This window comes from Myripristis murdjan, chromosome 18, assembly GCF_902150065.1.
Source record: "Myripristis murdjan chromosome 18, fMyrMur1.1, whole genome shotgun sequence".
Classification (NCBI taxonomy): Eukaryota; Metazoa; Chordata; class Actinopteri; order Holocentriformes; family Holocentridae; genus Myripristis; species Myripristis murdjan.
The window spans coordinates 27,020,485-27,092,573 of NC_043997.1; the positions used below are offsets into that span (position 1 = coordinate 27,020,485).

General features: G+C 39.4%; 2 protein-coding genes across 5 annotated transcripts in view; both read left to right on the top strand.

Annotated features, from left to right (window-relative positions):
• Positions 1-1,667: 1,667 nt before the first annotated feature.
• frem1a (Fras1 related extracellular matrix 1a) lies at positions 1,668-43,645 on the top strand. Its single transcript, XM_030075556.1, has 36 exons — positions 1,668-1,880; positions 7,463-7,557; positions 8,087-8,397; positions 9,941-10,161; positions 10,641-10,964; positions 11,060-11,168; positions 11,947-12,078; positions 12,261-12,605; positions 12,688-12,830; positions 13,476-13,672; positions 13,761-13,851; positions 15,280-15,447; positions 16,593-16,801; positions 18,213-18,306; positions 18,413-18,665; positions 20,108-20,311; positions 23,607-23,792; positions 24,629-24,825; positions 26,240-26,444; positions 27,398-27,542; positions 27,629-27,770; positions 28,913-29,108; positions 32,704-32,968; positions 33,752-34,169; positions 35,697-35,898; positions 36,908-37,052; positions 37,132-37,261; positions 37,639-37,711; positions 38,597-38,746; positions 39,410-39,618; positions 40,171-40,218; positions 40,306-40,485; positions 41,410-41,541; positions 41,802-41,917; positions 42,164-42,249; positions 42,993-43,645. Exons 1-36 carry the CDS (start codon positions 1,668-1,670, stop codon positions 43,193-43,195), a joined length of 6,537 nt encoding a protein of 2,178 aa, XP_029931416.1. The 3' UTR covers positions 43,196-43,645.
• Positions 43,646-60,150: 16,505 nt separating this feature from the next.
• Positions 60,151-72,089, top strand: part of aco1 (aconitase 1, soluble) — a 24,315-nt gene continuing 12,376 nt past the window's right edge. For 2 of the 4 annotated variants that reach the window (XR_003929814.1, XM_030076121.1), the window contains exons 1-12: positions 60,151-60,270; positions 61,786-61,963; positions 62,659-62,827; positions 65,138-65,275; positions 66,231-66,300; positions 66,404-66,587; positions 67,782-67,921; positions 68,505-68,676; positions 69,843-69,943; positions 70,568-70,684; positions 70,820-70,979; positions 71,727-71,862. Coding sequence is in view for 3 of the 4 variants with exons in the window: in XM_030076121.1 (XP_029931981.1) it covers positions 61,867-61,963; positions 62,659-62,827; positions 65,138-65,275; positions 66,231-66,300; positions 66,404-66,587; positions 67,782-67,921; positions 68,505-68,676; positions 69,843-69,943; positions 70,568-70,684; positions 70,820-70,979; positions 71,727-71,862 (1,484 nt within the window). In the remaining variant the exon portion in view is untranslated. Of the gene's footprint in view, positions 60,310-61,785; positions 61,964-62,658; positions 62,828-65,137; positions 65,276-66,230; positions 66,301-66,403; positions 66,588-67,781; positions 67,922-68,504; positions 68,677-69,842; positions 69,944-70,567; positions 70,685-70,819; positions 70,980-71,726; positions 71,863-72,089 lie in introns of those variants that run through there. The other 2 variants (XM_030076123.1, XM_030076124.1) reach the window with 2 other exon arrangements.

Sequence of the window (72,089 nt, forward strand, 5' to 3'; positions counted from 1 at the left end):
AATTGTGTCCAAGTACCTGAACAGTGTTTAAGGTTTAGCCAAAAGAGTGTTTGATTAGAAAAATGAGTTTAGGCCAATGAGTGTTTGGTTCAGAGAATGGATATTAGTGTTTTAGCAACTGAGAAAACTGTAAAACATATGATGGTGGTATTTGCAGGCCTAATCCTCAAGATAGTTTTTGGTTTATTTTTTTGTTTGTTTGTTTGTGCGTCTCTGTCTCTGGTGCTCAGCGCTCATTGCTCTGGTGTTTCTACACCTCACTTCCCAGGGATAACCTATCAATCCAACTGTGTGTGCAGTTTGAGTTTCTCTTTTCTTTGTCTGCTCAGCCATGGTGGCTGCTCATGCTAACTGCCCACTTCATATGTTTTATCAATCAATCAGTCTTTATTTATATAGCGTCAAATCACAACAGAAGTTATCTCATGACGCTTTACAGGTAGAGCAGGTAAAGACCACGCTCTACAAATTATAGTAAAAAAACAAGAAACCCAACAGATTCCCTCCTGAGCATGCTCTTGGTGACAGTGGCAAGGTAAAACTCTCCTTTAACAGGAAGAATCCTCAGGTAGAACCTGACTCAGGGCAAGTGGTCATCTACCTCCGAGAGGGGAGAGAGAGAAAGACAAAGAGACAGAGACAGGGAGATAAGGGAGATATGTTTTATTCCACTGGGCCTATTCCATTGCATGTATCGTGTGCCAGAGGACAGTACATTTACTTTTTTCAGCAGCAAACGTAACAGTTTGTGCAGACCAACTGTAGACTGCATCACAGTTGTATTCTATCAGAGGAAAGCAATCGAGCAGATCAATCCTATCTCACAGGAGTTTGTGCAGTAGGGGAAGGTTAGGTTTAAACGAAACAGATTTGAACCCAGGTCGCCTGAGTGAAAGACCCATCCAACACCCCACCTTCCTCTTTACACTAGATTCAATTTTCATGACTGTAACACAAACTGCCATGTGAGGCACTATGTGAGGCACTATTAATATTAAATTAAATGTTTGTTAACTTTTCTTGTAATTTTTTTTTATAATTGATTTTGTGATTTTTGTGAATGACTGTTTTGTGATTTTCTGGTGTGTTTTTTCTTCCATTTTTCTGGTAACTTTCTTCTTTTCTCTGAATTGTTGTACTAATTTGCTCCTTGTCTCTTTTCCCTCGTGTTTTTGAATGAAATAAAGTGAATTTGCTCAGGTCTCAAAGGATGAACAGATAGGCGCTCACCTTCTTGTCTTCTCAGAAAGCTGAACAGATGTAGAAAGCTGTATAAACACACACAGGGTTAACTTAGCACCAAGCCTTACAATGAAGCTCCAACTGATGTGGTTAAAAATCACATCTTATCTCTTTCAATCAGCGAGACACAATAGCAAAGCTGATATTTATTCCTACATATATAAAAAATGTTTACTCTAACACTTTGATTTCTTTCCCAGTGCCTGACCAACAATGTGAGCCAGGAAAAACTCCCAACCGCATGCAGCCACGAGCAACATACCAGCACCAGAGCATCCATCTTCATCTTGAGAGGAAAGACATCCCTCACTTTACTGACAAACCCCTGTTGAAATTTTCATCTAAACTGCCTCTGTACACTTGTTTAGAGCCATTCCTCTCATACGATGACAGCGACGGCTTCACGGGGTCAAAGCCTGGCCTGGATGTTGCTGACAATGCTTCTGCTGGGAGTGGCCTGCTCATCACATGCTTCCCTTGTCAAAGTCAATAAGGGTTTAAAGGTGAAGCGGGGTCAGTCAGCCTACCTTCAGGAGGGCAACCTGCAGTTCCATATTCCTCGTCAGAAGGATGCATGCAAGGTGGAAGTCGTTTTAAATGAGCCCATAACTCAGCGAGTGGGAAGACTCTCACCTCAGGTGATGGAAAAATCTTCTTCCTTGTCAACTCCCCTTTTGTTCCAGGTGTCAACATCAGTGATAAAAACTAGTATAGCTGCAGAATTTCAAGCTGTGCATTTTGTTCCCAAAACACTGTTTGACAGTTAACATGTAAGGGACAGTGTAATAAATTATTAGTTTTGTGTTACAGTTTTATCTGATTGCTTAGGCACTGTCTTTGCAACTATTGGCTATTTTTGCAAAACTCTACTCACTAACCACAAACCTAACACCAAACCAGCAAAACAATAGATATTTCTTACAAAAGCAAACAATTCTTGCAAAAATCATAAAACTCTCCACTCCTCTTTTAGAAACCTGTATGTCTGTGTCAATAGACGACACACACACCATCATTTGGATAAGCACACCAAGCACCAACTACATACTGACCATGTTTGCATGCACACCATATTCCTGTATTATTCAGAATATCCTCAATATTCCGGTTGTGCACGAGTCATGTAAACACGCACCGAACCCGATTAAGGTCATGTTCCTGTTGGAGAATAATCCAAATCAGACCCCTGGCATATGCCTGTTCCAACCGGAATATCGTGCCATGTAAACACCTTAATCGGAAAATGCTCCGTACTGGAATATTCAGTTACGTCTGCACATGCTCGATTGACAATGAATCCTGGGGCATCTTTGTTGCTATGGTTACTGTAAGCGGGGAGAACAAGAACAACACAAACAACACGAAAAGCAGCAAGAGCCAGCATTTTTGGAGTGAGGAGGAGACTGCAGTGTGCCTTCAGCTAATGAAAGACTTAATTATCATGGAGTATATTGATGGGAGAAAACACAGAAATAGCAACATCATCTTCTGTATTTCCAGCAGACCAGACGCCTTTAGGCAGGGGCACCGCTGGGAAGTTTGGGCCCCATGAAAAAAAATAAAATAAAATAAAAAAATAATATATATATATATATATATATATATATATATATATATATATATTTACTCAATGATGGTTTAATAATTTTACATTAGTTTTTACCTATTTTTTGGGGCCGCTGTCAGGCAAGGGCCCTTGGAATTGTCCTAACTTTTCCCCCATATATGGCGCCCCTGCCTATAGGCGTATTGCTGCCCCCCACAGGTTGAGTGTTGCATTAAATAAGAGCATGGAATATGCCGAAACATGGGAATATGCCAAGTAACATGTAAACGGAATATTCCAGTTGCTGCAGCACATATAAACACCTTATTCAGAATATTACCATAACCAGAATATTGACCGAATCGGAATATGGTGTGCATGTAAACATAGTCACTGATAGTGGAAATGAAACACACTTGTGGCTTTTGCTTTTTCTGTAAGCAAAGCAGCAGTTTGTCATACATGTAGTAAAAGACAAAAATATGGGTCTGGAAATTAGACTTCATCTTCACCACCCTCTTCATCACCCCCTCTTCCTCCTCCTCCTCCTCCTCCTCCTGCTCCTGCTCCTCGTCCTTGTCTAGTTCTCTCTCCTCTTCCCTTCTGTCCAGTATTGACCTTCATTGTTGCCCAACCAGATGTTTGCCTATTGCTTGAGCTCTGATATGTGAGTGAACTCATTATTCATGTAACAATGTTTTCACATGTGTAAATGTGGAAAAGCAACTGGCAAAATAGTGTGCCAGTATAGAGACCAGTGTTAACAGTTTTGCCAGCAGTGTGTTATTAAATTGCAAACTGGGTGAAAAACAGTGAGCTGTGTTTAGAGTTTTGCAAAAAGTGCGTTATAAAATGACAAAGTGAGTGTAAAGCAGAAAACATGCATTCAGTTTGACACACATGGTAAATGCATCGGTTACATGTGTTCATGCTTTCAGAGATAGAGCGTCAAGAATCACTGCTAGTGTTTACAGTTACAGTGGTAAATTTGGAGAAAAAAAATCCCCTTATTTGTACTGATAGTGTGTTATTTTCAGAATACACATTCATACTTTAAACATTTGGATATCTGTGTGTGTGTGTGTGTGTGTGTGTGTGTGTGTGTGTTTGTGTAGTACAAAACTTTATTGCAAACTGCTGCCAGACAGAAAAAAGTATTTTTCATTTCTACTATCAGTGTGTATTTGGTGCTTATTGAAATGACGGTTTTTGTGTTGTGTATTGTCGTGTAAATGTGTTTAAATGTGAGTTTTTAAAAGTATGTGAAGAGTTTTGCAAGGATTGCAAAGTTTGCTTTTGTTTGCTTTTGCAAGATATATATTTTATTTTGCTGGTTTGGTGTGAGGTTTTATAGTTAGTTTGTAGAGTTTTGCAAAAATAGCCAATAGTTGCAAAGACAGTGCCTAAGCAATCAGAAAAAAAAAAAAAAAAAAAAAAAAAACTGTATCAAAAAGAGCAAAGGAGCACAAGAGATAGAAGAGTCAAATTGTATACAAGAGTATGAAGGATTAAAAAGGAAGAACAATGAATCATTGATGTTACAATGATTTTTTTTAGAGAACTGGGGTAGCGTCATCAAAGCGTAGAAATATATACCAAACAGTATTGTGGGAAAATCATGCGGAAATTTCACGATGAAGATTCATAAAATAAATCTGTGAGCACTGCTTCTTTTCTCTGAATCACTTGTCATCATCAGACTTTCATAGTAAATTTTAACTATGAATAATGTATGGGTGAGTCTTACATGGTTCTCATCATTGTGTGTCATTTGAGTCTAAATGGTCCTCATTTCGACCATGTTCAATTTTGCTCAGTGCACTTTTAATATAATGCTAGAAAAGTATAATCCCTTTCTTAAAAGGCTTCAGAAATGAGTATGTAAATAACTGCACACTTTTTTTTTTTTCTTTTTGGCCCATTTGTCCTGTTCAGATCAGATAACAGATAAGATGACCAGTGGGCCAAAATCAAAATTTTGTCTGGTACAGCTCTATCTGGTGAACATAGTACTGCATTAGCACACAGTATGTAAACTAGTCCTACATTTTGGTGCCAGTCCTCTCATCACGTATTGGATGAGGTGACCAATGGACCAAACAACAACAACAACAACAACAACAACAACAACAACAATAATAATAATAATAATAATATTCCAGAACCCATTTTTGACTAAATTAAATGACTCTTTTCTTGTTATTTTCCAATTTAAGCTGGAAAGCATACCAGATAGGTAGCTTCTGCAGATAATGTTTGCATAGTACTAAAATGGTGCTTTCACAAATAATTGTAATTACACCACAAACACAAAATGGGTGTCAGAACTTGTTTTTTTATTGACACACTCTGATTTGGTTGTGTTTGTTTATGTGGTAAAAGTGTTATTTTGGGAGCTTTTTTGCTACGGAAGTGAATGGAGAGATAGAAATACAGTATTGTGGATTAGCAGCCCAGGAGAGCACAGAGCAGCTAATGAGGATCTATACCCAGGTAACTGTACTGTACAGCTATACAACACTCTACCAAAGTTTGATCAGTTAATAAAAAAAACCATACAAACAAAAATTAGCTCACTGTTTTGCGTAAGTGCTGTATTACTGCAGTAATGAGAAGTAGTGTATTCAAAACAGTGCAGTGGCAATGCAAAGCAAGGCAGTCCAGCTTTTATGTGTAGAAAAGAAAGGACTGCTGAGGAGGAAAGCATTCTCTATACTCCTTCCATTGTGTTGCAGGTAGACCGGCCGTCTCCTCTCTAATAACTTGGTGCTGACAGATGCAGGCAGCTGCTGAATGGTCCAGATGATTGGTGGTTGAGGCATTTTATATGTTTAGAGTTGCACTGAAGACTTAAGGATTTAACTTGGCTTACTTTGCAACAAGTGAGGCCTTAAGTCCTTTAATTAAGCTGTGAAGGAATACAACAAGTTTTTGGGAGACTGTCCCAGTGCTCAGATCAGCCATTATGTGATGAGAACATGGGCACTAAAATCATTCATATGCCCATGGTAGATCAGTAACTCTGATGCTTCACTTAATCATATTCTATGTTGGGTGATAGTATGTCACATTCATATCTCACAGCCCATTCTCATTCTATGCAGGGTGTCAAATCACGCAGCTTGGTCACGGCCCTTTCACATCTGAAACTGACACCAAAGGCACCCATTAGAACCCAAAGGCACCCTTTGGCGCCAGTATGAAACACTGGGGATGGTGATGTAGTATAAAGAGTGAGAAAGTCTGCACATGTCCAGTGAGACCTCTCGTGTGTGTCCACGACCGTGTCCGGCTTCCATTTCTATGCCTAAACCTAACCTTAACCAAGTGTTTTTTTTTTTCTCAACCCTTAACTAAGTGTTTTTTCTGCTCAAACCAAAAAAAAAAAAAAAAATCCCCTAATCTTAACCAAAAGGTTTTGTTGCCTAAATGTAACCACGTGACACTAACTCATGATACAAGTGAGAAAGCCCAATGCGTTCTGATGCTGAAGGGCCCTTAGCATCACTATCAGACGCCAAACAGCCGTGACAAAGCTGCAGTCTTTAATGACCTGGGAATGAGAATGTGTTTCATCTCAAAAATGAAAAACTGAAAACTCTCTAGCAGCTTTAAAACAAAATGGTTATTAATCCTAAATTTTACGCAGTTATGTCTAACAGTTTTCTGAAGAAAATTAGTAAAATTTGGAGGAAATATATTTAAAAAAAAACATACTGTTTTGAACTAGTTCTATAGGAAATGAAAGATACCAGTCATGAAAAATATGAAAGCATGATTGCTGTCCTCAGATAGTTCCAAAAATAAATCTGGCTGCATCAGCTATACTGAATTGAGGACATTTTTGTTTTCATTCATTTACAGGTATTAATCTATTAATGATTTATTATATTTATGAGTGTGTTTGAAAACTACCATCTTTATTAATGCAACAGTTGGACTAGTTAGTGATCTAAGTAGGTGCTAGTATACAAAATCAAGTATGCAAACACTCTCCATGTTGCTTACAATGGATACGTCAGCAAATCTAACTTTTGGTTTGGATTATGAGTCTGACAAAGAAAACAGGGCAAATGTTACTTTTCATAAGATTAGCAATTAAAGTCACAAAGCAGTCACAAAAGATGAGTCCAAAAAAGTGGAGAGGAAATGAGGATCTACAAAACAGACATCCACCAGTTGGCTAGAGCACAACATTGTCACAAATGTAAAACTTCATGTAGGCTGTACATAGTCTACCACTCAGAATGGCTGTAGTTTCGGTTTTGGGAACTAAACTTTTAATTGGAGCAATAAAACAAGTAATTGCAACTTTTTAGCATGCTATTTGAGACAAGTGACAGTGAACAGTGAACAATATTATTGCAACAAAAACCGTTACTCTTGTACAAAAGCAATGGAATACTCAAAGCCTCTGTGTTATAGCAAATATAAATAAATAACATCATGGCTGTGACAATGTACGGCCTGCTACCAAATCACAGCAGTGACATTATTTACTGTAATACATGGCCTTACATGTTCTATTGCTTAAGTCAACCAAAAACCCAGTGCTCTGTCTGAACAGACGAGTAAACTGATCTAACAAATGAACCAGTAAGTTCTACATGTCCTGTTGTGCTGATTTACTGTAAAGCTGATAATAATGATGCACCTCATCCCATCACATTTTAGGTCTTTGACTGCCATTACCTGGCTGATGAGGTCAAGTATGTACATAACGGCTGTCCAATATTAAAGGAGGACTCTGTGAAGCTTCGACTGTACAGGTACAGCAACTAAACAGCCCTAAAACAGTATTACTGCACATGAATTTCAGTTAGGAGTCTTCTACATAAAATGGAACCATTTTTCCTTAAATAAATTATACAGTGACAAGACTCACTCATATTTTCTTTTTAGTTTGCCTATATCAGACTGTGCCCATATTCTTTGCATTTAAGCTGTAAAGTTCCCGTAAATATTAAAAGGAACGTGTGGTTAATCATATAGAGCTTTTAAAATAACAATAAAGATTGATTTTGATCCCTGCTGAAAAATTTGTTTGTTGTAGCAGGATATCAGAATAGAGCAAATACGCATTATTTATAGGTATGAAATTAACAGTTTTAAAAGTAGCATATTTGAAAGTATGAAAAAGCGTTGATCGCAAAATGATGTGTGCAAAACAACAGCAGGACAAGATACTGCCACAGAGAAAATCAAAGAGTGGCTAATATTTACAATATGAATGATGCTGTTGTCAAATTACCTGATGACCAGATGACCAGTGTGACAGCCATATGGCTTTTTGTCCAGGTTCACTGACAATGAGACATACATGGAGGATTTTTCTCTCCATGTGGACATTATGGAACCTGAATGCACCATCATCAAGCTGGGACCCAAATCCCTGGAGGTTCCTGAGCTCTACGGCCTGTCTGATGCTGTGGATGGTAACGTGGTGTCTTTCCACTACGAGAGGCGGTCCACCCTGGAGTGTAGCATCCATCTGAGCAGCCATGATAGCCACCTCCCTGCCCACGGCCAGCTGGTCACCGGAGAACCGGACCAGCCCACCACCAGAGGGGATGAGCCAGAAAGCTTCATCCCCTTACGCAAGCAACTAGGTGATGTATGAAACTGCATGTGTTGCAGCTGAGCATGGCAAAGTATGACAGCTGTGAAAATCCCCCCTTGGATATGCTTACATTAACCTGTGTCTTCAGTCTATGATGTGTAAGACATTGCGTTGAGGTTTTTTGTGATCAAGTGCCTTAATTTACCAAGAAGTAGTAAGTCAAAGGCAGCTGGATTTGGTTGTCTTGAAAACGTTTTGCAACTCATCTCCAAGAGGCTTAGGCCGAATCCACAGTTAAAGTTAGAGTTTTCCGCACCAAGAAAAAGGAGCTCTGTAAGAGGATGCGTAAATCTGAAATCATCAGCCTGACATTTCAATGTTGATGGGGGACACAGCGTTCTGAAAACAATGATGTAAGATCGTCATGTAATCTGAAATCCAAAAGGCCACTGTCCACACTGAAACACCCATAACACACACAGGCCCCTTTTGTGCATGGGCACATCTATGCCACTTCTGCTCTACAATGTGGAACATGGAAGTATTTGGTAGATCACTGACAAACTTATGTCATCAATTACGTCATTTGAGAAAGCTCCATTTTCCCCATCCACACGAGAAAGACCAGGCCACTGTTTTCAGATTTACACACTTTTGTGTATGGATGGAAGGGTAAAACGCTGCCTAGCATTTTCATACTGTTTCAGACCATTTTCTACAAGCCCACTGTCCACACTGAGAAACCTGTAATTTGACAGTGTCTCCTATTGAGCAAGCGTGTGCCTACACAACTTCCACTCCAATGTGGAAGGCAGAAGCATTATGCTAGATCACATGACAATCTTACAAGACTGTGTTCAGAAATCTCTCTTTATCCACATGGAAATACCAGGCAGGCACTTTCAGATTAGCAAACTTTGTTGACTATTTCCGAAAAGCTCCTTCTTCTGGATGGAAAACGTCAACTTGGTGTTGATATAAGGCTAAAATGGAGAAAAAATGTATCCGGCTTAGTGTGGACATGGCCTTAATCAGCTGTAATGACTAGTGGGGACTCCGAGAAATTTAAACCTCTGAGGAGCATGAGCACCTCTGAGGATCCAGACAATGTCTGGATCCATCCAAGTCGTAAAGAACGACTTGGGTGAGTGGAGAAACATCCTTAACATAAACAAGTCCAGTTACTTTTGACTAACTACCTCTTGATATCCTGTGACCTGGATAACTAACATCTTAATCTTCACAGACATATTGCCTTAAGTTACCTTTCCGATATACCCATTTCCCATCATCGTGTCTTATCTACTTCACTTTCAGTTAGAGGTTTTCTACCTTTTCTCCATGGATAGGTTGCGGACCTATGACTAATAACTGATTACATTGATCACCCTGACCAAATATTAATTTCAAGTCAGATCAGAAATTTTGTGAAGTATCAGCAGGTTTGGAAGTTTTGATGGTACATGATATTAGATGCACTGAAATTGGCAAAGTTTAGCAAATTGACGCCCTTGCGAACTTTTTCCAGAAAATGTTTCACACCATAGTGATTATCTATTGGTTTGGCATCTATCATAAAAGCACAAAAGCAGATTTAACCTTTTTTGATTTTTCAGAAAATAAAGCCAGAGCAATGTGTAAAACTGAAGACTGCCTGAAAGGCCTGAAGCTGATCAAGATAACCAAAATTCCCTGTGATGACTTCCTGATGATGGGACTCAGGTATCAGCACATAGACCCTCCATCTCCAGACGTAGACTACATCGCAATCAGACTGGACCTCAGGGACACTAGGAGTGGCAGCATATACCAGGTATTTTCTGTTGTGCTTTCTGCTGTTCTAATAACGTTTAACCCTTTAACCTGAGAAAATTCACCTGATTTCTTTCACACGAATGGGAAAATAGGTGATCAGAAAATTTGCAAAAACAATTACCTGAGTAGTAGCAAAAAAAGGCAAAACAATCACAAGAAAATCATCAGAACATTAGCAAGAAAATTATCTATTGATTGATAGACAGAAAAGTATTTTTTTATAATTACTAAGGTTATATATTTAAATATCAGATTAGTGCTGATGGATGTCAGATTTCTTGTGTTTAAATGCCTGAGACCCCAAAATTAGCATGAAATTAGTAAGATGTTACAAGAGAGAAAACAAAGGGTTCAAAGGGTAAATACCACTACTAACTGGTTAGCAATATATTTCGTTGCTCCTTTGTGAAGTTCTGTGCCTATTTCAGCCATCACTTGGTCATCATCACCATTTCTCTGTTTGTCCCTGGTGTGTAGTCGGAACAGGCCTGGATACCAGTGCGGATACTGGGCGCTGTGCCCAACCAGCCACCTAAGCCATCCTTCATGTCCATGTTTATTCTGGAAGTGGACCAGTTCATCCTCACACCACTCTCCACTGCTACTCTGGATGCTGAAGATGAGGAAACTCCGAAGCAGCTTTTGGTTTTCAACATCACCAGACCCCCTGCAGAGGGATTCATTACACATCTCTCTGATCACACTCGTCCAATCTCGTCCTTCACATGGCTGGATCTCAATGACATGCTCATAGGGTATCAGCCTCCTAACTCTTCTCACACCCAACGCAGGAACTATGAGGTAGTGTTTCCCTTGCTGGTGATTCTCTACCCGTTTAACAGTATCTAAAGTGAACATTAGCATTGCCTGAAAATGTTTGCAATCTTCCTTCACAGGTAGAGCTTGAGGTCCATGATTTTTTCTTTGAGAAGAGCCCATCAATGATTGTTCACATGTCTGTGAGGAATGCAGACACCAATGCACCCAGAGTGTCCTGGAACATGGGTAGGTATAGGGATAAAAGCAGAGGGGAACATCTCATCTCTGCTCATTGAGATGCTATTGATTCGACTCTGCCAGCAGAGTTGGATGAGGGTTATGTTTTCATCCCATTCCATTTGTCTGTTTGTTTGTTAGCAGGATATCTCTAAAAGTTAGTAATTGATTGCATGAAACTTGATGGAAAGGTTGGACATGGTTGTGGGAATGATTAACCTTTAGTAAATACCCAACTTGTGAAACTGGCATATCTTGACAATTGCATAGTGTTGGCAGTGGTATGTGCTGTAATGAGTGCTTTCTAGTTTGCCCAAATGCAAGTCTGATGTTGGAGATCCTCTCTACACAGGGCCCCCCAATGGCACTCCAAAATTAAATGTTTTTACCACTCTCACACTGTTCCTTTGGTAAAATGCATCACCTTGGATTTAATTTGTGTCTATGTCGTATTTATACTTGAATATTAGTGCCCTTGTGATATGTTATCAGAAAGAAGTAACCCTACATGTAAAGGTATGCATCTTTGTGTTAGTCCATTAAACATGGCTTTAGAGTGAGGGTGGTGGAAATTACCCTGGCAGTCCTGTTTCAAGTTAAGTTGAAGCTCTCCTTCTTGTGACAGTGAAGATTTTAAAGGACCATTCTTGGTGGGTCTATTATACTCCCTTGGAGTAGCAAATACCACTGTATGAATAAGAATCCAAACTATCATTTTAAGGACCACATCTGATGTCCAAGAGCTAAGGATATTGCATAACTGAATATGTTTCCATGTATTTTATAGGTCTCAGTCTTTTAGAGGGCCAATCTCGTCCAGTCACATGGGAGCAGCTCCAGATTGTGGATAATGACAACCTTAATGCTGTTCGCATCATCACTGTGGATGGTCTGCAGCATGGCAGGCTGACTGTCAGAGGTATTGCAGAAAATAATGGCCAGAGGAATGTAACCAATCAAATGTCTTTCATATCTCAAGCAGGGCCCTCATCCCCCTCCAAATATTATTAGAGTAATTGCGATAATTCTAAATGTCAAGCTAACAAGAGAGGGTGGTGTATAGTTTCAGTACTAATCCTGTCATATGAATGTGATGTCCAGGTGGAAAGGGCTTCATGTTCACTGTCAGTGACATCAAAGCTGGTGTGGTTCGCTATCACCACGATGACAGCGACTCCACTAAAGACTATGTTATCTTCCGCATCACCGACGGCCGCCATCAGACCCGGCACAAGTTCCCTATCAACATCCTGCCAAAGGATGACAGCCCTCCTTTCCTCATCACCAACATGCTGCTGGAGGTGGCAGAGGGCCAGACAGCTCTGCTACGAGGCTCCATCCTCCAGGCTTCAGACATGGACTCCAGTGACGACTACATTCTCTTTAACATCACCCGCCCGCCCCAGGCAGGAGAGGTCATGAAAATTCCAGGACCAGGACTCACAGGTCAGGAAAGGGACCTTTCTCAAAGATGTTTCTTTACTCTTAACCTTGAACATATTCCAACTTTCTGTTCCTCTTAATTCAGGTTACCCTGTCAGCCATTTCCTGCAGAGGGATCTGTTCCATTCTGTGGTATTCTACCGGCATCTCGGAAATGAAGTGTTCGATGACTCTTTCGAGGTGGTGCTGTCTGATTTCCATGATCCCCCCAACCTGTCTGAGCCTCAAGTGGGTAACAATCATATATCTTTAAAGTACAGTCATTTAATCATTAAACAAATGAAAGCTGGACTCTTTTTTTAAATGTTTACAGCCAATATAAGAATGAAGCAATCTTTTGTAACTGCAAAGCAGTGTTTGAGCAGTTTAAAACGAAGACTAGGCAAGCCTAGTTTAGCTGGACTGCCATTACAATGTGCATCAGAAACAGAAACACCATTTTCCTAATTCTACATTTTGCAGTAAATTCTGAACAAGCAATAAATTCTAAATTTTAACTGAATAAATCCCTGCACATCCAAAATACAAGCAAACATGCACACCAAATGACACCTGAAATTACAACTCACTTCATGTGTGTCCGGTCCTTTTTACGTACCCAAATACAGTACAAGTCTTAGTCTTATCAGCTGGATATTCACATATTCACATTTTAACATTGGAAGTCAAGCAGTCATTCATGATTCTTGGCTAGCCTTGCTTGAGCAGTCTGGCAAACACTGGCATTCAAAATCCCACTTCATGTTTTTTGCTGACATTGCCTACTTCTAAAATTATGAAAACAATCCAAAAAGGACTCATATTTATCTGATAACCAAGGAACTGTGGTTGATGTCTGATTCACTGATCTGCTGTGATGTTCCACTTCTACAGGTGATTGTGGTGCATATCGAGCCTGTACCTGACCAACCACCTAAAGAGGTTCTTGGTGTTAGTCGCTGTCTCGTGGTCAAAGAGACTGAGGTCATCTATCTAACACGGCAGCAGCTTCACTTTGTTGACCAGGAGTCTCCAGACAGTGAGCTGACGTACACAGTGACCACCCCACCTTTCTACACTGGTCTTCACAGGTTAGCATGTCCTCACCTTCAGAAATCACAGCATACAGGAGCCTGTGGAGAAGCACTGCACTGAACTTTGCTCTTTTTTGATGAGCAGCAGTCCTGATGCAGGCAGGCTGTTCCTGGTTGACAGCATACCCAAATTTACCAAAGACTCCAACGCACCAGTGCTGCGACTTTTCACACAGGTAACTTTTTCAGACTCCAACAGGTCAAACTGTTACATAAGACAATAGTGGTGCTATCTTTGCCTCATCATTACTGAGTGCTGGATACTGGCTGGATGCTCTAAATGCTAACTGTTAGCCTCCTGCCATTGAGGTGGACTTCCTCCCGGTTACTTCCCCTTGTTTGATCCAGTCAAAGATGGTTGACCATCACTTTACAAGCATTGCTTGTAAAAATGCACATACCACTACTATGTGCACACCACTGCTAGTTTTGCTCAGATTCTGTAACCACCTAAAGCCACTCTTAAATTAAGTGAAAAAGCAGTTATCACCACACCATACAGTCCTGTAGGATTTTGTGCGAATTACTCTCAAATTATTTCCTTAGGGAAGGATGTTTACACTTCTGCTTAAGTTCCAGTTAAGTTTACTAGCTCCTCAGCTAGGCTGAAAATGGAACAGAGCTATCTATAAAACAACAGGGACAATGCAGATTACATCAGATTATATTAACATGCTAGCAAGATACTAGCCTAAAATTTAGGCCCTAAATTACTGGCCCTTTGCAAAAACATATGGCAAACACTTGGACACATGGAATGGGAGACTGTAGAATACTGCATGTTTTTTTTTTCTACTGATATTTTTTTTTCTCTCCATCGCAAGGGCACCTCATGGTGTTTTCTCACTTGGAAGGGCATCTCAGAGGGCATCTTCTGAGTATTCCTCATTAGAGGGACACCGAGGGAACTTCACGTTTCCTCCTCGTTAGCTCACTGTCTCTTGGCTGTGGGGCGTTTATGGATCGTCTAGCTGCAGAACATCCCAGTAGCTGCATAACACAGTATGACTAGTTTCCTTGTTTCTTCTTCTCCCCTCCAATGCACTCCTGCCAGCCACGGTTGTAACTGACAACCAGCTCACAAGGAGGTTAGAGTGCTCAAGACAATAGTTCTAGCACTGGTATTTGTTTTTTAAAATGACTTTAATGATACTTTTTTTTTTTTTTTTTTTTTTTTGGACCATTTGGCCCATAAAATTCTGCCACACATCACTAAACTCAAACTTTGTTTATTGAGTAGTTTGAGTGGAGTGAGTTGTTATGCTAAAGAATGATAGCTGGAGAGAAATCCACCTCAGTGGCAGGAGGCTAACAGTTAGCATGTGGAGCATCCAGCCAGTATCCTGCACTCAGTAACAATGAGAGGAATATAACACCACTACTGTCCTACACAACAGCTAGGGGGAAGTGAAATATTATCACAATTTTCAGAATAGGTGAACTATTCTTTTAGATTTCATATTCTTTTCCTGGATTTTATGTGCAGATTTGTTCAACCCTAACCAGCAGTGGGAAAAAAAATGTAAAAAATTCTCACAATTGTCATGATTCAATGGTAATTTAATGTGAAACTGTTAGTAATTTGCTTGTTTGCTTGTTAACAGCATGCGGTGAACTTCATGAAAGTAGCCTACATGCCTCCGATCATGGACATCGGCCCTTACGCCCAGCATATCCAGTTTGTTCTTTCTGTAACCAATCAGCAGGGCAGAACAGTTACTGGAATCTGCTTTAACATCACAGTGCTCCCAGTGGATAACCAGCCTCCACAGGTACAGTGCAGTACAGTATAATATGCAACAACATCAGGCTGACATGACATGACCAAACTTGAGCTAATAGTGAAAACAGAAATAGTATTGAATTTATTACATAGCATTGTGACAGTAATAGTGATAGATTAGAGTAAACATATTTGGAAAGTATTCACACACACCATAAATAAATTGTAATGTATTTATATACTTTCATATTATATCTTATTTCAGTATTGCCAGGTTTTTATTAATTTTTTTTCCTTTCAAAATGTCTTCCTGTTCCCATTTTGCATGCCCTTTAATGATGTAATTCATTTCTCTTTTCCATACTTTTTATTCATACACTTGTACTTTAAACATACAGTCATGCAACCAACATTAGTAAGTGTAAAGAACCATACCAATGATTTTGCATGTTTAGTGTAATGAATACAAAATGTATATATCCTTCACATTTCTGCTAATCTTCTGCAGTCATATTTTAGAACTTTGCTATCACACCAGTATTCCATCATTGTAATAAAGTCGTTCACATTAGTTTTCCCTAAAAGCAGCAACACTGTTGTGTTATGATGACATGAAATTAGTTGGAGTGAAACAGTCCTTTCGCCAGGGAAAATAGTCCTTGAGGAAATGTTTGCTTTACGCAACCAATTATCAGTTCCATGGTTTATGAATGGCCACAACTTTTAGCCACACAAGCAAAACATTATTAGGTTGGTGTTTCAACTAAAGAGTCCAAGTTGAAAATTGCAGGATTTTTATTTTATGTTGTGAATTTAGTACCCCTGCATGATTTAAAAATGTAGCCAAACATAAAAAATCTCTGTAAAGGTCTTTAAAATACCCTCATTTATAAATGGCCTTAATCAGATTTTTGTAAATCTTATTTTATATTGTTGGAATATGAATAAGAGTGTAGCAAAAGGGAGGTATTAAATGTCATGCAACCAATGATTCCAACTTTTCAAGAACATTAGTGCATGCATGAATGAACAACATAGAGAGAGGAAAAGAAAGAAAAATAAGGTACAGCATTAGTTGGTTGCAGAAAACAGCACTTAAACATACTGATATTAAAAAAAAATGAATGAAGATGACAGCAGTGTGGGTATGTGGAAATGTGGAAGAAATGTAGATGCAGTATGTTCTCCCCTCAGGTCATCAGTAACTCTCTGACAGTGGATGAGGGGGCGCAGTGCTGGCTGGGTCCTGAACACGTGCTGCTGTCAGACGTCGACTCCATGGAGGAGGCCCTGCAGGTGGAGCTTCAGAGGGAACCTCAGCACGGCGCTCTGCAGCTGGGCAGCTCACCTCTGAAGGCAGGCCAGGCTTTCACTGTGCAGGACCTGAGGAGCCTTAAAGTCAGGTCAGACGTCACAGTGCACTCATCTGACTTACAGGCTAATTAGTAATGATATTATAAATTCATAAATAAATTAATGAATTTAATCTTGGAAATTCTGAGTTTTTGGTCAGAATATTAACCCCCTCCCCCGGCTCTGTAACGTTCTTTTCTCCCGACAATGGCCCTACTACGCTATCGTAGATATGAGACTATATTGCGTGGGATTTGGGATATCATGACATCATGACATGACGTCTGTTATCTTGATTTCAAAAGCTGTATTACAATAGAGGAATGTAGTTTTCTGAATTTATTAGACTGTTGTACCACCTCTGTTATTCGCTTCAACCTACTTGGTCATAATAACTAAGTATAACTAATGACTGTTTATCAAAAATCTCTTGGGTGTAAATATTGTATTGGTCGTCCCTAAAATGTTTTCATAAAATAGATATTGAGGTATTCAATCAAACAAATTGTGATATTTGATTTTGTCCATAATCACCCAGCCTTATTGCTTTCAGATTATTGTAGCGTAAATATGAGCTTCAAACTGGGAAAATCACAGCAGACTGCTGGTGGTGATTGCAAGTCAGACTGTGAAAGGAAATCAGGAGAAAACAGTAAAAACAGGCACATTTTTGTTCCAAAATAGATTACAGCAACTGAGAAATCTTATTGAGTCACTGGTAATAATCAGTCCCAACAGATGTGTTATGATCATTTTGTATATCTAAGAAGTCACATCATCGTTTGTCTCTGATTTGTTAGCGCTGTCAATATGTCCAGATCAAAATGTATTGATCGCCAATAGGAGAAATTAATGTGGTTTTCCTAATTCCTTCAAAAACATTCATACCCTTGTTTGAATGTGAAAAAGCAACTTTTCACATTTTTTTTATAACTTGAACATAATAGGTGTAGTTTAAAAAAAGCTGAGTGGTTAGCCCCCCATGCTTAGCCATTAACACTTTTGTTGTCATCCTTAAACAAAGAGATTAAAATCTCTTGTGGATTAAAATGTGGATGTGGATTAAAATCGAGACTAAAAGAAAAAAAAAATCCTTTTAGCCAGGTGCTCCATTGTCAATCAGGTTCTCATATTTTTGAGTCCTGGACTTACAAATACACACACATTAGGGCTATGGACCTGAATAAGATTTTTCCCCAGAGAGATTTTGTGTCAGTATTTAATTGTAGAACTGTCAACATGGGAAATAACAGAGTGACACTTAGCAATACAGTAGTCAGCCATTCTTATAAGTTTTCCATTTTGGGTTAAATCTTATGAACATGTAATTGGGGGAAAAAACCTCAAGCACAACCTGGCTCTGGGTGGGCGGCCATCTACCTCGATCGGAAGGGTCACATTAAATGTTTGGAATTTAGAGGCATACCAAAGTGTTTTTATCTCTGTGATTTGCGCATGCAGGTATAATCATGACGGCTCTGAAACAACTGAGGACGACATTGAATTCACTGCTACAGACGGCACTAATGCAGTCAGTTTTGTTCTGCAAGTTAAGGTAATTCCACCTATTTCACCGATTTGTGGAAGCTGTGATAGCAATTAAATTTGTAAGCCTAATTTCAGCAGCAGAGCACTAACAGCTACCTGCATGTTCTCTACAGGTGACGCCGGTCAATGATGAGGTCCCAGTGCTGGTTGCCGGTTTGAAACCCATCCTTGGCTGTGCAGAGGGACAGGAAGTTGTCATCACAGCTGAGTACATCTACGCCACTGATGCAGACAGCGACAACAGCAGCCTGGCCTACCTGATCGCCCGTCAGCCTTATCATGGCGTGGTGCTCAGAGGTGGCGTTGTGGTCGACCGCTTTGTTCAAGCAGATATCACTGCAGGCATCGTCACATACAAACACACAGGTATTAATGGCTGAATGATAGGCCTGTACATGGATTTAATGAAAAATCAGATCTGGTCTAGTCAGTCGCATCCAACACTGATATGATAGATATGATGCAGTTTGAGATTATAGAATTGATTATTACTGCCCTGGATGTCCACAGCAGTGGTTTTCAAGGTGGGGTCAGGGGTCCTTGATGACATTCCAGGTGATTCACAGTTAAAAGAAGAATATTTTAATTTCACTATACTTTAAATTTCCTCATATTTTACATAGCAAAAAAACATTTTAGAAATCATGCAAGTGTACTAAAAATTCCATAACATACAATTAAAATGCCTTGATTTTCAAATTTTATTTTTGAAACACCCACCTTTCTGCAGCTAACAAAGCCATCACCATTCATAAACCACAAACTACTTTCTGGCACAGGGACTGTAAGGAAAATGTAGATATTACCTGGTTTTCTTAGTGGTACACTGTTGCATGTAATCATAGTCTCATGCACCTCATCTTTAATAAATGCACCATTAATAGAAGACATACAGACACAAGTGGAAAAACACTGGGCACATTATAAGACTGAGAGAGAAGAACGTTGTTGTCAGGCAGAATTAAAATAAGAGTTCCAAGGACAACTTACCAGGAGCCTGTTTTTAAAGTGTGTGTATTGGAAACCAGTCTGAACCAGTCACAAAACACATTTTTCATACATTTTCAAGGCATTACCTCAGCAGAAATGTATGCTTGTGTAGTTTTGGGTTCATATCATAGTGGAATAAATGGAGACCATGGCTGGATAAAAGGGAGGAAAAGTAATATTAGAGTTCTAAAATATGACTGCTAGCTTTGGGAAAAGATTAGTAGAAATGTACATATGTGCATATGTTTTGTAGATATTATCACAGGTCCTTTAATTTACTAGAAACTGTTAGGGTAAAAATGGATGAGTGATCGTTTTAACATTATGTTGTACTGTCACTGCTTTGAATCTATTCATCAGTGTTCAAGCCTGACATCTAGATGATTTAACTCGTAACACAAACCAAATTATCTTTTCATATCAGGCTCCCAGTACAAAATGACCTTAAAAGGGTTTCCACACCTTAAAGAAAGTCACCTTGGGGGCCTGGAGCATGAAGAAGTCTGATTACCACTGGTCTATAGGGGACCCTTAACATTAACTGACTCTAATACGAAAATTTAGACTGCAGTAATATGTTTATTGTATGCTGATTCAGATGTGAATAAAATGTGTTTACTCATTTTTAAGGTTATATACAAATGTACATCATAGTATGTAGGGAAATAGCATGTATTAGCATGTAACTGTAACTGCTGTCACATCTGTTTTCTCCAAAGCAGGTTGATATTTCAATTATAAATATCTTAGTTTGCTGAAAAAGTATAATACACAACAGAATAGAGGCCATCTGTAAAAACTTGTGATTGTGTTTCTAGGGCTGGAGATCGGACTCAGCCCTCGACATGACACCATCACTTTTGTCATCTCTGATGGAGAAACAGAAAACTCTCCTTTATGCTGCAGTGGAGGACATCCCACGAAGAACAGAGGCTCGGCCCATCTGCGGGACAGTCTGCCTGTGTACGACCTCAAAATAACAGTGTATCCGGTCGACAGTGAGCCACCTGCCCTCACAACAGGTAGTAAATACAGCTCTCAGTGTGCAGAGAGCCACCATCTGAAAATCTGAGCTTAAACTGCAACAAAGATGAAACAAAACTTTCATAATCTCTGAGGTGATATTGGGCAACTGTAGCAGCAAATAATCCTTGGAAAATCTTATGTCAAAAAAGTAATGAATAATACTATGAAAAGGTATGAATTACAATAGTAAGAGTGTGTGCAAATAGCAGGAGTATGGACAATAGAACTAATTAAAGAGATAGTTTAGTGGATTAAGGTGGGGCGGTTATTTTTAAAAATGTTAGCCGAGGGGAAGTCCACCTGAATGGCAGGAGGCTAACAGTTAGCATTTGGAGCAGCCAGCCAGTATCCAGCACTCAGTAACAATGAGAGGAAGATAACACCACTACTGGTTCATTAGCGTAATGAACGGAGGGAATGCTCTTGTCATCGAGTGTCTTTGTCTCTGTGAGGGGGTTGGGGCCATGAGTGTGATCCTCGTTTGGTAGAGACGGGGCGGAGAAAACAGCGAACGAGAACGACATGGAACCAAACCAAATGCAACAGCCCCCGTGTGGGGATTTTTTGGATTCAAAGCAAATGAGAGAGGGGAGCCCAGTAACCTGGACGAGCCGGTGTGCCGCTTTTGTTTTAAAACTATCCAAACTAAAAGACGGACGAGCAACTAAAGCACAGCCACCCTGCACAGTTTTCCCAGTTAAGAAAAAAAAAAACACAACAATAGTCCAGTCATTTTATGAAAAAACCTAGGACAAATTTTAAGAGAAAAAAACTCAACTGATTTTGTATCCTCAGTTTGTCCTGAGTGAGGGGAAAAAAGTCCCAAGAAATCCCATTGGTGGAAAGTTTTGAAAATTACCTATTTATGACCATATAATACCAAAAAACAGCCTTTTTAACATGCAGGGGAAAGAGGTTCAACATTTTACTTTCAGATATCACTATAAAAATTCACAAGTTGATTACACACACAAAAACAAGAAAAAAAGTCAATTACAAGTTCTTTGAATTATTCAGTTTACACATGCATATCACACATTATCTGATATGATATGCGCTAATAAGGAATATAAGAAATAAATGCCAGAACAGATATTTAAACACTGTTATATAGTAACCTTTTAATTCAAGGTTACTATATATATTGTAACCTTTTAATTCACTGTGTGTTAAAAACAGTGTTTTTTGGTCATAAATAGGTGATTTTCAAAACTTTCCACCATTGGGATTTCTTGGGACCTTTTTTCCCTCACTCAGGACATACTGAGGATACAGAATCAGTTGAGTTTGCTTCTCTTGCAATTTGTCCTAGGTTGACCCCAATTTTGGCCTAAAATTATTGGACTACAAGCCAAGACGCAAAGCACCCCCGCCAAACAGGCGGCAATAGCGGAGGTGTTTCATCGACAGACCAAATATAAAAGGGAGAGTGCAAAATGGTGCACGCTTATTACTCTGCTACAACAGATATGTGGTCAAGCTCAAACATGACCCCTTGCATGAGCTTGACCATACACTATGTTGTGCTGACTTGACCCTGCACTCTAATGCCCCTTTTCCACTAGTACCTACTCAGCTCGACTTGGCTCGACTCTACTCGGTTTAAGAGCTTTTCCATTAGGTGGTAGTACCTGCTAGCAGGTCCCATTTTAGCACCTACTCAGCCGGGGTTCCAAGCGAGCTGAGTCGAGCTGAAAATGTGACGTAAACGCCGTGCAGGCAACTGATTGGACAGGGAGTGACGAGAGCGACTCCCGCACGAAAACAAAACCCGACATTTAAAAAAAAAAAAAAAGACGGCAACAGCGGCCGTGCGCATTGATCGTCAGTGAAGTTGTCAAAGTCGGAAAATGGCAAGCAAACCGCGACTGCGGTCAAATAAAGACGTGGAGACTTTTCTGAGCTTGGTGGCGGCCCAAAGAATCCACAGGGAGCTGGACGGTGCACCGGCGACTCCACCCACGGCGAGGTGCTACTCAACTGTAATGGAAAACCACCTAAACCGTGTCGAGGCGAGTAGAGTCGAGCCGAGTCGAGCCGAGTAGATAAAAGGAAAAGGGCCATATGTGTTTGGTTGTTTTGGTTGTGTGTAGTTTTTGAGAGTTTTTTTCTTAACAGAGAAAAAGTCTATTTTTTAATATTGTTTTTGGTTGTTTTTATTCAAGTGCAATTTTTCATAAGGTCTCTATTTATTTATTTTGGTATTTTTACGTGTTATTTATTTTGGATATTTAAATTTTCTTGTTTTATGCGTCATTATGCCTTTATTATCCTAATATAAGTTTAAAGAATGGTCTGAAAATGTCAAAATTACAACAATAATAAAAAATAGTCTTACAAGCACAACATTACGCAATATTATCGCTTATCGCAATAATTTCTGACGCAGTTAATTGCACAGCAAAATTTGTTATCGTGACAGGCCTAGCACCACTACTGTCCTACAGAACAACTAAAATGGATGAACTACACCTTTAAGAGTGTCATATCAACCAGTGTCATATCAATCTATCAATCAATCAATTCTACAATAAACAATAAATGCATAAGCAATAAAGGAAAAAAAATGTATGAGAAAATAAAATCAAAAATATGAAATTCAGTTTGATGATTATGGACATCATGGCTAAAAAAAAATCAGAATACTGTATATGCAATTAAAATGTTACAGCTGTGAATGACAAGAACACAACACAAGCATGACTGACATATTGAAAGTAGTATACTGAAAATATGACAAGCCATGATTCAGATTCAGATTCAGATTCAGATTCAGATATCCTTTATCTGCCATTGTGTAACACACATAGGAATTTGTTTCGGCTTTTTCGTGTGTGCATTAAATACTCTCTTTTCACAAGTAACACACAACAAGTAACAGAACACAAAAAAACACAGTGCAATGATGATGCATAAAATAAATATGATAAATAATATCAATATAAAGTGCAGTGTTTAAGTTCGGCCAGTGCAACATTTTACTAGTGACATTGTGCCGGTGCCACTAGGGGGCAGGGGTGGGAGGGAAGCCAGAGTCATTGAGGGAGAGTTTTTTCCATTGAGGGGAAAGCAGCAGCAGCCGCATCCTTCTCCCAGAGGGGAGCAGGGTGGGGAGGCCGTGGCCAGGGTGATTATTTCATTGATTATTTTTGTTCATTCATTCATCCATTCATTCATTTAAAACCCCAGAAACCACGTTGAGGAAGAACCGTCATTTTCAGTGGTGCTGACGTCCATACCAAACATGAAGACGCAACAATATTTGATCTGTTTTTTTGGTTTTGTTTGTAGGAGACATATTTGTGGTGGACGAAGGTGGGACTGCCCCCATCACTGTCTCTCATCTGAAGGCCTCGGACATGGACACTGCCCTGGAGGAGCTGGTGGTCAGCTTGGTGTCTCCCCCACAGTTTGGCTACATTGAAAATGTTCTGCCCAGTCCTGGCTTTGAGAAAAGCAACATGGGAATAAGCATAGGTAAGAATTATTAAAGAAAAAAAAACACCTTTGAATACTCTGACATTCTAAATCATCAGTCTGAGAGGTTCAGTGCGTTCCAAGACATAACACAAACTGTTTGTGGCTGTATTGCCTTTCTCTGTGGTCTCCATCTTTCCCTGTAGAATAACGCCCTCTCCTGTTGTCATCACAGTTCCCACTTCAGGTCCTACTGTTTTTTCTTCCAGTTGGAGACCAACTTTTTGGGTTCCAGTCATTTTAATTTTGGTCAAAATGCTCAGTATTCCAAATTCTGTTCACACAGTGGAACGGAACCAATTTGTTGGTTGCCAAAAATGGCAGCATGCTGATCATTGGTGCAAAACGCGGCTCTAGAAAGAAGGCCTCACTCTTTGAGGCCTGATTTTTTTAGTTTGCTGAAACCTTTTCTGTTGTTAAACTCCATTGTAACTGCTGGAAACATCTATCCATGCTGTCAATTAGGAGTGCCTCCTTACATGTAAAAGGTACCTCAACATGTAACAGTGTTTAAACAGTGTTGTAGGGGGTCTTTACACTGCATGTGTTTTTTTTAGGCAAAAATTCTTATGTAAATCATATTATTTCACAAGTCATGAGGTGATGAACTTACTGAATCATTTGACAATTTGTTGTATGTATTAATAAATATTTGATACTGTGATTTAGTGATTTAGGATGAATAGATAATGTTTAGACTCTGTGTTCAAGCTGATGGTCCATGAGGGATTGACCGTTCGTGGAGATATTCAGTGTTCATCAGCCAAATGAAACAGTGTTGTTTCTCCTCCAGTCATCTGTTTCCTCCTTTGTGGTGTCTCCCTGCCCTCCCCCAGCCTCCTTTTCCTACAAAGACATCATGGACGGCCATGTGAACTACGTCCAGTCCAGACACCAGAGGATGGAGCCCACAGCAGACCAGCTCATGTTCTGTTTATCAGACGGCAAACGCAGCTCTGTCGACGTGCCCTTCTACATCATCATCAGCCCAACCAATGACGAGGTCCCAGAGTTCGTGGCCAGGAACATCACTGTAAGTTCTGCCACTCAGTCTGTCTGCTGAGGACAATGACATGTAAGCACATGAACTGTCACTGTATTAAATCATCTACTTGTGAGTTGTTAACAAGTTACAAGAAGTTACAACTTTAATTACATTTTTGTAAATACATTTCTTGTAATTTCATTTAAATATAAAATCATAATAATTAATTAAATAGACATAATGTGCCATAATGTCTTGTAATTTTTTGCTGACGTATCGTAGTTATTGGTGTGTAACAGTGTGAAAGACATTATTTTCCTCTGGTTTATATCAGTCGAGGCTTCATTGACAAACACTGATCACTAATTAACAGAAAAATACTTTTCTTTCATATGCAAACAAAATAAATGAAATACGTATATATTGAATATAATGTTGTGGTAACATATGACAGTATACTGGAAAATACAGAATGAACTGCCACTTTTCATATACTGGAAAATATACTGATGTGCTGATCCACACTACTAGAGTAAAAGTGTATTTTACTCAGTAAATTTTAACACATGAAAAAGTAAATGAAACGAGCTTTTCTTTAAAATTGTTATGTGTCAAAAATTTGTTATAACTTGTGCCTTTTTTATAGTATTAATATTAGTATTATGTAACAACATATATAGGCATATTTGGTACATGCATATATTGCAATATATTGAAAAATGTAAGAACTGTCTTCCAGTGTATGGAAATGTAATTTTTTTTCCACTATATTTTTCCAGTATTCTACCATATTATATAGACAGGTGGCAAATTAAAGGAAAACACTAGCATTATGATCTACATCATTTTCATCCTCATGAAAGCATTCAGTGAGTTGTCATTCCCTGTGGACGGGGGTGTTGTCATCCTGGAAGAGACCACTCTCATGAGGATGGAAATGTTTCATCATAGGATAAAGAGGATCATTCTGGATAACTTTGAGTTGATTTGCAGTGAAGCATTCAGGCGTCTAGCCCTCTCATGATGGACAGCAGAATATAGTGACGGACGACTCAACCTGATCTCTGTAGATCAGTGCCACTCAACTCTTAAATGTCCATTTGTCTTTGTAATGAGGCTTTATGCACTGCAGCTCTGCTCTAATATCCCTCTCTATGTGCAGGATCATTTGGAAGAATGCTGCTCCATTCTTCCAGAGACATAGAGACAGCATGCCAAGCAGCCGTGAAGCTGTTCTGGTGGCTCGTGATGGCCCAAGACCTTACTAAGATAGTTTACACTGGTTTTTCCTTTAATCTGACACCCAACTATACTTTGTTGCAGTTGGTGCATGCCTCAGCTATAGCTTCCCTTGAAGCTGAACCACCAATTCAGTGTCTCTCTACATTTTAAAGTGTGAAAAAAGGAACAGCTTTCTCACAGCATATGCTCATATATTGACCTGATCTTCCTGTGCACTGAGGTCCGAGAAGGAGACATGAAGCAGCTGGACACCTCAGTTTTGAATGCGGTGGATCTGGACGTCCCGAAGAATGAGCTGCTGTTTAGCGTGGTCACACCCCCCCGGCATGGCAGCATCATGCAGCACAGCGATGGGAGGCCAAACAACAGGAGAAGGGAGGCTGGGGCTGTCATTGAAGACTTCACAATGACAGATCTAAGAAATGGTATTGTACCACAGTGTTTAATGTTGTGAAAGGTCATTTCACTGAATATCAGAGAGAACTCAGTCCATTCATTAATCTGTTATGATTTAGATTTTGTCTCAGTGCAGGTGTGGTGTAGTAGAAGTCCAGAGGATAGGTCTGCTCAGTGCCAATGTGCATTTATGCACTGTAGAAAACATGAAAGATATAACTAAACTAAATCCTGTCTTACAAATAAAAATTGTAAGTTAATACAGTGTTGCTGCTATGGCCAAGGATTGAAGAATATGGCTGTACAGGGCAGCTCTGAGTGAGAACCTCTGGCACTGCATGAATTTGAATAGGATGTGGCTGAAATAAGGCAGAAGTGTTCATTTATCCCTGGAGAAATTAAAGTTATGCACATATACACACCATTTTCATGGTGTATGCTGATATTTTCAGGCATACCACACTGATAAATGAGGTCCTTGATTCCTTATATAAACACTCTGCTAGCACGGTACAAGGAATAATTGCATTCAGGTCCTGTGCATTAGAAATTGTCAGGAAAATTGTAAAATTACTATTACATTTTTCCAATTGAATGGATAGATTGCCCATTTTGAAAATTCTGATATTTTTAAGAATGTTTGCCAGAGGAAGATAGCACCACTACTGTCCTACATAACAGCTAAGAGGGGGAAAGGGGATGAAATAATATAAAAGTTTCAAATGGGCAAAATAGCTCTTTAATTTGAAAAATGCAGTAGTTTCAATAGTTTTATAAAGTTTGGGCAAACTTTTCCTGACGATTCTCCAATGAACAGGATGTGGTGTAACTATCCCTTGTTGCTGAATGTAAGTGGAGTGGTTCTATAAGGAATCTGGTGTGCCTGAAAATTTGTGAGTAAACCATGCAAGTGGTGTGCATTTGTGCATAACTGTCATTTTTCCAAGGAAAGTCAACTAACAGTATTCTTACTGACTCCCAGGCATGGCTTTGATGTACATGCACGATGACTCTGAGAACATGGAAGACAGTTTCACCATTCAGCTGTCTGATGGGAAGCACCAGCTCCACAGACAAGTAATGGTTAAAGTGCTGCCGGTGAATGACGAGGAGCCTCGGGTCATAAGGTCAGGGCAATACCTTTGTTAGAGTTTCTCTTTACAGTTCAGCATCACATTATTGTAGGAACATGACTGTAGCTTGCTGTGTTCAGGAACAACGGGCTGGAGGTGGAGCCGGGGGAGGCCAGGCTCATATCCAGCGTCACGCTGTTTGCACAGGACAGGGACACTCTCCCTGCGGAGCTCATGTACTTGTTTGAGAGTGTTCCTACTCAAGGACTGCTTCAGCTGAAGGTTGGTAGAATCGTATTTACATGTTTAAAAAAATATTCATAACAGTTTTGTGTGTGTGTGTGTGTGTGTGTGTGTGTGTGTGTGTGTGATTGTGCTTCTGGTTGAGTGAGACATTCTGTGATGAGAGCATAGACACCCAGTCATCCATTTGTCCCCACTAGATTGTTGACTCCAATGCAAATTAGGGCCATTGTAGGGAGAAAAAACTTACAGAGCTGGAGGGACTCACAAAAGTAAGACTTTATAATCTCAGAAGTTTTGAGTTTTTCATAAAATTGGAATTTTTTCTTTGTAAATTTATAACTTCAATCTTGGAAATCTCTGGGAAACCACATCAACTTAATTTACCAAATCCGGTTCTTGGTTTTTGGTTCCTTGACCCAACAATAAATAAATAAATAAATAAAAAGAAAAACTGAGTTTTTTTTTTCTTGTAAATTTGTAATGTAAATTTGTGAGTTTTTTTCTCTTGAATTTACCATTTTAATGTCAGTTAATATCTGAGTTTTTTTCTCATAAATGTATTACTTTAATCTTGGACATTTTTTTCTTGGAATATTACTCCTCCCCTGGCTTTGTAATTTTTCCCCCCTACAATGGCCCTAATATGCCGTTGTAAATGCCTCATGCTACACATTTATTTGCCTATCACTTACTTCTTATGGCAACTGGCAAAGGCAGACATCAATCCCCTACATGGAATTTGGGGATTTGGAGCAAAGCAAGACGGGCATTAAGAGTGTTTGAAGGTTGCTGCTCGTTTGCATAAAGCTTAAAAAAAATCGAGTTTTATTCAAATGACAAGCAAAGTGACCTATGAGACTGAGTAAGTGAGCCTAAAACACCAAATGTAGTGATCATTTTAAACAAGCTTTCAAACAAGACAGGGTCGATTTAAAATTAAGCGTGAGTCAGACGCTGCATGGTGTATTTCTTAGTTTAGTTTAGGAACAGTGCATATTCATAACATTTCTGATATGCCAGAGTTAGCCAGAAAAGTCCATTTTCATCTGTAATCTGTCTTGTCTCTAATATATTTAGGGAGCAACTTGAGTATTTTTGTGCAAAAAGACATTGCCTGGTGCATTCTCAAAGTTCCACTCAAGGTGTTCTGCCCCTAATTGTGACTGATCCTGTCTCAGGAGGGCCAAGAGTGGGTGCCACTGTCAGCTGGAAGCAACTGCACCCAGGAGATGGTGGATCTGAACCTGCTGCGCTATCTGCACACAGGGCTGCACGGTGCTAAAACACAGGACTTCTTCGTCTTCTATCTGCTGGACGGGAAAAATCGCTCACCTGCTCAGCACTTCCACATCTCTGTCAAAGATATGGAAAAAGGTATTGAAGTGCATTTTCTGTGCACAAAAGACCCAGCATCCTTGATCAAATTAACATCAGGCAGTGTTAATTCTGACAGCCATTTCTGGTTTAGTTTTAGTGTTTTGACTCAAATGCATTTTAGCCTTGGTCACACGTTAGTCATTTGAATTTCGTTATAGTCTAGTTTTACTCGACAAAAACTTCAGTGGCTTTAAATGGTGAAAATAAACATTTTAATCTATTTCTACTGAATCATGTCACATTTTTCCATTAAATTCCTCATTTATTTGTCAGTGACCCTTATACATAAATTGATCACTAATAACTTCTCATATTAGTTTTTGTTTTTACAGTGTACTTAATATTAAAAGTAAAGTAAACTTATCCTGCACTAAGCAATTTCATAATGTATTAACAGTCCCAAAACTATCCTGTCCTTTATGGAGACTTTTGTACCACTAATTATATAAATCAATACAAGTCGCTAGGCCCAGCCATTTTGCCAATTTTCACCTGTTTTTCATCTTTTTTGCACTTTGTTGTCAAATTCTATCCCAGAATGCAGCTCTGCCCTCTCCTACTGTGTAAAACTGGCTCTCTCCCCCCTTCACAGCCTTGCATCTTCAACTAGTTCAGTTCAAAGCATCTGTGAAATGCCATATTCTGCAAATAAAGCTATCCAAATGGTGCGGGAGCCATGTGTCACTGCAGTCAGCACTGTGGCCACAGATAAAGTTAATTCAAAACAGGTATTTTCCTTGTCGCTGAAAGTCTGCACCACATTTTTAAATTGGAGCTCAGAGACAAAATAATCCAAGGAGGCTTGTGAGAGTGAAATGCGTCCCTCATTGCCATCCAAAAAACATGTGTTCTGCAGTGACCCCAGAAGAGCTGACTCCAAGGGCTCTAGTTTCCCGGCGCAGCACTAGGTGGTGCAGTGAGGCGAACCCCCAGCAGAGCTAGTTTCGAGCAGCGCAACCCGAGACGCGCTCAGTTTTGTAATGTGGCAGACCGAGGTGCACTGAGATTGGAGTGGCGTTGCAGCAGGGGGAGGTGTCGACAGATTCAGCTTGGCACAGTGACAGTTTCGTGCCAAAAGGCTTCGCCGAGGTGCGCTCAAAGCTCGCCATCTGAATCCACGTCTACTTTCAGCGCAGGCTGTGCACAGCCGGCGCAGTGGAAGTTTGGCTGACCGGCGTGCAGTGCGCACATGTCACCAAAACCTCACAGGCAGGTTTCCAGAATGTCAGGCACATTAACAATGCAATAAATACCCACAAAAACCACTATTCAATGCTACTATCTCAATCAGCACATAAATTTATCTCTATATCGACTGTCCCGTCACATCTGATGTCAGATCAAAGGTGATTGGCACCGTTTGGCAGCGTAATGAAAACCCAACCTGATCACCTGTCAGTCAAACAATGTGTCCAGTAGGGGAGAGTGGGGTAAATAGTGCCAATTTTTACTTAAAGTGCCTTTAAAGTGAGGGGATTACAGTAATGCCTCCAACTAAAATATGCACATATAGTTTAAGATGTTGTGCATCCCTGGGAACAATCACTTTGGATCTTATATAAACTGTTTGAGAAATATAGCTGCGGGGTAAATTGTGCCATTAGAGAGAATACACTGGGGTAAATTGTGCCATTGATAATTGAAGTAAAACAGATCATTTTAATCTCACAAATGATAATGCTATATGAAAGCAAAACAAATTCAATACAAAATTATTTATTTAACATTTATTTATTATTTTAACAAGATCACAGGCTACTTTTCTATAACAAGGCCTAGCGCCACATGAACACATACCCAGAACAAAATAAAAATTCCAAAATGAGCACCTGCAAATTATCTTCATCTGAATCTGAATAGTTTTAGTGATCAAAGGTAAGAAGACAATGTACAATAACAATAAAATACAATAAAGTAATATATAGTATATAATCACAAGTTGTTCCACTGGCACAATTTACCCCAGGCCCTTTGGCACAAATTACCCCAAGCCCACCATTTTGAAAAAAATGCATCCCCCAGCTGTTTTGAGTTAACATCATGCTAACTGTATAGACTCATAGTGTAGCTTACTAAAGTACTAAAACCTGTGTGAACTGTTTTCAAAGTTTTCTATAATTGTTCAAACACAGCAATCAAAAAACCTTGATCATGGAAATTTTACTTTGGAGGGCAAAAAACTGTTTTTTGAACTTAAATGTGCTTACCTCTCAAGCCATGTGTCTCCCTTCTTTGCAGGATGAGTGAAATGGATGCCCCTTCAAAAATATGTGGTCACATGACCAACTTCTTCTATGGTTTTCTAGATAACAGGGGTGGCACTACTTGCCCCTTGGCACAAATTACCCCACTCTCCCCTACGGTGATGTCTTTTTTTCAGGCATGGTGTCTGGCGCTGCTCGTGTTAACTACACAGTTCTCCTTCCATATGTATAAATATTCCACACAAATTGAAAATGTAAAATGCATCAGTTCCTTGCGAGACACTGGGCGTTTAGAACAGCAAATGTAAAAGCTTTCATGAACTGGATTTTGTTTTAATCTCTAGTGTGTTGTTGCATCAGTAAGTGATGGAGTCGAAAGTTGCAAAACAAACATGTAGGCTATTTATATGAATATGGCAAGGATTATCCTTTGAGGTAAAAACATTCATTAAAAATGGGGGCTTCACAGTTAAATTTATATTTGCTCGTAAAAATCAATAACTTTAACAGACGGTGACAGAGCTGGAAAAAGAGAGATGCGAGGCAGGTAGGTAATGGAAAGACAGGGGAATGAGGAAGACGAATGTAAGGATAGATGCATGGATAGATGGATGGATTGACAGATGAATGGCAGGCAGCTCCAGCAACATTCCAGCAGCCAAGACTGGCCTCATTGTCCTGAGTGTGTGTTGCGGCTGCTCTCTTCTTCCACGTCAATTGTGTAAACTTTCATTACGCCTTCGCGCAGCGCATTTTAAAGGCGAGGACAAGGGCTCATTTGATTGGTTTAAAGTGAATCGGCTGTGTCAAACCCACTCCACGCCTTCTCTCCTCCCTTCCGCCAGTAGGAGGGATGGCGGAGTACTTGCGCCAGTGCGCACGGTGTGCCAACCTTGCAAATCCACCTGGCCACACCCAGTTTGCAAAGCGCAGGTGTGCTGTGCCCCCGCCTCGCCCGGTCTGCGAAACTAGAGCCCCGAGTGTTTGTGTTTGAGTTTGAGCTCTCAACACCCTCTAGTGGTCAGAAAAAAACTTTCTGCAGCTTGAACTTAAAAAACTTAACTTAGTTAGCATTTTATAGTGTACTATATCAAAAAAAAGTAAAAGTTTGTCCTTAAATGTTTTCCTCCAAATTGAAGAACAGAAGCTGCGTTTTCATTCATCTATTTCTGGCATTTTCATGTCTTTTGTATTTGTTTTATTTTCATGAAAATGTCACTATATTTCATCATAGTTTTTGTCAACAAAGATTAAAGATTAATTAATTTAATACTAGAAGCAGCAATGATTGTGGCTCTGTGGCACCTTCAAGCCCAGAGTCCAGATCCAATCAAATAGCTAAACAAAATGATTGAATGATTCTCAGATCATGTCCTCCTGATTTACAGGGAGTATTGCCCTCTTTTTGAAGCCGGTGAACGTCAGTCGTGGAGATCGTTTGGTTCTCACCACGGACGTGCTGCTTGCCACAGATGGCTCAGACAGGCCAGAGGAGCTTCTGTATATTGTCACCAACCCTCCCGCTCATGGACACATAGAGTACATCAGAAATCCTGGGCTGGCCATCTCCACCTTCAGCCAGATGGACATCGCAGCAAACCTTGTGGCTTATGTACACGACAACCGAGCCAGTGCGACCAAGGAAGCTTTTCAGTGAGAGTCCACTTTCACTTTCCCCACATTTAACATTCAACAAACCATTTTGCAAAGTATGCAGGTTTACTAAAGATTTCATAATATATAAAAATACCTACATTTTCAAATATGAATTTTTGGACAATGTTATTACGGTGTACGGTATCATAGTGGAATGAATAAATGTTCAGATCTACCCCACCCACCCACCACTTGTTGTATGGGTGGTGACATCACCTGCCACAAAAGACCAGTAAGCCTACTTTTCACCATTAGAGCTGTAGTGTTTAGATAGAAGCCTAATTCAGTTCAAACTCAAAGGTTCATAGCTGGGAAGCACCAATACCGATCGGGGCTGATCCACACGTAATTCATGGATCAGATATTGGACCGATATTACTGATCCATGTTCTGCTACGCAACAGATGCACAGACACATCTGTAGTATTTCTATAATATTTCTGTAGTTAATGTACTGCTACTGAGTCCACAACAAACTGGAAACAATTTGGTACTAAATATCAGCCAATACCCAAAGCCCAGGTATCAAATCTGAAAACATGCATCCCTACTCCTAACATAGATATCAGATGCGTTTTGAAACAGACACAAGGTCATACAAAAAAGTAGATGTGAGCAGCAATTCAGAATTGAGCATGAAGACCTGCATTGTGCTACATACCCTAACTTACAAACCTTACTTTCTAACATTGGTTTAATGCAAATTATATATATATATATTTTATAGTGATCACATTTGGTCACACAGCCTAACATTCAGTCTGTGGTATGTTTTGTCAGGTTTCTTGTCAGTAATGGTAAAGCCAGCAGAAATGGGACCTTTGAGATTGCAGTGGAAATGGTGGATCGCATCCTGCCGTCACTGTCCCACAACAAGGGCCTCACGGTCCCCCAGGGCTCCTCCATCACCCTGCTCCCCGACTGCCTCACCCTGTCTGACCCGGACACCCCACCCAGCGGCTTGAGTTTTATTCTTCACCAGCCTCCACAGTATGGCAAGCTGCTTTTAGGCAACACCCCACTGACTGCTGGCTCAAACTTCACGCAGAAGAACATCCAGGAGTTGGAGGTAGCATATCAGCATGGCGGGGGGCCATCGCAGATCGACAGGTTTGCCTTTACTGCCTCTGACAGTACTAATCGGGGCTTCCTGCTGGATGGGCGGCTGCATACAGAACCTGTGTTCTTCACTATCCAGGTAGGTGGCAAAGGCTGTATCATGTATGTGAGTTGCTAGAGGCTGTGCACCTGTGTCACAAAACTATTAGCAAGAGCATCAAACAAAAAGCACCCACCAAAAACCTTCTCAGGCTGTGATGCTGGATGTAGAGAAGCATATCAAAATGCCCCTGCACTCACAGAAGTAGACATCTTGAATACTTCTGCCAGTGGAGTTGGACGCGGGGGTTATGTTTTCACCCCATTCTGTCTGTTTGTCTTTTTATTTGTTTGTTAGTGAGGTACCCCAAAAGGTTATGAACTGATTTGCATGAAACTTGGAGGCAAAGCTGATCATGGGCCAAAAAAGAACGGATTAACTTTTCACGCTGATTGAAGTGCAAGCATGGCGATGGGCGTGGCTTCACCTTTCAAACAAATTCACGCATCATCATGAAACTTTGTGGAAAGGCTGGTCATGTGGCAAGGTAGAGCCGATTAATCTTTCACACTGATTTGCAAAAGGGGAATGTGGCGGTGGGTGTGATTACCTTTTGGTGAATATCCAATATGTGGAACTGGCATATCTTGGCATCTGTATAGTGTTGGTATGCATGTTAGTGACGTATATTATCTTAAGAGGCAGCTGGATTTGCAAGATCATGATCACGAGAGGATCCATCTTCCCAGGCTTCAAGTGATGCGCTTGTGGCCAAACCACTATGGTTTGGACCAATCAGCATCCTACTCACATCTGCGCATGACGTTTACATGTGACAACAGTGAGAAGTGACAACAATGGCAGCTCCTAGATTAGCACGGTGCTGCTGCAAAATCTGTTGTATCAGAAGTGGATCCGCAAATTTGGCATCATCTACTTACACACTAACTACTTAGCTACAGTGACCTGGTTTGTTGATCTGATTGGCTGAATTTAGCCCATGATAAACAGTGATAGACAGATGGTTTGTCCAGTCACCTGCCAAGTATTTTTTGAATGTGCATGCCCTTTTCCAAATAGTTAGTTGGTTTCCAGATCGTTCTGCATTACAAACCCTCTGGCACGTCAGGTTAGGTCACTCAAAGCGTTTTTCAATGTTTGCCTCACGTTCACCCATTCACACACACATTCACACAGATGGCAGAGGCTACCATGCAAGGTGCCTAGCTGTCCATCAGCTTGCACAAGGGTAATTCAACACACTCTGGAGGAGCCAGGGGTCAAACCAGGTACCCTCTGATTACCAGACAACTGCTCTACCTCCTGAGCCATGCCATCCCACTGAAAAGTGGAATGTAATCTGTACAAGGTTGTTGGTGTGTTATAACATCATAGGTAGATTAATAGTGTGATGAGGTAGATTTGACAGATGCTCAGTTGATCAACCAGGCCAGGGCGGATATACAGTGATGGTGTTATCTTCTTCTGAAAAAATAGGTTCAATGCATTTTTTTTAGCCTTGCATCTCAATGTATTTTTGGCATGTGACTTCACAAGTCCCTACCACCTCCATTTTAGGGACTTCAGCAAGGCCCTGTTTTATTCACAAGCTGTGTGCGGTTTCAGGTAAAGCCCCTGGATAACTCATCCCCTAAGGTCGTGAGGTTGCTCCCTCTTTGGAAGGCAGAGCTTTTAGCTGATGGTCGATATGGGATCTTCCTGTCATCCAGGGAGCTGAAGGCACAAGACAGCCACAGCAGAGAAGAAGAGCTGACGTTCTTCATCATCCGCCCGCCCTACTTTGGTTACCTGGAAAACATCACTGCAGGTTGGGAAAAAATGGTTTGCTCGTCCTCATTTCCAAAAAGTTCAAGAAACATATATAAGCCTGTAGTCATCATATGATACACAGGCAGTTTTGTGGGCAAATTTGCTGGCAATAGGCAATTAGTATGAACAATTTGGCAATGGGCAAACTACACTACACCTTAAGTGTTTTATGGGTTTTCATGTAGTTTGGCACATAATAATAACAATAGTTTTATTAATGCAGAACAACCTGTTTTATAACCTTTTTTAAGAAGGCAACAGCTTGCAATATATATATGTATAAAAACACATTCCTAGTGTTTTATTTATAACAGTTTTAGTTATATTATTATATATGTTGGATTGATAGATAATTTTCTCAGAATTTGTAAATTGTCAAGAGGAGCCTGTGTGTGGGTTTTTATTTGTTTTTATTTTAAATTTTTAGATGAATTTTCTCTTTTTTTTTTTTTTTTTTTTTTTTTTTTTACCAATTTGGGGGGAATTTTTGCAGTAATTTTCCTTGTAATGCCATTTTAAATATATTTATTTATAATTATCATAAATAGATTTCCTGTCATTTCTTTTACAAACTGCTTATTTTTTTGTTTTTTGTTTTTAAGGGTTAAGGGTCAAAAGGTTAGATGCTTGTGAAAGGTGTTGGAGGCAGCATCACTGATCTGACATTGCAATATTTCATTTTAATCACTCTAAATATAGGTTTCTAAATGTAGCTTTCCCTGTTTTTTTTTTTTTTTTTTTAGCTTATTCTTTTTTGTTTATTATTTGGTCATTTTTTCCCTGTTTTTTGGTCAGCTTGTCACGAAGTAATTGGTTAATTCCACTTTTTTTCCATGGTTTTAATGAAATCAAGTGAATTTGTTCAGGCTTCAAAGGGTTAGCTGTAATTTTCTAATCAACATCTAAGATAATATAGTGAAGAAATCAACAAAGCTCCCTGCTGTTCATCTAATCAGCATGTTCCTGTCACATACACAAGATGAAAGTCTTTCTGTTTGCTCTTGCAGGTAATTTTGTGCAGCAGCGCTTCTCTCAGCTGGACCTGAACAAGAGAACCATTGTGTACATCATCAATCCAGACAGCGAGTCTCTGAAAGACAGCTTGGAGTTCACAGTGGCCGATCCTCTGGGGAACACAGGGCCTTCTCACATGTAAGAGAAATGAAACAAAGATTTTAGCATTGAGTGAACTGCTGCTTGAGTGTTCACCCAACTGCTCTGGTCCCTCCAGATTGGAGCTGCTCTGGTCCAGTGTTGAACTCTCCCAGCCTGAGTACTCTGCCTGTGAGGGGAAGGGAGCCATCTCTCTGGACATCGTTCGAAATGGAAACGTGGCAGAGTCTTCTTACATCACAGTCAAGGTCTGCTTTCCATTTTTTTTTTTATCCAGGCATAGGAGATGGTGTGAATTTGACAAACCTGTATGCCTGCAGCATTTCTAAAAAGGAGGTGGTTTTTGTGCATATTCTTCCCTGAATTTTGTAGTTCCCCTTAGAAGCTTTATGGGCTCGGACTCCAGTTATAACTAACAAGCTCCAAAATGACTCAGTTGCTTTGCTAAGCCAGCATGATTTGCTATGAGCCTGCCAACAGCAACTTTTTTCCTCTAGACAACAAAGATGTCTTTTTTTCTTTGAAGATGCCTCATGGTTCAGTTATCTGATGCACAGATCATTTATTTTATGTTTCCCTTTTTTTCTGTAAGACTTATTTTTTAATAATTTCTCTTAATTCCTAGGTAAAGGAGATCACTGCGACTGCTGGAAAAGATTTCCTCATAGGCACTTCCTCTCTCATCCAGTTTGATCCAGGTATTTGCTCATCATTATACAAATACTGGGGAAATTCTATTATTGATACAATTGGGGATGAAAAAAAAACCTCTTGTAGTCACACATTACAGTAATGTAACAATGATAATGATGATGATGATAATGATTCATTGGGAGAAAGATTATGATGCCCTTAACATGGTGTGAGATGAACAGATAAACAAATAAAGAATGAAAGCTGGCACAGCTAATACCTCTGGTCCACAAACTGTAATAAAGACCACAATCAAAAGCTGATGTGGCTGTGTCACCCAGCATGTTGGCAGCTACTTGCAGAGTCAGAAGACACCCCACAAGGCTCCCTTGGAGAAATTAAAAAGTGTTTTCGTCAGTATGAGAAGTCAATATGTTGTTCCTTGGCCCAGGAGCAGCCTTAAGTCAAAGTTTTGTGGTGTTGTCGTAATGCAAAGTTATGTTACAGCCTGAAAAGTCAATCAGGTCTTCTGTGACCCATGACAGACCTGCTAAAAGTTTTGTGATGATGTGTAAATCTGTTAAGAAATTATAAGCCTTTTTGTGATATGCCACACTCACTATCATGTCCCCCTTTTGGCTAAAGGGGGTGCGGAAAGTTAGGTACTTCGTCCATTTGAAAGTTATACCACTGTGACAAAAAGGCAAATGGAAAAACGGACCCACGCTAATTTATAGTTCCCCCTCCTCTAAATTCATGGGACAAATGATAATAAAAGTAATACTGACAATACTACTGCTACAACTGCTGTTGGTATAGTAACTTTTGAGATCATAAGTAATACAATAATACTACAATAATAAATATATATATAATATTGATAATGTAACTATTATAATATTGTAATACACTAAATCTAGAAAGCATTGGTGATGTTGCTCTCTGTTTAGGTGTGTCAAAGAGGAGCTGGCAGACAGAGCTGATCCAAGACCACCTGGAGGAGGCTGAGGAGATGTTTGAGGTATCGCTGGTCTCCCCTGAAGGCGCCGTGGTCGGCAGCATCAACAGAGCTCACGTTACCATCAGGGACTCAGAGAGCGGTGAGACCAGCCTCCATCAGCACTGACTCTGAACTCAGAGCTCAAACTGGGGTTACAAGATGCATAACATATGAATAAACACTATGAAATCATCATTTACTGTTTGAATATGAAGCAAGGTCATGCTGGAGAGCAAATCATTTTAACCCATTCCTGGGTAAAAAAACAAACAAACAAACAAACAAACAAAAAACTTAAAATATATACATACATATATATACATATATAAGGGATAGTGGACAGTGAGATCATTTGACATGGTTTATTTTTATTATTTTATTCTAAATTAAAGTACTTTACAAGCTTCCACCAAACACCTCAACCAGCTGGACACTCTGCACTCACCAAGCAGTAATCTGTTTTTTATTCCACCACAAGGTGGTGCTAGGTAATATAAACAGAAACCAATAAAACTGATCAGACTTTCTGACTGTGACATGAAGATGTGAAGCAACAGTCTTTTATTTGGAAATACGAATATATTCTGAATACCTACTGAATCATAACTCTATATTCAATCAAGCCATGTTCACTGCCACTCACTGACAAAAATGTGAAAATTCTGTGGTGTTTAAATTCATAAGTCAATTTTTATGTGAAGCAAGACCGCTGATCCACTGGTAACATTTACATGACTGTTTCCTTTAAAAAAAAAAACTACAGGACAGTGCAGACAGAAGCAGGGTGGAGAGGCTCCTGTCCTGGGAGGGAAAGCGATTCGGTCAGAGACTTACCCTCAGCATGGATCCATTCAGCTAGAGAAGCTCCCTCTGAACACAGAGTCCGTCGTCTGGGCCCGAGGAGACAGCATCCCCGGGCATGAAGCAGGGCCCCTGAAGAAGAAACTCCGAATCATGGGCAATCGAAAGTCTGTAAGTACCTGCTCTTTAAAGTGATAGTTTAGATTCTAAACTATATAGTGATATATGCTGCTTCATGCCCCTTAATGCATTCACCAAATCTGATCCATTGACTCCCTTCCTCTCACTAGAACAAGTGCTTCACCAGGAGTGTACTGAAAAACAACATGATTATGAGCGGCAACACAAAGCTGAAAAATTGTTCTGGACAATGCACAACACCACACTTTTATTTTGGTTTCATTATCAATGCTCTTTTCACCAGTCTGGCTTTCAAAATGGTGGAATTGTTGTTATTATTGTTATAATTGTTATTATTATTATTTTATTAATTTTATTTAATTTTATTTTTTTCTGTTACACTGCCACTATATCACCACATAATCACACTCTGCCTCCATGTTCAAACAAAAGGTTGATGCAATTACTGAAACTTTAAAGTTAGGTTATGGTTGGATGAAGGCTTCCTTGCACATGCTCACATGGTTAAGGTTAGGGCTATGGTTGAGTGAGGGCTCATGGGCAACAAATGTAATGGCATTTCATATATTTTGTGTCTTTCAGATTCCGCCTTCATCAGTTCTTCACAATGGAACAGACACAATTTACACGGTAAGCACGAGCACAGCTGATACCAACCAGATAATACTCCTCAAAAAGTTAGAAAAGGCTGCATTTCTGCTGTGTCTGTAATTCCAGTACCATGGCATCATGCACATGCAAGTAGAGGATGACACCTCCCCATCCAGGAAGGGGAGGAAGGCGAATGTTCGTGTGCTTAGCAGAGGGGCACAGCAGCCGGCTTCAGAGGTGGTTGCTCATTCCAAACCTCAAACTAAACTCGCAAGTCTTGAGCGAACTGGACTGACCAAAGGACATGTGAGTTTTTCCACAATTTCAGTGCTAATCTCACTAGTCATTTTCTCACCCTGCCAGCTCCATCAGTGGGTTTATAATTGGACAAATGGACTTTGTTCAAACCCTAAGAACTTTACTTGAAATTGTAGTGGAGAGCTGAATGTTTCCAAAGATCCCAAATATGTGCTGCTCACTTACAGGAAGATATGTCTAAAATGATGCAGACATTTTCTATTTGATGTGATGCTGCAGGCATAAAACAATGGCATCTTGACATTTAATATTTCACTCAATATAAATGTGATGTAGCTTCACTGAAGATGCAACCAGCAGTATGGATGTGACACTGACCTACAATATGGGGGAAAAAAAACTTTTCTAACTTTGGAGCTGCTAAATGGGAAATTCCCTGATGCTATAGAATATTTTGTCTTGGCATTCTTGTGATATCCAGTTTAATAGCACTTTTACAGTGAGTTATATGTACTACTCTGTTTGACACGTGTTTGGCAAGAAATGTTAATTACTCTGTAGCAAACTTTGCACTGCGACAGCACAAAGATGGCCACGTTTCCAAAAACGATGCTGGACTTAAATTATGAACCATCAGAAGAGGCCGAGGGGGAGGAAAGAAGCCTGGATATTGCTGTTTCCTTCATTTGTGCTGTCCTTTCATATCATCATCTGATAAATGTTGTTGTTTGTAAAACTGTTGTATAAAGGAAACTTCACTCTCGAGGTCATGCTATTATACTGAATCTCAGCATGTCTGGGATCAGCCTTGCTGGTTGGTATAACTCCCTCTCATGTGAAATTGCTTAAATATCTTTTTTGTCTATCAGTATTTTACTGTCAAATGGATACATATTGCAGCTCTAATACAACTTTCAAAACAGAGCAGTACAGTGCTGAATGAATTGTCATGTGAAATCGTGTTGCCCATAGGCCACAGTGGATAACTTGGTCCCCAAACCCTGTGTCCCAGAGCTGATGGGACTCCTGCACTTCAACCACTCCACCAGCAGGCTCTTCCACTGCAACGGTGTCTCCTGGAAACCCTGGGCACCAACTGATGAGGTATTCCAGCTTTAAGACGTTCAGCTTCACAACACGAGTCAGTCCGAGTAACTGACATGAGACAAAAACTTTGGACGGAGTCTTTCTCTGAGGTTATACCATTCTGACACATTTCAGAATACTAAGCTTGTAAGAAACAGAAATAGATTTTACGGCATCCACTAAAACATTGTGTTAAAACAAGTGTTTGCTGAAGTAAATCAACTGACATTTACTTACTAATATCATAAAATGTCTGTCCATTTCCTCCTGAAACCCAGATGGTGAGTGCTCAGATGTGTCCTCAAGGCTGGACCTTTCATGGTGGCTCCTGTTACATCCTCAGCTCTGAGCGCAAAGCTACGTGGAGCATGGCTAACAGGGCCTGCAGGGAGAGGTAGAGTTTAACACAGATCTCAGAGATGTCAGATATACTTATTTAGGGGATAAATCAGCTTATCAGATTATAAGAAGATAGTTGGGCTCAAGGCGGGAGCATATCTGACTCTATTGGCTATCATGGACTTAATAACTGTGAAAAACAACTCTAAATTTCAGTTAATTATGAATTATATGCTCTGTAAATCAGCCCCCTCAATATGATCACATTACATTCATGTCCGTCTTTTCTGTCTGATTCCAGATACAAAGGCACTTTAGCAAGCGTTCTCTCAAAAGCGGACATGGACTGGCTGTGGGACTTCAGTGGCAGGAATCCCTTCTGGATCGGTGTGTGTTTTTGTATGACTCAAGCTTTACAAACCTTAAATATGAGATGAAAGGTTATAATGAAATAGATCAGAGTAGTTAGTTTTTGTTTTATTTTGTTTTGTTTTGTTTTGTTTTGTTTTTTTGTCTGCATTGTATTTCCTAGACAACCTGTCAGTCAAATACTTGGTCCAGTACTGTGATGCCTTTCTTTGCCATTCAGCCATCGTGGCCATAGACCTTTTTCAAGGCAGATAGGGCAGAATAAACAAAGGTGTTAAAAGGACAGTTCACCTATTCTGGTAAATATAGCGATGGACAGTAGTGGTGCTATCTTCCTCTCATTGTTACTGAGTGCTGGACTTCCCCCCAGCTAACATTTTGAAAAACAACAGCTGTAATCCACTTAGAGATGGTTTAACAGGGCACATACAATTAGTGTCCACACAAAAAATATTTTGTTCAAATAACTGTTTATAATTGTATTTTCCATCTGGACAGAGAAAACCAACCGCCTTAATCAAATCAGATTGTTAAATAAACAAAGTCCCACAGCTAAATAGATATATTTCTTCTTGTTAAATTTTTTTCTTTATCCCTTCTCTTTATCCCTTCTTCTGTCCCTCTGCTGATGGGGCAGCAAGGAGCCACAAAATTGACTGACTTTTGGTTTAAACAATAATTTGCATTGTGATACAGCTCATTGCAAATTAAACTGGCATTACCACGGTGCATAAGGCTCTATTTGTCCTTGTCCTCCTCAGGTCTGAATGACAGGGAGAGCCGAGGACGCTGGGAGTGGGTTGGCGGAGAGCCGGTCAGCTACACCAACTGGAGGAAGACCCCCCCGCGGTCCAAAATGAAGGGAAGCAGGAGGTGTGTCCTGGTGTGGAAGAGAACAAAGTGGCAGATCAGGGACTGCAAGACGAGCAGAGGCCATCGCTATGTGTGTTCAGTAAAGACTTGAGAGTGACCGTGGGTGTTCCACAGGCATGAACCAAAACACTGTTTCAGAGGAGTTGCAGGAACAAGGACTGATTCTCAGGACAATGATGCAACCCAGCAGCAAGGATCGATGGGAATTTTCCAGGGAAAATCATGTACATTATGACAAGTTTAACGCGTGTGAAAGATTACCTGCTACTCTGTGTACCTAAATGACAGTTGTTTACACTGCATCTAATCTAATTAATCAACGGAAGTATTGTTCTGTATGTATTGATCAAAAGAGATTTTCTTTTAAGTACAGGCACAGCATCGCTTGCTCATTTCACAGAGAACATCTGGTTCCGTTTTGCCTCTTTATTTCCTCATCTTTATTTACGAGTCAATTTCTTCTGGTGACAACAAAACCCAGTTCAAAATCATTTCAGTGAAAATTCAGTCAAAGTTGTGGAGCTTGAGCACTTACATTTTCTTTGTCCCTTATAGATCTGATCTGACTGTTGAATCTGCATACCATAAATTTCATTTATTCCACAGAGCAGCAGTAGAAAGAAATGTTAAAATTTCATGATGAAATCTGAGCTGATTTGTGAGAGAAGTTTTCATGGAAAAAGTCTGCCCTGTTTTTATGACTTAGATAATTATCTCACCCACATAAGCTCATATAATGGTGCTATTATTTCCTCTATCCATCAGTACACAGTTGTGAATGTTTACACAACTGTCCTTTGGCATATAAGAATGATAGATTAAATGTTGAAATGGCTATGTTTCTAGAACAAGCTGAAGTCTGTTGATGTGGAACCTTATTTGAAAATGCAGCTCTATCTGTGCGGTCTAGATCCAGGCCAGTGTGTCCTGCTAACCGCAAGTTTAACCGGCAATGTGATTATCCCCATCATGTGATCTACAGGCTGAGTATGAAAGAGCGCCTTTTACTTGCTGTAAGCAGTTCTCCAAGGTTCTCACACTCTGAAAAACGACATTAGATACATCCTGCTCTTCACCTCGGTGAGTTCAGCAAGACTGAATGTAGCACAGCAAGATTCATCTCCGAGTTTGTGTTCTAGCAGCAGGGAACGTCAGTTTTTTCATTCCGAGACACGAGTGTCAACCTGCTGTTCAGATTGGTAAGTCTGATGAAATGGAATGTAATGAAATGTAAATGCCTGTTTTTTATGCAGAAAAATACAGCTGCTCCAGCCCATGTCTGCACAGGCTGGAGCACACACTCCACCCCATGCTTTGTTATTCATTATAGTTTGCATGTAATACAAAGAACTGCAGTATTCTCAAGGACCATACCACTGATTTTGAATGTTTGGACTGTTTTCTACAATTTACCCACATTTTACATTACAACAAACCATTTTGCAAACATGCAGGGGTACTAAAGATTTCACGACATACAATCAAAATCCCTCAACTATATTTTTGGTTGAAATACCCACCATATAATGCTCTGCTTTCTATTCAAATTTTCTGGTAATTGTTTTCTTAATTTTTGTTTTTGATTTTTTGATTTTTTGTTAACTTTCTTTCTGTTTTTGAAAGAAATCCAGTGAATTTGCTCAGGTTTCCATGGGTTAATTCAATAGACCTTGCTGCAACACAAGTGATCATTTTAACATGATGTTTTAATCTCACCACTTTGAATTTATTTGATGAGTATGACACCCTGACAATTCCATAATGTACACAAAATATCACATCTTTTCAGAGGCCTGAGAACAAAATCACATGAAGTGGGAGTCCAAGGCTTTTGAGAGACAGACCTGGGGTCAAGAGGACGAAGTTAATATACCTATTAAATAGTGGAATTTTAAGATAGTATATTTGTGATGTATTTGCAGAGCCTCTTTCAGGGTTCCCACGTGTCCTTGAAAACCTGGAAATTCTGGAACTTGATGGACTAGTTTTCCAGTCACAGAAAACACCTGGAAAACTAACAAAAATATCCTGCAAATAGTCATGAGATCCTGAAAATTTATGAAGTTCAGCTGAAGATATTACATTTTCAAATGTTTTTCTGAGTCCATTGCACATGTTTAGCTGCTGACGTCCCATTTCAGTTCCTTTTGACACCCCGCTGTGCAAAATGAATACATTTGTGTTAGCCTGTGCTTTTTACACATCATCAGCATGGAATTATAACTTCTTTACCTAGACCCAAAAGTGTCCGAGGAGCAAGAAGAATTGTGCACAACTCCATCGAGTCTTGCAGTAAAGGGCCCTGTTTAGTTGAGCCCAGAGGCCCAGAATGCTCTGAAGTTCACTTTTGCAGTTTTTCTGTTTCAAGTCTTGCCTATTTTTGCTTCAAGATGCTAGTTTTCTAATCAGCTGACATTCCAAATTCAAAGCTCTTGGCTTTCTCCTGGCTACAAATGTTCACTGGGTGTTTTGTGTTTCAGCTGAGGCTGGATCATGACGTAATCATCTGACTTGCTCACTGGTCTTCATTGCTGTGAGTAGAGAGGAACTGCTGGGGTTTGGTCATGGATTATCCTGCCTCAGGCCAGCAGCCGAGCCCGGCTTCAAGCTTCCAGTGGCTGTCCTTTGCCTACCAGAGCCTTTCAGAGATCCCATACGAAGCCATCCTGACACAGAGCAGCACTCTGGAAGTGCTGGACCTGAGTTACAACCTGCTGGACGAGTATCCTTCCATTAGAGAAGATTAAAAAATCTCAATCTGGCCAAATGAGCTGCAACACTCAATGAAAAGGGAGTGCTCTATGTTGTTGCTTTATTTGTTACTAAAGTTGTGAAACCATATGTTTTTTTGTTTTGTTTTGTTTTTTTGTTTGTTTTTTATTTTTTGTCTCATATATTTAGGGTTTCAACTAATGTTTTTCACTGCTGACTAACACATTGAAACCGGAGCAAATTCACTTACTTTCTTCAAAGACAAAAGGTGATGAGCAAATTAGCACAACATGACCTGAAAATGAGGAAGAACTGAATAAAAACCTACAAGAGAATGAACAGAAAATGACCCCCAAAACATTTTTTAAATGGTAAATAAATAAATAAATAAATAAATAAATGCATAACATGCAATAGAAAATCAGTCAACAACATTAACAAAAAACATTAGTTAAAAAAATAAAAATAAAAAACATAATTAAAAGAAAACAATTAATAATTGTTATCATCTATTGACCATTTATTCTATAAGGTGTCAAAAACAGTGACATTCTCATGGGGAGTTAGCAGAGCTCAAAGCTGTGTCCTGAGATTGCATCCTAGGCTGTTTTATGGTTATTAGACATGTCTACAGATGTGTTGCAAAAAGTGTCAGGCAACACTGAAGCTTTTATACTGCTTTGGCTCTTTCTGTACGCATCTGTTTTAACTGACTAACCTTTGGGATACTGTTTCATCTCTATCTGCTGTTTTTATTTGGAATCACACATTTGAAAATATTGGTTAGACATGGATTTGGTTATTACCCAGGAATTATCTCTTGACTAATAAGATGAAAGAAGTTTCTTTTAACATACCACACTGATGTTATCCGGTTGAAACCAACCTAATCAAATTTCAAATGAATTTAGATAAGAATTGCTCTCTCTGCCACAGTAAAGATGAAACAATATCCCACCTCTTCTTACACCCAACTCTGTTGAACTGATTTTAAAACATATCCATGAGAATATTTGTCTGTGAATTTAAATATATTCTGTTTGGTTTATAGAGCATCCATGTGTCAACGAGCAGTGCACTGTATGTCACCATTCTTCTTCTGCTATTAGACAGATATCACAGTCACACCAGCAGATTTACTGAACACAAACTCAATTTTTTATTCTTAAGAGTAGCTCTTGCCACTTAATGGAAGCTTCTTGAAAAATGCGGTAACCTCAAAGCTGTTGAAACACTAAGACTAAGCACTCTTTTGTTTACAGTGATTAACCCCTGAGCCTACTTGTCTACCCTTTTGTATTCTGTTTTTTGCGATGTCCTTACAAAAAAAAAAAAAAGAAGAAGAAGAAGAGGAATGTTTCAGGAAGGGGGAAAACAGAAAAGCACGTCTTGCAATAACTGGGGGTATTTACAAGGCAATTTACAGCCTAACCTTAGCAATACTGTCCACATTGAATCCCAAAGTATTCGCAAAGCAGCCACAAAAAGCAATATCACACCTCTTCCATGCTGACAGTGCTGTGAGCAATATGGGCCACTGTTGCATCGCACACCTGTCTTGATATGACCAGGAAGGACATGAGGACAAAATCAAGGACAAAATCAGAACCAATCAGGATGCATGACCTGGGCAGGACCCTCCAGAGAAAAGTTCTTGAAATAGAACTAACGTGAGAAATATTTGGGTCCAGAGTGACAAAGCTTTTTCTGTTCATTGTCAGTCAAGACAAACTCATTGAAATGAATGGCCTCTATTGATTTTTTAGAGTCATTTGGCCGCTCATTCTCTCAAATCGCATCCTGTGTGGATTCTGTGTTAGAACCCAATAAGGCATTCTCTTGTTCTCTGATGAATATGTTCATGAACGTCACCTTTCAGCATCATCTTGTTAGTTATCATTTGAATCCTCAAAGCAAATCTGACACATCATGGATACACACTTGCTTTATATGCATTGTTTTTTGGTCAGTGGTTGTTTTCTTTATGATGCTGGAGATGGAGAACAGGCAAGAACGAAATCAGTGAAAATCAATGAAGTAGGCGATGTGAAGGTTATGGGTGGTGATCAGTGATCATATACTCAGAATGATAAAGCTATAGTTAGGTGGGTGTTTCTGTCTTTGAGGGTGGGTCCACCATGGATCAAGCAATGGGTCCACCATAGGTCGCTCCCATTCATCCATCTTCTGGGCCTCACCTGTCTTCCTGTTGGCTAGACTGAAACCCCATGAACCAATGCTTATCATGAAGCTGAAATAAGAGAATTAAGGAGCTGTAATCAAAATATATCTTACCAACTTGAACTGTGTTCTTATATTTCATGATTAAGTGCTGCCAAGTTCATTTTATTCCAGTCAGATTACAGCTGAAAAGGATGAGTATCAATGGTTGAAACAAATCTGGCACATGTGGAATGAGCACGTGTTGAGTTCATAATGACTGTGGCTTTGTTGAAATTTCCACACTGATTCACACTCTTTTACAGATGCAGCCCTGTGACATTTCCCCCCCTTGGGATATGCTTGTATTCCGCATTGGACAGTATTAAAACGGTTCAAGAGGCATAGAAGATGACGCACTGATTTTCTTGTTGTCGGTTGCCATTTTGAATCCTTTTATCTGTGTTCCACTGACGCTGGCTTTTTAAATTCACCAGGAAGGCGCCTCAGCCAGCTTCATCCAGTTCAGAGATGATTGAAGTTATTGTTATCAACTGCTCTGAAACCTAAAACTCTGGGTGCTCAGAGTTCAGGCTGAGGTTTGTTGAACCATCTGCCTGAGGTCCCCTCCAGGAGTGGGTGGATTTTTATCCTCAGATGATCAGTGTGGGGATTAAAATACTAGATATTAAAGCTGCCAGTAGATAACAATGATTGTCATCATTTTAGCCATTACACTGTGCTATTCCATCGTCTATTTGCAGTGAAACAACTGCTTTCTCTATGTTGGATGCCATTGTCTCTGAACTGGCTGATAGTTTATATTTGATTTTGGTGGTTTGCCCACTTATGTAAAAACCAGGCAAACTGGGCACCAAATCCAAACCAAAGTCCATCCATTCAAACAAAGCATCGTCAGATGTCGCAAGCTGTCATCTCTGTGGTAACCAGTGGTCTCTGTTTAGGAGAGATGGCTGCCAGCCACCACAATATGTTTGATTTGGCAGAGGATGAGGCAGAGGACGTGGGGGTCTTGATTGATCAGCAGTTAGGTCCATACAGGACACATGAATGTTGTCACCAAATTTCATGGCAATCCATGAAATTTGATAACATCATTCATAGATAGATAGATAGATAGATTTACTTTATTGATCCCAAACTGGGAAATTCCAAGTGTTGCCTAAAGAATGCAACCTGTCAGGTTTGGTTACCCTTTAACCTTTTCTTAAGCACCACCAGTTGGTCAAATTATTGCACAGTAGCCTAAGAGCTCAAAAAAAGTTCTTTTCATTGCAATATCTTGGGAAACATGCCAAATGCAGGCCAAGTGTTGATAATAGTGGTAGTGGTGGTTGTAACAGTTGAAATTTGGTGACAACATTCAGGTTCGCTAAAGGTAACCTGGAAATTTAGGTGACTCCATGACCTGTGGTGAGTTATACATGTGAAAATATTTCCTACCTGTTTGGTCTCGCTCTCAAAAACCCATCCATTACTTTACAGCCAACAAATGTTTTCACCTCTCATATTTTATATTTCCTTCAACCCAACAGCAACAACACTGCAATACTTACTCAAAATCTAAACTTGCAGTATACAATTTTGTGTAAATTAAGCTTTAACAATAACAGGGCGAGTTCAGTCGACAGACACATGTTGACAGACACATCTTACAACCATAAAACAGCCTTTATCAGTCTGACCAGTAGTTAACAAAAACATCAAAAAAGCATTAATTTTACAATGATTTGAACATGATTGAGCTTACTGATCTCAAACAATGTTTGGTGTTTGTATTTGTATGACTAAAATATTGAATGTAAATTATGTACTTTAGTGAAATAATTTCTCCACTGTTTAAACCTGACATAAATCTTTAAGTATGCCAGTTAATAGTATGCATTCAAATTATAACAGAATCTAAATGGAGGCAACAACAACAACAAGGAGAGTAAGAGTAATGCAAGTAACTTTTGAATGGATTCACGCAATATCATGAAACTTTGTGGAAAGGTTGGTCATGTGGCAAGGAAGCACATGTTAGGTTTTCACACTGATTTGCCAAAGGGTAGTGTAGTGATTGGTTTGATTAACTTTTAGCAATATCCAACACTTGGGACTGCCATATGCTGACATTTGCATAGCACAGGTGGAGTTATGTGCTCTGCTGAGTGCTTCTAGTGTTTCTAGTTCTTTGGAGTAAATTACACATCGTAACAAGTAGGTCTGCTCACCAACAGACATTATTATGCAGTTAGAGATCCCCATCCCTGTTGAATGTTTTCTCCTTCATTCAGTCCCTATTGGAATCCGGCTCTGCTGGGCCAGCTGGAGAGGCTCAGCACTCTGATTCTGGACTGCAACAACTACACGGCTCATGTGAAGTTCCCCTACATGCCGAGCGTCACCACTGTGTGCATCAACAAGAACAAGATAAATAATCTACCGGTCTTTGTGGAAGAAATTCGTCGAAAGTTCCCAAATATCAAGTGAGTGTACGTCGTATTTATGAATTTATAAACTGTCATTGCTCTTCTTTTTCATTGTATTGTCAGAAGCTGATTTTGCTGTTTGTACACCACAATTAACCTTGGTTTTCATTCCTAATACCTAATACTAGGATCCTCAGTATGATGAACAATGAGGCAGCACCCAGCTACTTCAATGGAGGGAGTCTGACTCAGTACAAAGACTATAGGTGAGCAAACTAAGCAAATGAGCTTGTTTTGTACATATACAAATAAAAAATGTTCTGTGCTACATTTCTTAGTATAACTGTTAAGCATAAATATGGTCAGTAACTATGAAATCATGAGCGCTTATGCTGCGAGTAGCTCCTATGTTACTACTAAAGATTTAAGCAATGGTTTCTACAAAGCACACAATTTAAGTAATGTAACATTATGTACAGTTTCTGAAGCTTTAAATAAAGGCACTCTGACAGGCCAATCATTGTAGTATCAGTGAAGCCAGAACACCCAAAATCCATCACCCTGCAGTTTTTGTATGCTGGAAAAGTGTGGAAATCCATCATGCTTTCAAGTTTAGTCAAACTCAGAACAGCAATGTATGTGATATCGCTTGAAGTATAATATTTGACAGACAGACAAACAACCATTCATAAGTTTTCCCAACTGCATATCCTAATTAGAATCGTGGGGGTGCTGGAGCCTATCCCAGAGCTCACTGGGTGGAAGGCAGGGAAACATGCGATGTTTATCCAATTTTGGGGGAAATTCCTGTTTAAAATAGAACACCATGAAGCAGCAACTCATTGATGACATTTGGAAGTTTGTGTATGAAAAACGGAAATTTAATATGAATTTCTCATCACTTGAACATGATCAGTGTAGTTTTGCAAAACAATTGCTGAGCCTTTGTACACGAGCCATTGGGCTGCTAGTCCACAAAACTGCACTTCCATAGTGCTATAAAATAGATCCCAAAATAAACAAACACAAAGTGTATTATGTGATTCTAACAGAAAAGACCAAGTACTGATTTCTTCAATGTAATTACTATTATTTGTGAAAGTACTATTAGGTTGTCAGCAGGTTTCCTGCTGATGTAAGGTTACTATACAGAAGGTTCCTGCAGGTGCTAACTGCTGGATCTACTTTCCAGTTCAAATGGCAAAATAGCAAGAAACGAGCAGATTAATTTCCTCAAAAAATGGGTACCAAGACTTGTGTTTTACATTGGTATAACTCTCTTTGCTCATTTGTGAGCTGTTTTGCCGCACCATAGAAGTGAACGGAGAGGTACAAATACGGTATTGTGAGTAAGCCGCCCAGGGGACTATGGAGCAGCTAATTTCATATTTCATGACTATGCAGACTATGTCTAGGTAACAATACAACCAACCACTCTACCAAAATTGAATTTTGTTTAAATACTTTTGTTGTCATCCTTTAACAAAGAGATCAGATCAGGCAATGGAGCTGGTAGCTCACCAAGCTGCTATTTTTTATGGCTCAGCAGGAAGCTAGAATGATTGTAATCATAAATTTAAAGCCACTCACAGAACAGCCTGCAAAATAATGATTTGGTTTGGAAAGCAGCAGAAGAATTCAGAGAATCCAGTCCCATTTAAGATGACACGATAAAAACATCCAAGTTAAGGCACAGACTGTGACAGGAATCATGATGTGAAAACACCATGGGTTTTCCATGTTTGGGCAAAGGCTTGTGGGCAAATGTAACATAAGACCTCTGAGGCCAGTGGAGATGAAACATCAATAGAGATATTGCCCCATATCAGTATTTGGTGAGATGACATATCTGGTAATGAAAGGTTATAAATTGGCAATCATAGTGTGACAATGTAAATAAGATAATTCAGTAAAAAAATGACATTCACTTATCATAAGAAATTACACAATTCAAGCATTGCAAACTCTGTAATTATGAATATAATTCAATATAAGCTGTACATACAGTATGTCTCTCTCAGGCTGTCCTTCCATTGCAGACAATACGTCATCAGTCAAATCCCATGGCTGGAGATCCTAGACGACACCATGGTCCTGGAAAAAGAGAGAGCACAAGCTAAAAAAACTTACAGAATTAGGCACAGCAGCAAAGGCAGAAGAAAGAGGAGGGAGATTCATCGATGAAGATGCACAGAGAAAAGCTGGAGTCCTGTCACAGGGCTGTGGGACACGCCAAGTCATAGTGAAAGCTGCTCTAGTCAAGATTTTCTTTTTTGAATCCAGCTGTCCTGTCTGCCTAAATCACTAAGTGAGGCTGTAACAGATATGAATGTCCCATCCCCAAGACTCTGTAGTTTAACCTTATTTTCCCAAATTAAATTCTGGTGTCAGCATGGATATGGCGGGAAATCTTCTCCACACAGGAAGTTATGAATTGAAACTTATGAAGGAAATACAGTGTCTTCTAAACAGCAGGGAGTGAGCGCTCTCTCCACAATGACTAATGACGCATCATTAATGACTGAACCACACCACATGTAGAGGATATTTAGTTTACTGACATCCATGAGAGTCATCAGATTTCTTTTACCCGGATGGTAATTAGATAACTTTTTCAGTAACAAGGTAACTTAAGGGATTAGGTCACTGTTCTAATAAAATTCTCATTACTTCTGTTTTCTCGGGCATGGGACTTTTTGAAAGACATTGATTCTCAGTGGGGTGAGGATAATATTATCTGAGCTGGTTTAGGCCTAGTCTGACTCCTGTTCGCATGGTGTGGGATCAGATTTTTATATCTTATTTATTGTCATTTAATAAGCAAAACTGCTAATCATATTATTTAGTGTCCAGTCTTGTCTTTTCCGTAGTCAAACTAAAGTAATTAGCAGCCTATTTTTGAAAGAGAGTTATAACTAATGTGATTACAGATGGTGTGATTGTAGAAAGTAATGATTAATTCCAAGGCAGCCGATCAATCACAAACATGAACGACAAGGAAAAACGCACAGAGTAATAATTCACGGCGGAGGAGCAGAGTGTTATACTGGAAAACTATGAGGAGGAAAAATAAAATTTACACGCTAAAAGAATCCCAAAACATTTAGAGCTAATTAATTGTGCCATTTTAAATGTCCCTAAAATGTTGTGAAACGCCTCTAAAAATACTTTTAATGATCAAATTTCCTTGAATGATCTCATGTGTGTTTTCCTCTCCTACAGAGTGTCAGCTCTGTATAGCAGGCAGCTGGTAGCCAGGCTGAAGCTGCTTCACATCAGTATTACAGCCTCTCTCTCAGACAGAGAGTCGTGGGAAAAATCTAACAGGTTTGATTGGCCCAGGAAAATGCTTTCACGCCGTAATGCTCTCCTCACTATTTGGGCTCATTCTTCAATGGGATCCTCAATGATTGGGCAGGCCAAACAGCTGATTGGTCAGGGGGCGGTGCTTTGTGTAGGATTCAATCCTATCCTGAACCTGTCCTGAGGGCAGGCTAGCTTTCAGGACAGGTCCAGGATAGGTTTCCTATACCGATCAGAGGTGAATCAGCTTTGTGATACAGAAAATCCGGAGTTGAGCCTGAAGTTATCTTGCTAACGCCTTAATTCCGCTTCCTGATACAGGCCTCTGGACACCACCTTGTAAGATTCCTGGCTACTAAAGTCCTCATAATTCAGAAGTCTTCATCATTCAGTTCCCCCCTGCTGTTGTTGTTGTCATGGATGCCTGTGTAAACGTTGGGGGGGCAAAAAGTCTTTCCTGCAATTTGACATATATGTTAATATATTTAGATTTTAAATTGTTTCCATCTCCAAGCTCTTACCTCCTTCACCTCTTTCTATTTAAAAAATGACGTTAGATATGTTGGCGAAATATAGTCAGTCACCTTATTGGCAAGAATATTTCACTGACATCATGAATGAATGAAAGATAGAAAAAATGTTTTTATGTGCATTTTGACATGCAATGTTTAAAATATTCAGAAATGTTCAGCTGACTTCTTTCACACTTTTGACATAACAAAACAGGTAAGCAGAGGTGTATCTACCGTGATTTTGCATATGTAGCATAATATCTACAAAATGCATATACTGTACTTTCTGCTAATCTTTTCCAAACGCAAGCAGTCGTATTTTAGAGCTCTGATAACATTTTTCCTATCTTTTATCCAGCCATTGGTTTCCATTTATTCCACTACTATATGAAAATGAACTCACAGAAACGTGAAACTTAATTCACACAAGTATTCCATTACCGTAATAAATTAGTTTTCCTAAAAGCTGCAGCACTGTTGTGTTTTGATGACTTGAAATTGGGCGGAGTGAAACAGTTCCTCCCTGGGGAAGCATTTGCTTTACATAGCCATCATCACTTCCATGGTTTATGAATGTTGATGACTTTGCAGCCATTGCTGCTGAAGGTGGATGTTTCAACCAAAAAAATAAAATTGAAAATGGTGGGGTTTTTATTATATGTTATATGAAATATTCGGTGCCCCCACATAATTTGCAAAATGGTTTATTGTGATGTAAAATGTAAGGAATTTTTTAGCAAGCAGGCCATATATTCAAAATCACTAGCAGTGTGTTTTAAGTTTCTGTTCCCCTTAGGTCTAACAGAGCTAGGGTCCCGCTATTGTTCATGGTGTCTCACTGGAAAGACTCTGTTAAAGTTAAATGGAGCAGAGCCTTAATTAATGTCATTAGCAACTAATGTTTACCCTGCTATTGATGTCAAAATGTCTGCTTTGAAAAAGGTCCCATTGTGTGAAGTTCAGCGACCTTGTCTCAAATCTGTAAATCAAGCCATGATAGATATGGGTTGGTGATATTTTTTATTCATAATTTCTTTTTTCTTTTTGCCTCAAAAGTCACCACTAAACTTAACTTTACTGGGCTTGGGCTACTTTCCAAATTTTAGTTTTAATTTTAGCACTTTACTTTTAGCCATGAGGCTGCTTAGTAAAACAAGAAAAGATATCCCTAATGATCTGCAGAGGCATCCTATTTGCCTTATTCACCTCGCCATCATGTTTGTTTAACTGTGCCACTTAGTGCCATTGACTCCAATGTTAAAATTCCATTACACTATTTCAAGTGTAGGCCTAACCACAGTCACAGCTGGACATGATCACAGTTGTTACAATAAAACATTTCCCATGGCTGAGTCATGTCTTCTTACTGTTGTTTTATTGCTTTAGAATGGAAGTCAATCAGCAGAGCAGCCATTTGCCTCCACTCATTTAATATCATGAAAAACATGATGGTAAAACACATTTTATGTCTTTTAATAAGGGCTTTGAAATTATGATAGCATGTTCTCTGTCCTTTCATTCAAACCTAGGAGTTTTATCGGAGTCTGTAGCACTACTACATCGTATCCCCCTCATGGCATCAGTCATGCTGCCAATGTGACAAGGGTCCTGTCTAGATGGGAACCCTAGATTTGTGAACTCTCAGAGTATGATTAAGGTAAAGGATAAGTTTAGGTAAAGCGTTAGGGTTAAGGTTAAGATTAGAACAGAGTCAAGCACAACTGTGCTGAATCAAGTGCGCATGCATGTGAGTATGTGAGAGTTTGACAAATCTAGACACAACCGTCAGTGAGGTGCCCCAGACTGGAAACCTGAGGTCCATGTGTTCCTCAACGAGCCCCAGCTAAACAAGTTAAAAAAATAACATCTTTTAGTTTAAATTTAATGGTTACAACTGAAATCAAGTTGTATTTTTTTTTTTTAAATAAAAATATTATTATTTTTTATTTAACTGTTCGTGGGAAAGAGAAAAAGAGAACACAATTACTCATATGAACTTGTACTGGTTGACACCAGATATAAAGCTAGTAGATATTTATGATTGGCAAAATATGGCCTAAACATTAAATTTGTACTGTATCTAGACTTATATTGTTTGTCCATCAAACATACCGAAGCATTTTTTTGTACTTGTTAATAACTGTCCTTGATAACAGACAGATGACAACAGATGAACTTTAAATATCTGTCAAATGTCTCCACCTGCTGTTCAGTTCCCTTCTACACTTAGAAAAACACAGTCCCGGGCACTGGGGCACAGCGCCACCCCCACTACACCTGCCACTGCATGAATAACCACTTAACCGCTTTTCAGCAGGACAACAGGGCTAACTGCCAATACACTACCAACAGGTAAGATACAGGAAAAATATGACCAAGACAAGGGAAAAGAGAAAAGACTAAAAATATTTCTGAATAAATGAACAACTAAATAAACCAGGCATTTCATTCAGTACAAGTGTAATGTGTCAAATTTTGCTTTTAAGGATATTAGGAAATTTGTTTCATGTGATTTATGTTTTCGTCTAGTAAAACTAGACCCCAAGAGCAAAAAAGAGAGAAGAGAGAAATCAGGTTCATCCTGGCTCACTCAACAGAACTCCTTTATTTGTGGAATTAAGTGTTTTTAAAAAGAAAAAAAGAGTGCTTACTGAAGCTTAAAAAAAGAACCAAGTTCCTTGTGTTGCTTGTTTTGACAGCCAAGGCTGCTTGCTTCTTTCACAGCGTAGTATCACCTGTGTTTACCCTGCTATTTCATGTCAAAATGGCCACTGTCAAAGGATCTATAAAGAGTTCAACTTTTGCTGTGTAATTCCTGAATGAATTCACAATGGTGATGATAATATGGGTTATAATTTTTTTTGCTGCATATGTTACTATTGTTTGTTATTTACAGTTACTTTCCACATTGTTATAAAGTATTGCCCATCTCACTTGTACTGAGCAGTACAACTTTCATCATGACCAGTTTTAAGATTTTTGATGCCTGAACTGACAGTGTCTCTCACAGAGCCTGTGAGAGGAATGTCGAAATCTGTCAACATTACAGCTTATTTGTTAGCATAAATCAGATAAAGTTTAACTTACCACACAGATGTTATCCAGTTAAAACCAACATAATCAAATTTCAAATGAATTTAGATAAGAAATGCTGTAGCTGCCACAGTAAAGATGAAACAACATCCCACCTCTTCTATTGGACTGATTTAAAAACCTTTCAAACATTTCTGTCTGTAAATGTAGAATTATTAGGAGCCGGGCAGCCTATGCTGCCAGGACCCTCTTGTATCCCTGCGTGTTCTTCTTCTTCTTCTTCTTCTTTCTTTCTTTCTTCCCAGGAAGTCCTACTTCCCATGCATGAAAAATCCCCAAATTTTGCACAAAGGTCCAGTCCCATGCCAGATTACCTCAGCTGCAAACTCAAGCCAATAGTCCTGATGGTGGCACTACAGCAAGCCTCTAAATTTCAAAACTTTGAAAATTCATAACAAATCAACCATATGTGCTACAGCTTTGCAACTTTCACCAAAATGTAGCCCAATACTGAAGAAACTTTTGTACATTTAAACCTATTGCAAATTATGAAATTCATCAATCTGTTTTTTTTTTCAAAAACTGTAAAACTTATTATATCTCCTCCCACAATTTTTGCTCAATTGACACCAAACTTGCTATAGAGCATCTTCAGACTGTCCTACACAAATGATCTACACGGATTTTGATTTATCAAAAATTGAGCCTACAGTGCATCAAAATGTTTGACTGTAAACAGTACTGTAAACATACACTTGCAAATTCTTGGTAAATAAATCTTCAATGTTCATGAAAAAAAATTGACAAACTTTGGAGTCATGGCAGATGATGTGTGGTTAATTTCAGAACTGTATCTCAAAAGCTCAATTTTTGACAGCATTTTGAATTTTGCTCTTATGTGAACAATTGGTGTCAATTCAAGAATGGCATTTTTAAACATCAGTTTTTTCACTTATTGAGCAAATCAATCATTTTTAAAAACAAATGATCAACATCTCCAGGCTGTCTAGATGCAATATGTGTATTTTCAGATTTTTGTCTTAATAACTGAATTTTTGACAGCTGTTTAAAATCTGCCTTTCCATGTGTGGATGGCTGCTGCCCTGCATGTCAGTGATTGGCTCAGTCAGTTTGTGAAACTACATGTGAACTTTTAGCTCAGTGAGGTAGAGGCCAGTCCTTGATGTCAAAGATTGTGAGTTCAAGCCTCAGCTTGTGCAACATTCCCATGTGCCAAAACTCACCAAACTTTGCACAAAGGTCCAGTCCCATGCCAGATTTCCTCAGCTGCTAACACAAGCCAATACACAATCCTGATGGTGGCACTACAGCAAGCCTCTAAATTTCAATACTTTGAAAATTTATAATAAATCAACCATATGTGCTACAGCTTTGCAATTTTCATCAAAATGTAGCCCCAATAGGCTACTGAAGAGACCTTTTTCCCCTTTACAATTAAAGTCAGTTTTTTCACTTATGGAGCAAATCAATCATTGTTAAAAACAAATTACCAACATCTCCATGCTGTCTAGATGCAAGATGTGTATTTTCAGATTTTTGTCTTGATGACTGATTTTTTTTTTTTTTTATGGTGGTTTGAAATCTGCCTTTCCATGCATCGACAGCAGCTATTACGTGACTGGCTTAGTCAATTTGTGAAGCCTCACACATATTGCCACTTGCCAATTACCTCAGTGTGATAGAAGATAGTCCTCAGAGATCGTGAGTTCACGCTTTAGCTTGATTTATTTATTGTTGCAGCTATAATACCCATAATAAGTTAGAAGAAGTTTTAAACATATCACTGTGTTGTCACTTGCTAATTAGCTCAGTGAGATAGAGCATTGTCCTTCATGCCAGAAATTGTGAGTCCAAACCTCAGCTGATGTTGCTCAGAATTGCTTAAAATCGCCCGGCCCCGTTTGGGTCAAGACAACCAGCTGTGCACTGTATGTCACTATCCGTCTTCAGTTACCCTACTAGACAGTCACACTCGAAAATTTAATGAACACCTTAGAGAGAAATGACAGATGATTAATGTCATTAGTAACTCCCATGTTTACGTGCTATTGATGTCAAAATGGCTGGTCCACTGTGTGAAGTTCAGTCGTCTTGTCTTAAATCTGTAAATCACGAAGGCCTTTTGAAAGAATGAAGGGGTGGGTGATTTTTTTTTTTTTTTTTTACCCATCAGTGTTTTTTCCCCTCAAAACTCATCTCTCAACTTAACTTGGTGGGCTTAGACTACTTTCCAAATTTCAGTTTTAATTGTAGCACTTTACTTTTGGCCGTAAGGCTGCTTACTAAAACAAGAGGGTCATAAGTCATCACGTTTTACCTCTGGTGGTTACATAGTGAGGCCTTCAGAGACACATAGGCTACCTGACGTTTTTCTGATGTTGTTTCGTTTTTCATATTCATGTTCTTAATCATATTTAAATTTTTAAAATTACCTATAGTTCCTCAGTTGGCTGCTTGTCTTTGGGGCTCATGTGGAGAGCCTTTTGCGAGGAAAATCAATATCACAATCAGAAAACAGCCTCAAGCTGCCATCATTTAAAAAACAAAAACAAAACAAAACAAACAAAAAAAAAAAACACTGAAACACTTTGTTAATGTACCCAGCTCGTGCCCCTTATATCGGAAACCCCGTGCCAGAAAGTCATGTTTAAATTTGCTGTGAAAGGAAAAACGAGGCTGCAGGCTTTCCAAACTTACAAAAACTTTTGTAACATATGTTGCCACTGTGGAAGAATGGAAACCATAATTTGTTACATTATTAAAGCAATTTTTGTTATCATTCGCGTACAATATTTTCATACATCCAAGCTGAGCTTTTCTGAGCCGTTTCATCTAAAGGGGGCACACTTTTAATTTGAAAACCCAGCCCCCGGAAGTGTCGGTTCCTGAGCCCTGTTTTATTTTATAGTCGGAGATTAGCCACCTGACAGAGGGATAGATACATTGCACACGACAGTTATTTTGCGGCGCCTCCTCTGCTGTTCATTGAAGTAAGTTATTTCCATCGTATCGGCTGGCACCTAAGTCATGTAAGTGTCAGCGCAGCGGCAGGTAGCTAGCATTAACCTAGCTTTGGCATGCAGAAAGTGGTTTAGCCGCTAGCTAACGATAGATAAGTGAAAAAAATGACAATGCCAACTACCAAAGCCTAACTTAGTTTTACATGCTAGCTAGCTATATTGTTATAACGTCAGTGTCATGACCAAATTACAATATAGGCGCTTTGGTTTGCATACAGAATATTCTGAAAAGGCCAGAGCTAGTTTTAAATTTTCAAGTTTGATCAAATAGCTGAAAATGTTAACAGGCTTCATAGTTATGAGGAAGGGAGCAGTGGAAATAAGAGGGGCAAATAGGGATGAAACATGAAAACATGGGTCTGCTATTGATATGTAGGCTGCTTCGTCAGGGAAATTGTACAGAAAAAGCTGCTGTATGAAATAGTGGTGACGTTTAGCTAAAATAATGAGTATACATGTATTTTCTCTTGGACATCAGACCAGAGTCCGGTGACATGTTACATCACAAAGTGTGATCAATTGACTTTGCACTCTGCATGTTATAATTTTACCCTGCAGTTCAGTTTACCAGCCAAAGTGTGTGTGTGTGTGTGTGTGTGTGTGTGTGTGTGTGTGTGTGTGTGTGTGTGTGTGTGTGTGTGTGTGTGTGTGTTTGTTCTCGCGCGCGTAGGCCCAGTGCTCTTCTTATCAGTTTAACTACCTTTAACACAGTGACACACACCACGCTGCCATCATGTTCTCTCTGCCTGCTCTTGGCAAGGAGAACACCAGAATACAACTGTCTGATTAGTAATTAGTAATAATGTTGGCAGACTGAAATCTTGCATAGCTTTTCAAACATGCAACTTAACATTCCTCGATTAAAAGTTTCACCAGGTTCCTAAAGGGATTTAGTTATGTAACATCACAGCTGGTCAAAGTTGGGCCAAGAGTTTACTGAGACGGACTCCCCGGCTAACACTGTACAAGAGTTGCTTTCCGAAAGATGCACTAACAACTGCTGAGTACAAACAGACAACAGTTTTGCTCAAATTGCTGTTTATTTTTATCGTTATTTTTTTCTGTTATCAACATCCAGAAAGATCTGGTAACTTCTGCACCTCCTGTATCACTCCACACCAGAGGCACAGCAGCAACCATAGAAACGAACGTAGATGCATTTTCTTCATTGAACACATGCACACATGTTGGAAGAGAAAAAATTATAACCTTCTCTGGGGTACCAGCCACTGTTGTAACTGAAGACCAACACAGAGGACTTAGACCACACAAGAAAGTAGTCCCATTGTTGTAATTTTTTTTTTTTTTTTTTTTCAACAGTCAACATTTTCAAGCATCAAGCATCATCAAACTCAAACTTTATTTATTTAACAATTTGAGCGGATTAGGGAATTACTTTTTATTGTCCCTTCTGCCTTGAGCTTTTTTTTTGTTTCCTGCTATGTTTTAAAATACTAACCTGGCCTATATTTTTCTGTGTTTCAGATTTTTCCTGGAGCATTTTGGAAGTCACGTGAAACTGTAGTATTTTTTCCCCCAGCTGACTGGAGGAGAATATCTGGGACCATGAATAACCCCTTCCAACATATAGTTGAGCCTCTGGCTCCAAACGACTCACACCAGTGCTTTTACAATCTGACAAAACTACAAGATCCCAGATATGGTAACAAGAATTTGTTTTGATCAAATGTAGATATGAAACTTAAGATCTAGTTAGTATGAGAGAATTTAGGACCCTGTTTGAGAGCACTAAGGCTGTACCTGATTCACAATTTCCAGAGTTGGCCTTTGAATACACTGAAGTAACTCTTGGGCATCCCCCTGTGCTGTGACAGTGTGCAGTATCTATCTCTCCACTGTTGTCAACACTGGATAGTATTCATCGCTTTTCTTCCACTTTTGTTTGGTAATGATTTCACACACTCACCTGAGATGTGTTTTCATGTTGATTATGGGCAGAGTGTCTGACAACTGTGACAGTAACTCTGTCAGAGTGGCCACGGGCTCCAGTACTGTCCTTCACAGCTCTAGTTAATTAATCCAATTAATTGCGCATCTAACAGTTCTAAAAGAATATAAAAACGTCATGTTTTTCCATTCCCTGTTGCTATATATTTCCAGTGCATTTTTTTTAAGAATATGTTTTTTGTCTTGTCATATTGCAATGCCCAGTAACTGTCTAAACAAAACACAACTCTTCAACCACCTTCTGAGTGGACTGCAGAGGTCTGTCATGGCTGAGTCGACTCCACGATTTTCAGGGGGCAGCCTAAGAGAGCACTTTGTAAATAACGTTTTTTTTTAAACTTGTCACAGACATATTCTGTGATTTGACATGACAACTCATCTGTTCCTCAGACCGTCTGCCATTTTCCATTCGTGTGCTGCTGGAGTCTGCTGTCAGGAACTGTGATGAATTTCTGGTGAAGCGTTCAGATGTGGAGAGCATCCTGAACTGGAAGAAGACCCAGACCCAAACTGTGGAAGTGCCCTTCAGACCAGCCCGTGTCATCCTTCAGGACTTCACGTAAGTCAACAGGAATGGTATCTAATGGTTGTAAACAATACATTTTTCATTCATCAAGACTTCAAGCCATATGCTCTGACATCTAAAACATTTTCAGTGTGGCGCCTGGTGGCTGACCTGGTAGAGTACGTAACACATATCAAGGCTAAGTCCTTAATGTGGCAGCCCGGGTCCCCCATCAGTCTTGATAATAATAAAAATCATTTCTAACCCTTTGAATCCCATGAGCTCATGGATTGACCTTTAATTTAAGTGTTTTGTCATTGTTTGTCAGAATACTCTTGAATGAATGAATGTACTTTTGGGGGGTATTCCAGAAAGTGGGTTATGTGAAAACTTAAGTTAACCCTGAGATGAGGGAAACTCTGAGTTATCCGTTCCAGAAACTCTCAGTCAGTCACCATGGTAGCAGACTCTTTGAACATAACCTGCTCGCTGGCAGGTTTACTATAAGAAACCCTGAGTTTCTACCTGTTTCATCCTACATGAAAGCTGTTAGGCATGAATTGCCCATTCATTCCTGATTGATATTGAAGCCAAACTGATTCGAAATGCCTTACGTCGCGAGAGAATCTTCCGACCCAGATTACATGTCCTGTCATTTTCAGAGGAATATCTGTTCGAACGTTACCGCTTTTCATCAAACAGTATAATTTATCTCAATAACATTCTCTGGCCATACATCACCAACTTCACACACTGCGGACGTGCACTCACATCACAGCAAATTTTATGCATAGCGCTACGTGTGTATATATACACACACACACATATTTATATTAGTTTTTTTAAAAAGACACAAGTGTATGCATCTGATGTAGGCACTTGGGTCCTGGGGGGGTGAAAGGCTCAGATGAGCTTCCCCCGGGGGTGCCTTCAGCCACCGGTTGGTCACAGTTTTGGCTCCTCAGCTTCTGTCAGAGGTGGTGGAGGTGGCCCTCCATCCGTTTTTCAGGCCTCTGCCTTCTTTCTGTTGGCTGAGCAGGACTCAAATGTTAATCTTTTTTTTTTTTAATTAGTGTATTGAGTGTTTGTGCACACATCGTCACATTTTAAATGACTTAAATACGTATAAAATAAAAATGTGTAAACATTGTATCAAGTGTTAATCTAAGTTACTCAGTGGGGTATTAAGTGAGAGGACGTGTTAAAACAACATTTTGTTAGGGGTTTAAATTACTACTTGAAGTAGCCACTAAATCTATATTTACTTTGTTTCATAGCCTAAGTCAATTTAAAAAAAAAAAATTTAAAATAAAGCCTAGCAAAATATTCCTTACATTTTTGAATGATGTTTTTATATTTCATTTTTAGCTGCTTCCAAGTCTGTTTTTCCCCTGTTGGATTGCACCTAAATGAAAATCAGATTTGATTCCTGTTTATATTCATAACTGTATGCTACGTTCTTAAGTACGGTTAAATGTTAAGTTAATGGAATACTTCATTCAAACTTGCGTTGACTTGGGTAGCAATTTTCTCCCATGCCGCTTCTCCCTCCTTTGCTGCTGCAGCGGTGTTACATTTACGGCGAAATATGTGGTCATACTCTCCATAGGCCTGCAACAGGACCTCCAACTCCAGCGGAGTAAAATAACTGGATCTTTTTTTTTTTTTGCATTTGCCATGGTGACTCGTGGTATCGGGGCTCCACTGATGATGGCTTTTTATAGTGGTTGTGAACGTGCGTAACTCGAGGTGAACATACTCAGAGTTGATTGAACTAATTCAGATAGGCTGTTCTGGAACCGGATACTCAGAGTTTCCCATCTCAGAGTAAGTCAACTCAGAGTTCAGGGATAGTTTGTTGAACCTCCTTTTTGGAATACCCCTCAGGTTCTTCATCTGTTAGTTATTATGGTCTGTTGCCATACAATGCTGTGTGATGATGGAGCTAGATCTTGTTATGATGCTTAGAAAACATAATCTTCAAACCTAATGACACTCCATTTGGACTGAAACATCTCTCTTTTTTAATGTTGGATAACTAAGAGTTGTTTTTTTAAATGTAATATCAAGCCTTTGATTAGCAAGAAAACATACTCTGTCATTTGATAGTAAATCACAGTGTGTCAGCAGCTCCGCTGCCTGTGTGTGCAATATGCTATAAGTTAAATTTGCTGATGTGATTGGATTCTGTATTTATTTAGTAGATATTAAGGCATCTTATGGAGCAGGGAGCCAGAGCACTGAGATCATATAATAATAGACTGATCATTCATTAATAAATTGATCATTAACTAGGTATTTATGGGAACACTGGAACCAACCTGATTGTTGTTTTTTACTGTTATTTTATAACTCCTAATGCAGTGGTGTACCTGCTGTGGTGGACTTTGCTGCTATGCGGGATGCAGTGATGAAACTAGGCGGTGATCCAGAGAAGATTAATCCTGTTTGTCCCGCCGACCTTGTGATTGATCATTCCATCCAGGTGGATTTTAACAGGAAGTAAGACCAGGCTGAGTCAAATTGTGATGATTAGTTAATCCATTTCCCAAAGAAAAAAATCATTAAAAACATTGTGCAGGAGCCATTGCTTGGAATAATGTGTTACTTTGTAATTACTCCTGTGTACTTTGTAACTTTAACTATACAACCCAACAGTTTACTACATTTTATTTTGCTTCTAATTTTATTTGATGCAGATTACAATTTGATTCTTTTACATTCAGTGTGATCTCTAGGCAAAAGAGAATTAGAAAATGAGTCAAACAAAATGACATGAATTTTGTAGTTTCACTAAATATGTGAGTGGGATCAGCTTTTCAATTATTTACATGAATCAAATCAATTTACATGTTTGGGACATGTAAATTGATTTGATTCATGTAAAGCAATTAGTGGGTGCCTTTGGGTGTTTTTTCTTATCATGCCCACTTATAGTTAATTGAACTTAAGTTTGCAGTGTTCAGTAGTTTTGACAGATTTCTTCATCTGTAAATAAATTGGATCAGTAAATCAAAACAAGCTTAACTTTGGCTTACAGAAATCTGCAGTGCCCTTATAATGCAGTCAGAGTAAAGGCTTATGAAATCCAAAAAATAGCCTACTGTATTGTGCAGGCAGCATTAGCTCATTTGTGATGATTCAAAAAGGTTGTCCAAGCCAGCCTACAGACTCACTGAAATGTGATGGTAGCTTCCACATTTGCTGGCCAATAGCACTTACAGATGCAATGTATTCTGTATTTTTGTCCTGTTACCAGTTTATCTTGCTGACATGTAGTTACAAACTGAAAGAAAGGAAATCATGCAAGAATAACAAATTTGCTCTGAACAAATCAACCAAAGTCAGTACTTTAATGCCACAGCCGAGTGAAAAGTCCTGACATTCTATCAAATTTCATGCGCTATCTGATGAGGCCTTCTTACTCTCACTAACTAAATGTGATCTTCTTCCTAAGGTCCGATAGCCTGCAGAAAAATCAGGACCTGGAATTTGACAGAAACAAAGAGAGATTTCAGTTCTTAAAGGTATCGAAGTGTGAACTATGTCAGTGAACCCATGTAATGTCTTCATGTTGAATAACATTTCGAATGATTGCCTTGCCTTAAAATATATTGCCTCTCTCCTTAGTGGGGCTCTAAAGCCTTCAGGAACATGCGGATCATTCCTCCTGGTTCCGGTATCGTTCACCAGGTGAACCTGGAATATCTGGCCCGTGTGGTATTCAACCAGGATGGGTATTACTACCCAGACAGCCTGGTGGGCACCGACTCCCACACCACTATGATTGATGGCCTGGGTGTCCTGGGCTGGGGTAAGACAACTCCCCTTGTCAGAATCAGAGGGATAATCAGAAATACTTTATTGATCCCGAGGGGAAATTGGGTCCCATAACAGATCAGGTTAGGACGCTGGAGAAGTCTGTTGTACGAGCTGGATGTGATTTGCATTGATAGGATGTAGGCTCACACTAATTACTGTGTAGGTAGATTGATTTTTTTTTTCTTTTAGTTGCATCCCAGACAGTTATAGTACAATTTAAATAGAAGAGAGGCAACTAATACAGTCAACAACAGTGACATCTAGTGGTTAAACTATTAATTTCAACAGAGTAAAAAACATGTCCTTAGGCCTAATGCAATTCTTCATATTACAGAGTTATTTATTGTAAGCTAGGTTAAAGTCAAGTCAGGTCAGTTTATTTATTTAGCACATTTAAATACAGCAAAGTGTTGCCCAATGTGCTGCACAATGTCACAAAGGTAAACCATAAATTAAATTAAGACAAAAATTAAGACAAGCCAAATTAGTACATCAAAATTTAAGCAGGTTGCACAACAATAAATAAGAATGAAGACCTTGGAACAAAATAGAGACAAGCTGAAACAAATTTAGCCATAAAAACAAGTTAAAAACAAAATCACTGATAAAATTGAATTTGATTTAGGCCATTTGGGAAGAATTATTGAGTCATTGATACTGAATACAATTTAAAATAGAAATTGTATCTAAGCAAGAAAAGCCAGTGAGAAAAGGTACATTTTTAGTTGGGTCTTGAAAACTTGACGTGAATTTGCTGACTTTACATCAAGGGGAAAGCTGTTCAAGAGTTTAGGAGCTGCCACTAAGAAAGCTCGGTCGACCATAAGTGCCAGTCTAGTTTTGGGAACAACTGTTGGTCCAGTGACCTAAGTGAACGACATGAGACATAGGAGTGTGCTTATCTGCTGACAGATAAGCAGGGGCAAGTCCATTCAAGCACTTATAAACAAACAGCAATATTTTGAAATCGATTCTGTACTGAACAGGTCGCCAGTGTAAAGATGCCAGGAGAGCAGGTTGTTGTCACTGGTTCAGTGATGTAATTTCCTCATGCAGGTTGTTCTAAAGTTCGCCTGTATCTGTCCATGCAGGGTTCAGTGTTACCTCCTGCTTCCCAGAATGTACCAGGTTGGTTTCTTTCTTTTCACAGTCTAATGTACAACATTTTGTCTTGTTAAACCTTCAGGCGTGGGTGGGATTGAAGCAGAGGCTGTTATGTTAGGCCAGCCAATCAGCATGGTCCTGCCTGAGGTGGTGGGATACAAGCTTCATGGGACTCCAGACAAACTCATCACTTCCACAGATATTGTCCTCACTGTCACTAAGGTAATTTGTTTTTGTGTATAGTTTTAAGACCTCAGTCACTGGTTTACTCTGGGCTTAGAAAAACTGTAAATCAGTTTGTCCATATATTGTGTCAACATTACTTCTTTATTAAATCATACAGTATAGACCGATAACCACTTAGCCTCAGCCATAATAAGCCTTTATTGCACCACTGAGCATGTGACAGCAACAATGACTGGAGAGTGGTAGGTGCTTTCTTAGCTAACTAGCAAGATGATCATATTTAAAAACCAAGAGCAGCTGATGCATTTTTGATGGTATTTTTGTTGTCACATCTTTATATTATCAAAAAATGTCCAAAATTCAATCCAGAAATATTGCTGTCTTTCTTCAAAGATCCATGTGAGTCTTTTCTTTTTTGTTACATGCTGTTACAAATGGAGCTGCTGTTGATGCACAAAAAATTTACTTCCTGGTATAGAAAAATGGTTCACATCATACTTGTAGGATGAGCCTCTCCTGGCCAACTTTTTACGGACATGAGTGTCCTGCTGTCCACTGGCCATTTCTGTGCAACCATGAGGTATTTGTTGTTACACTCTCCTTCCCTCTCTGCCCACAGGACCTTCGCCAGGTGGGTGTGGTGGGGAAGTTTGTGGAGTTTTTTGGTCCAGGTGTGGCTCAGTTGTCCATCGCTGACCGAGCCACCATTGCCAACATGTGTCCAGAGTACGGAGCAACAGCAGCTTTCTTCCCTGTGGACAATGTCAGCATTCAGTATTTGGAGCAGACCGGTGAGCAACTAGCTGTGAATTGTGAAAACATGATGCTCATCCTGCAGGGGGTGTAGCAGAATGTATTTCCCAACTTGTTTCACACAAGCAGTGCATTCAATGGTTTTCAGCTTCTTTTGTCCACAGCAAGCTGCCCAACTATAGTGGAAGCCAGACTATTAGCCAGAACCTGGAAGGAATAATTTTTTTAGGTTATGGAGGCTCACCAAATGGGTTAAGGAATGTCATGGAAAGTTAAGGAATTTTAATCAGTTTATCAGTCCTACATGCATAGATTGAGCACTGTAGTTACAGGGAAGAAAATATATATCTGGAAGTTGAAATAGCATCAGAGGCAGAAACAGTAGGATTTGTCAGTTGCAGTTTGTAAACAACATTCAAAGTTGGCCCCTCCTCCCAGACCAAGCTAACCAGCAGCAATGACTTTTTGCTTCCTAGAATGGTGACAGAATGACACTGTCCCAGGTAAAAAAATATTGGCCCGTCGGCACCTTCCTGTCCAACAGAAAACAAGCCAACTCCACATCGCTCTTCATTCTCATCCTCTCCTTCAATGCTCGCGAGCGGGTGAAAGCCAACCCCAGATTCACTCTGTTTGTGGAATGAAACAATACATTGTTGTTGTTGTTTATTAAGGAAAATCCTACTCATTCTGCCTTTAACTCTAGAGCACATATACGGTTTTCACTGCCTTAGAATAATCAATGTGCACCACACTGTTTTTTTCGTTGTTTTGGGTTTCTTGGGAACTAGTTTACATGAATTTACTAACTAACCAAGAACCAAGAGGCGACCATGTCATTTAAATAATCAATCGGCATGGGTTGCCACAAATACTGAAAATATGAAATTGACACATAATGTAAATGATGCTGTAACATGCATTTACAGTATTGTATAGCTATTTTTTTCACTTATTTCTATTTGGCTCGAAGAGAGACTTCATTGTTAGCAAGGCATTGCATGTTCACTTCTATTCAAGTGTAAATAATTACAAAAAATGTTCTGATAGTGTCATCTCTCCATGTTTGCTAGTCTCAAAGTTTGGGAAGGGCCTTTAGATTATTAAGCATGTGTGTGATTTATTATGATGATAGCTGATCATGAAGTGTCTCTTCAACTTTCCAGTGTAACTCTCTTAATACCTTTTACTCCACTCTGCTCAGGGCGAGAGCCTGAAAAACTGGCCTATATTACAAAGTACCTGAAGGCAGTGGGCATGTACAGAGATTATAATGATGCTTCTCAGGATCCTGATTTCACAAAGGTAAGCCTTGACATGAAATGATAAACAAAGTTTAAGCTATGGTCCATAATGGCTTTTTTAAATGACCATACACATGTTCAGGTTATTGACCATTTTCCATAGAGGACCATAAATTGGTCCTCAATTTCCCCTTCATTTTTCTTTTTTTAATTCCAACATTCAGGTGATAAACTTACTTTAAAATTTCTGTTTTATATCTCTGGATATAAAAAAAAAATAATGTAGTTCGTGGAAAAAAATTGTTGTCACAGCAAAAAAAAAAAAAAAATAGGATACAGTAAAACAAAGAATAAATGAGAAACTGTTTGTGATAAAACATGTAAAGGACCATACCATTGATTCTGAATGTTTTGCCCATTTACTACAATTTACTCATATTTTATATTGCAGCAAACCACCTTGCAAATCATGCAGGGGTACAAAAGATTTCACAACATATAATCAAAACATAAAAGTGTAAAAGGGAGGAAAATGATATCAGAGTTCCAAAAGATGATGCTTTGGGAAAAGATTTTCAGAAACATGAAGTATATACATTTTGTAGATATTACATTTGATAAAAATCAAAAATGAAACCGATGCTTTGTCTGTTGCTCCCCTAACCTCTGCCTCTCTCTCTTTCAGGTTGTAGAGCTTGATCTCAGCACAGTGGTTCCTTGCTGTAGTGGCCCCAAAAGGCCCCAGGACCGAATTCCTGTGTCATACATGAAGAAAGACTTCGAAAATTGTCTTGGAGAAAAGGTAAGTACAATACACTTTTGAAGTTAAGCATAATTCAAAACTTGGGCATTTTCACTAAGTAACAGTATTCTCACAAACGGATCATTTAACATAACATTCCTAAATCATTTGCTTTTACATTTTTGTCATTTTTAGCAAGGTTTCAAGGGCTTCCAAGTGGCCCCTGACCGTCACAACACCATCGTCCCGTTCCAGTACAATGACACAGAGTATTCTCTCTCCCACGGCTCAGTGGTCATTGCAGCCATCACCAGCTGCACCAACACCAGCAACCCTTCGGTCATGCTTGGAGCCGGTGAGTGTATTTGTAATCCCTGCTTTTGTTTTAATATCCAATCCAGGGTTCCCTCTGCCTGTGGAATTTCTGGAGAATCATGGAAGTTAGATAAGTGTATGCCAGATGGAGAAAGTGAAAATGTGAAAATGATCTTGACTATTAGCAATAAGGGTTCAAAAATACCAGTTTCTGAAGGTTGATATTTCTAGAATCTGAATCACCAGTAAGTGATACTGTTTCATGCCGTAAATGACATTTAGCGTTTCCTTAAAATGTTATTCTTGTCAGGTGTGTCTGTCGTGCAACACTTAAATTCTCCCCTGTGAAACCCATACTAGTGAAATTATTTTAGACTTAAGCTTTTTAAAGGATAGGGTAGGTATTTTACAACCTTGTCCATTGCCTTACCCTTTTGAGGCCAGTTAGCTCATAAGTTAATCACATCTTTGCTGGCTATTCCCAACCTTCCCACTAGGTTTTGTACAAATCCATCCAGCATCTTTTGAGTTACCATGCTGATCATATAACATGACCCCTTGCTGGCACTTTCACCTCCTGGGTGGAGAGAATCAGGAGAATGTTTGTTTATTTTTTAAACTCATTAAAAAAAACTTGTTTTTTCATGGAAATTCTCCAGTCTAGTTATTGAAAGTCATGGGAAAGAGTAGAACTTTTAAATCAGGACCACATGGTGTGAGCCTTATACTCTACGTCTTCCTAAGTTATGTTGTCATAGTTACTGAAGATGAACTCTGTTTTTTCCAGGGTTGCTTGCAAAAAAGGCGATAGAGCTTGGCTTAAGCGTGAAGCCATACATAAAGACCAGCTTGTCACCAGGCAGTGGAGTGGTCACCTACTACCTGAAGAAGAGTGGTGTTATGAACTACCTTGCTCAGCTTGGGTAAGCTGCTGAACGTCCCTCTGGACATAGGGTGAAGACTTTTGTATAGGTGAACTCATGCATAGATTCACTTCTAAGCATCCCCTTGCATGTAAACCAATGTCCAACATAAACCACAAATATTTATAATCAGTGTTTTCCACTATTGCATACAATGTCCAGCTGGGTCAAAATAGTAGCTGGGGGGAAACACTTATAATGGCAGGGAAAACCCTGAATGTGTCATA

Bases quoted from the DNA above. Each gene is read 5' to 3' on its own strand.
- frem1a (XM_030075556.1), top strand. From the start codon at position 1,668: ATGTTGCTGACAATGCTTCTGCTGGGAGTGGCCTGCTCATCACATGCT. The intron at 10,965-11,059 runs GTAGTGTTTCCC...CTTCCTTCACAG, and splicing joins CCCAACGCAGGAACTATGAG to GTAGAGCTTGAGGTCCATGA. The intron at 18,666-20,107 runs GTATTAATGGCT...TTGTGTTTCTAG, and splicing joins CGTCACATACAAACACACAG to GGCTGGAGATCGGACTCAGC.